This window comes from Marmota flaviventris, chromosome 18 (assembly GCF_047511675.1).
Source record: "Marmota flaviventris isolate mMarFla1 chromosome 18, mMarFla1.hap1, whole genome shotgun sequence".
In the NCBI taxonomy this organism is placed as follows: Eukaryota; Metazoa; Chordata; class Mammalia; order Rodentia; family Sciuridae; genus Marmota; species Marmota flaviventris.
Genome location: NC_092515.1, coordinates 5,346,445 through 5,407,392, shown reverse-complemented (window position 1 = coordinate 5,407,392; position 60,948 = coordinate 5,346,445). Strand labels below are relative to the sequence as shown.

General features: G+C 54.4%; 6 protein-coding genes across 9 annotated transcripts; all 6 read right to left on the bottom strand.

Moving 5' to 3' along the window:
- Positions 1 to 1,791: 1,791 nt before the first annotated feature.
- Klk8 (kallikrein related peptidase 8) lies at positions 1,792 to 5,959 on the bottom strand. Its single transcript, XM_027920508.1, has 5 exons — positions 5,890 to 5,959; positions 5,288 to 5,447; positions 4,831 to 5,093; positions 3,034 to 3,167; positions 1,792 to 1,947 (listed from the first exon to the last, which is right to left on the bottom strand). Exons 1-5 carry the CDS (start codon positions 5,957 to 5,959, stop codon positions 1,792 to 1,794), a joined length of 783 nt encoding a protein of 260 aa, XP_027776309.1.
- A 1,682-nt stretch (positions 5,960 to 7,641) lies between these two features.
- Positions 7,642 to 12,375, bottom strand: Klk9 (kallikrein related peptidase 9). The gene is made up of 5 exons (XM_027920280.1): positions 12,333 to 12,375; positions 12,003 to 12,159; positions 9,389 to 9,654; positions 8,122 to 8,258; positions 7,642 to 7,794 (listed from the first exon to the last, which is right to left on the bottom strand). Exons 1-5 carry the CDS (start codon positions 12,373 to 12,375, stop codon positions 7,642 to 7,644), a joined length of 756 nt encoding a protein of 251 aa, XP_027776081.1.
- Positions 12,376 to 15,034: 2,659 nt separating this feature from the next.
- Positions 15,035 to 19,492, bottom strand: Klk10 (kallikrein related peptidase 10). Its single transcript, XM_027920514.2, has 6 exons — positions 19,424 to 19,492; positions 18,823 to 18,927; positions 17,846 to 18,023; positions 17,172 to 17,446; positions 16,559 to 16,692; positions 15,035 to 16,156 (listed from the first exon to the last, which is right to left on the bottom strand). The coding sequence occupies exons 2-6, from the start codon at positions 18,911 to 18,913 to the stop codon at positions 16,004 to 16,006; spliced, it is 831 nt and encodes a 276-aa protein (XP_027776315.2). The 5' UTR covers positions 18,914 to 18,927; positions 19,424 to 19,492; the 3' UTR covers positions 15,035 to 16,003.
- A 1,842-nt stretch (positions 19,493 to 21,334) lies between these two features.
- LOC114079195 (kallikrein-11) lies at positions 21,335 to 23,888 on the bottom strand. The gene is made up of 5 exons (XM_027920338.3): positions 23,822 to 23,888; positions 23,282 to 23,438; positions 22,651 to 22,916; positions 22,000 to 22,136; positions 21,335 to 21,487 (listed from the first exon to the last, which is right to left on the bottom strand). The coding sequence occupies exons 1-5, from the start codon at positions 23,859 to 23,861 to the stop codon at positions 21,335 to 21,337; spliced, it is 753 nt and encodes a 250-aa protein (XP_027776139.2). The 5' UTR covers positions 23,862 to 23,888.
- Positions 23,889 to 26,575: 2,687 nt separating this feature from the next.
- On the bottom strand, positions 26,576 to 29,617 carry LOC139702698 (kallikrein-12-like). Of its 2 annotated transcripts, XM_071604526.1 has the most exons (5): positions 29,581 to 29,617; positions 29,118 to 29,277; positions 28,171 to 28,430; positions 27,551 to 27,684; positions 26,576 to 26,731 (listed from the first exon to the last, which is right to left on the bottom strand). In XM_071604526.1, exons 1-5 carry the CDS (start codon positions 29,615 to 29,617, stop codon positions 26,576 to 26,578), a joined length of 747 nt encoding a protein of 248 aa, XP_071460627.1. The 2 variants fall into 2 exon arrangements, with proteins under 2 accessions (XP_071460627.1, XP_071460628.1); XM_071604527.1 differs by lacking the exons at positions 28,171 to 28,430; positions 29,581 to 29,617 and having other exon boundaries at positions 29,118 to 29,244.
- A 16,454-nt stretch (positions 29,618 to 46,071) lies between these two features.
- LOC114079288 (kallikrein-13-like) lies at positions 46,072 to 55,432 on the bottom strand. 3 transcript variants are annotated; one of them, XM_027920515.2, is made up of 5 exons: positions 55,381 to 55,432; positions 49,979 to 50,168; positions 49,412 to 49,680; positions 48,529 to 48,665; positions 46,072 to 46,260 (listed from the first exon to the last, which is right to left on the bottom strand). In XM_027920515.2, exons 1-5 carry the CDS (start codon positions 55,430 to 55,432, stop codon positions 46,072 to 46,074), a joined length of 837 nt encoding a protein of 278 aa, XP_027776316.2. The 3 variants fall into 3 exon arrangements, with proteins under 3 accessions (XP_027776316.2, XP_027776317.2, XP_027776318.1); XM_027920516.2 differs by having other exon boundaries at positions 49,631 to 49,680; XM_027920517.1 differs by lacking the exons at positions 49,412 to 49,680; positions 49,979 to 50,168.
- Positions 55,433 to 60,948: the final 5,516 nt, after the last annotated feature.

Below are 60,948 nucleotides of genomic sequence, written 5' to 3'. Positions count from 1 at the left end.
CTGAAAAGGAAAGTTCCCTGTTCCACCCTCAAACATCTTGAGTCTCTCTGCTTTCAAAACAGATTCAGAAGCCCTGGGCCTGATAGAGATGCATGCCCCCACATGGGTTAGAGCCCCCTGTGCCCTTCAGGGTTAGTCCCAACACCTGTTGCTAAGTCCACCCAGACACCTGGCCTCATACCTCCCGCCCTCTGACCCATGTCCTGAACCTCTGTCTGGTGACTCATCCTGCAGCACATGATCACATGAGAACTGGCATCTGACCATCCTGCCCCGAGGGACCCTGGACACTGTGACTCTAGCACCTCCTGACTCAGCCTGTGGTTTGATGGCCCATTGTTTCTGACTTTCTGGATTCCCTTCTCCCTTGAGGAGTTGCTCCCTCATTCCCTGTAATTCTGGAAACACTGTCAATCATAGGTCCCCAATCCCAACGGCCCACTGGGCCACAGGAAGGACTCAGGCCAAGCCAAGGAGTCCCACACTTGACCTTTAACAATAATGATGGGCCCAAGGGGTGGGGCCAATTCAAGCTGGACCAATCAGATTTGGAGACTGCTGTGAGCAAGACATCTCAAACACCCATAGCCCTAGTGGAGAATGGCCTTCCAACAGCCCTGAGTGGCCAAGTTTCCTACCATGTGACTCCACATAGCCACCCATTGGATAGGACTGGTTACCTGACCAGAACGCAAACAAATGGTCACTCAGTGACCTATGCTGTGGCTAAAGGAGAAAAGGTGAGCTGGACCAGTCAAATTCTCTTTTATAAGAATAGTCTGAAATCCTAGGACAGTTACTATTTATGTCCTCACACTATGTACCCCCCACCTTTCCCTAAGAAAATATTTATTTATTTATTTTTCCAGATGCTCAGGATGGAACCCGAGGCCTCACACATGTCAGGCAAGTGCTCTGCCACTGAGCCACACCCCAGCCCTCCTAAGACAATTTATGTGTTTTTCTCTAATGAACAGTTCCCAAAAGGCGCAATACTCCACATTTCAATTTGGACACATGTCATTTCCTACAGTCATGGCAGATGCCCCAAGACAACTCTAGGTTGTGAGAAGGATTTCTAGGATATGGGGGCTAACAGGAATATTTTTTTGCTAGTTCCACAGGTGTCATTTGTAAATACCTGTTCTCTTCTCTATGCAGACTTCACAATTGAAAAAAAAAAATCTCCCCAAAGCTTATAACACTTTAGCTGCTCAAGAACAACAATGACTACAGCTAAATGAAACCCTTTAAAGGGACATATATTTGCTCTCATATGTGGAAGCTAGGAAAAAGGAAAAGAAAGTTGGGGGCGGATCTCATAAAAATCAAAGGAAGAAAGTAGGAGAAAGAGACTGAGGGTGAGAGGTGGGTAGGGAGGGGCGAAGTGCTGGGAGTGACGCTGGCCAAAATATATTGTCATCTTGTGGGTATGTAGGAATATGTTAACAACAAATCCCATCATTATGTACAATTGTAATACACCAATAAAAATATGGGGAAAAAAATTTCAAGACTATCTTTCACATCAGCCTCCTGGATATTGAAAAATTTTGAACGTCTTTTCTCTCCTGAAAAATGTTCCCACTCACCCAAGTCCTTGGGAGTGGGGAGTCACTTCAGGCAGTGGGATGGCCAGAGTAGCCAAGGGGTCCAAAGTCTCCGCAGCTCTCCCGCCAAGCCCGCCAGCAGGGGGCAGCACCTCCTCCTCCCCGGCAGGCAAAGCACAGACAAGCAAGAAGCCAGCCAGTCTCGTGAGTTTATTAAAGGAGGCCCGGGGTCCCCCCAGGATCATCCCCTCTTTCCCATGGTCTTCTTGATCCAGTCCAGGTAGCGGCAGAGGTTGGTGTAGACACCAGGTCTCTCGGGCCGCCCGCAGGGGTCCGAGCCCCACGACGTGATGCCCTGGAGCAGGCCGTCGCACACCAGCGGGCCTCCGGAGTCGCCCTGGAGGGGGAGCCAGACGGCGATGTCAGCCAGACGGCGATGTCCCTTAGCCACCCACAGTCCCTCCTGCTGCAGCACCTGGCACTTAGACTAGGTCTTCAGCAGGATTGGTCCCTGGAGCCAATGGGGACGAGCACCGGCCCCTGAGACCAATCAGGAGGGAGAAGGCGGGGACACAGGATGTCCAAGTAGCCCTTGGCCAAAATCCTGACCAGTGAGGGAAGAGTGAAGTCTCTAGGGTCCCACCCAGAGAGAAAACGGTGGGGACCAATGGAGGGGACTGAGCTGTTTCCTCCGTGGGTTCCAGTTGCCAAAAATGGGAGACGGAAACAGAATTCTAGTGGAGACAGACGCACTGACACACACACACACACACACACACACACACACACACACACACACACACACAGCAGATCCCCGGGGAAGAAACCCCTGACCCGTGGAAATGACTTCATTTTTGGCCAATGAGGAAGAGAGCATTGTCTTCAGGGACCAATCAGTAGCGACGGGGGTGGAGCTTCCATGAAGGAGTCAAAGCCAGGGGACCCTGGAGCACCCCGGAGCAGTTACAGCCAACAGGGGAAAAAAAGGCCCCAGGAAAGGGGATGGGAGCTTACTGAGGAGGCAGCAAAGTCGAAGCCAACGTTCCCTGGCCACCTGGCGAGGAAGCCTTGCTCCGCACGGAAGCAATCAGAGGAGAAGGGAGCCATCCCAGGGGACCCAGGAGGTAGGGGAGGGAAGTGGCTGGTGCCAGCAGATTCCTGGCACCGGGAGGGCGCAGGGAGCCTGCCTAACCTCCAGCCAGACTCTGTCCCCTTCGAGGACGTCTCCCTAATTGTCTAGAGCGCCCCTCCCGGCAGGTCATCCTGCAGGCAAGGGTTCCTAAGAGGATGACAGTCACATCCAATGCTCCTGATTCCTATGCCCTGTGACCTCGACTGGGAGTTTGGCTTCCTGTGTGCCTCCTTCCCACTCAGTAGGGGTTGGGGCAACTCTCTGGGTACTAATTCCTTGGAGTCCCCTTCTCAAGACTGGAACTCCTGAGGGGCCTGCGAGATGAGGGAGGAGATCTCAGAAGTCACTCACCTGGCAGGTGTCAGCCCCGTTGCTGTTGCCCGCGCAAAGCATGCCATCTGAGACCTGCCCTGGGTAGGCAGCCTCGCACTTGTTCTGGGAAAAGATTTGCACTTCTGCGCAGTTGAGGGTATCAGGAAAGTTCTCTGAGGAGAAAGAGGTGGTAAGAGAGCAACCCTTTCTTTCCATTCCCATCTGGATCTAACCCCCACTTTGTTCACTGGAAGCTGCTCTGAGGGAGTTTTCTAGAACATTCTGCTGGGCCCATGTTCTAGATACATTAAAGGAAATAATACCACAGACGTGTCTTTATCCATCTAGAGAGTGGCTCTCTGATCTTATCTTGTCCTAAGTCATTTTCAAATCGAAAGGCAGGTGACTGGGGGGAAAGGGGGTGTGATGTCTCCTTAAGACACCTCTGACCCTCTTAGCTAGTCTTCTTGCCCTCAGACCAATAGGGGGGAGGGGGGAGGGCTCAATTTTAGATAATTCCGCTTTCCAAATGTCACTCTTTCCTAGAAACATTTCCTGGCTCCTCTAATTAAAATGCCACCCCTCTACCGCTCCCTACATTTACCCTCCACATTATTTAATTACAGCTCTTAACTCTACCTGATATTTTATTTTATGTGTATTTGCTTACTCTCTATTTCCCTCACCTGGCAATGCAACTCCATAAGGACAGGGTGCTATGGTTTGTTCATGATTGAATCCCCAATGCCTACGATAGCACCTTGGGGCATGCTAGATGCTCAATAAATAAGTGTTGAATTAATGCTTGAAAGTGGAATTCATCTTTCTCTTTAATCTCCTTTGAAGAATAAACATAAGAAAAAATTTTTCTGTGCTAGAGTGAAATGCTCACAATCTCATGTAACCACAGCAGGTCTTTGAAGGACCGACACATTCCTTCATTTTCTTGTTACCTCAATTGTTCAACAAATACTTGTTGAGCACCTTCTACGTACCAGTCACCATCCCAAACACTCAGAACACACAATGGAGAAAACAGATGTAAACTAAGGCCTTGTGGAGCTGAAGGGAGTCTCTTGGATGATGATTCTCAACTTGCAGATGAAGAAAGGGAGGCTGGGAGATGGAAAGGGACTTCCCCAGGTAAAGGGGCAGAGCTGTGGTTTAGGTAGATTCATGAGCAGATGTGTTTCTGCAGCAATACAACATCTCATCTGCATCAGGAGTCAAGCATGCAGGGACCTGAATCCTGCTTTGCCACTTCCTGGAGGATCCTATTGCTTCTGAGAGCTGAGCCCCAACTTTTATTTTCCACTATGAAGTAAGGCAAGGGGCTGTCTAGATTCTGAAGTCCCAAAAGGATGCCTTTAATGGAGGTCCAGACTTTTGGACCAAGAGTAAGAAGGGAACTAGGGACCTGGACCACTGAGTGCTGGCGGGTGGGGGGGGAGGGTATAAATTCGTTTCCTGGGTTCTACAGGGAAGGGACCGAGGAGCCTGCTTTCCTGGGCTCCTGCAGAGCCCATATATCCCAGGTCTGTTATGAAGATTATATAAAATCATATACAATGAAAGTTTTCATGAGATGGTGCTATCTACCAAAAAGAGGGCTTTTGGGTTTGTTTTTCGAGCCCTGCTTAGCGATCTGTTGACTCTCTTTCCCTCACCACTCCTGTCTGGCCTTCAAGGTTTGCAGTATGGACCTCTGGTGAATCTCAACATCACACATCACTTTCCCTTCTTTATCTTCTGTGGGAGCTGTGCCTTGCCCATGGCTCAGGGTCCACTGGGCCAATAGCTCCTCTTCTCCCTCCCAGTAGTGGCCAAGCCCACTACCTCGGGGGCTGGTGACAGTGCCCCAGCCCGATATAGTGCACTTCTGGCCCACATGGGCGCATTTATCCGCCAGGTTGATGGGCTTCACTTTGGGCCCCAGGGATGCTCGACCACGTAGTCGGATGAGCATCAGATCGTGACTGTGGTCATCCATGTCACTGCTGTTGTAGCAGGGGTGTTGGATGGACTGAGCCACTGTGATTTCCTGCTCGGGCCCGTCTTTACTCTGCAGGCTGTGGTCACCCAGTCGCACTGTGTACTTCCTGTAAGTGGTAGGAGGTAGCTTGGAGCCCAGGCAGGAGCACCTGAGGACTGGGGCACCCAGCATCTCCTCCCTCAGGACCCAGAGTCCAGACCCCAGCCCTCTTCCCTCAGACCAGGGGTCCAGCTTTCTTCCTGAGCGAAGGCCTAAACCCCCTCAGACCCCAGCCTGCCTCTGCCCCAGAGATCCACTCACATTTTTTTACAGTGGGCAGCTGTGAGGATCCAGTTGGCACCAACAAGGACAGCCCCGCAGAGCAGTCGCTGGCCCTGGAACAAGGCCGCCTGCCAGGGCTGAGAGTGGGCTTCACACTCCTGGCCCTCCAGGATCTTGGACCCCTGTGCCTTGGTGCAGCCTGCGGCAGGAGGGACAGGGTTGGATCTCCACCCTCGGGGTCAGTGCCCGGGCCAGGACAACCACTGTGGGTTCAAACGGACACACGGCCAGTCCTCCGCGTGCTCGCTCACTGACGGTCCCAAGTCATCGTGAGTCACATAGCCAAGTGTGCGTCTGCATGCATTCACACAGATCCTCATAGGATACTCCCACGTGTGTCTGTGCAGGCGCCCCCCTGAGTACTGATGCCATTTTCAGCAGAACTGAACTCCCACGCCTGCGGTGTCTTCCACACCTCCACCCACACCCAGGAGGCCCACAGAGGCTCCCACACCAAGTCACACGCTTCACACGCCCCACACCGCCACACGCACCCACATACCCACCCAGCTTTCACCCAGGCTCCCAGCACCACTGCGGCCTTCTGCCCCCTCCCTTCAGAGCCCTCCCGGTCCCCCTACCTGCCCAGGCTCCCAGCAGCAAGAGCAGGATCCTCCAGTAAAGAGCTGCAAGGGGTGGGGGGCGTCCCATGGTGTCTGAGGGAGGGAGAAGGTGGGGCTGAGACAGAAGGGAGGAGCCTGAAATTTTGGGGCTGGGGAGGGAGCCAGAGGATCGGGAGCAGTTGAGCTGCTGTGAGTCCTGTACCAGGAAGGAGCTGGGGATCCAGATTCTTGAGTCTGAGGAAGAAGGGGACAGGAGCCCAAATTTCCAAAGCTAAGTATCGGGCCGGGTGAGGCTGGGGAACTAGATTCCTGCATTCCGAGGGAGGAGGGAATTCTGCTCCTGGACTTCTGGGTCTGAGGAGAGAAGGGCCTGGGAGTGGGACTCTGAGTCCGGGGAAGTGGGAGTTGGGGTCGGATTGCTGGGACTGGAGGGAGGAGGGTCTGAGGCTGGGGTCCTGAGGCCTGGCGGGGAGGGATCCCTGGGCCTGAGGTCAGTGTCTGAATACCTCTGCACCTCACCTTCCAGAATCCAGGGGGCGGGGTCACCTACTGATTTCGGGCTCAGAGGAAGAGGCCCCGGTACTTCAGTTCTGTCTGCCTGGTACACGATTCTTCAGCCTTTTAACTGGGAATCCCCGCCCCCTGCTCCGCCTCCTCCCGCATCTGAGCTGGGGACGCATCAGGGAACCCAGGGTGTGTGTGAAGAGGGGCGGGTGGGGGCTGAACCGAAGTCTTGGGGACGGGGCTGGAATCTTGAACTGAGGAAATGGAGAGGGGTGCTCAATGCTGGGGAGGGGACCCCCGGGTCCGAGGGAGGAGGGCTGGGGTCTGCGTTCCAGGGTCAGAGGAAGTGCTGGGGCTGAATTCTCCTCTTTTTGGAGGGAGGGGCTTGGAACCTGATTCTTGTGGGAGGAGGGGGCTGCTTCGATCACCCGGAAGAAAGGCGGGTCTTCTGGATTCGGAGTGCTGAGGGCGGACCGGGCCCGCCCGCGGCCCCGAGAGGTGCGGGATCTGGGAAGGCAGGTTTGGGAAGCACCGTGACCTGGTTTCCCCTTCCCCTGGGGGTGGCGGGACCAGCCCAAGCAGAACTCAGCCCTGCTGCAATGGAGACGATGGAGACCGACGTCAGGCAGGACTTACTAGGGGTATGTGCAACTCGGTGGCGGAGCCCTCATCTGCCCTTCGCCCCCCATCAGTGCCCCCCTCATTCCACAGCACAGGCAGATGGAAGGCGCGGCTCCCCGCTTTATTGTAAAATCATCCCTCGGCTCTGAAAGGACCGAGACCCCCAACTTCTCCCAGTCGGGTCCGCGCCAGGATTCAAACCCAGGACACGCCCAGGGCAGGGCCGCGAGGGGCGGAGCCCAGCAGGACTGAATTTCACGTGGGCGGGGCTACAGAGCCACTGACGTCATGGGGGGCGGAATCGCTGGCGGCGGAGGCGGGGCCCAGAGGTGAAGTCCCATTGGGAAAAGTTCGGAGGGGAGGGGCTACTTAGTTGAAGATGTTCCTTAGGGCGGAGCCACACGGTGGGGCAGTTCCAGGGGATGGTGTCCGTTCTTTGTGACGTCATAGAGACTTGGCCAAGAGATGCGGACTGGTGTCCCTGCGCCTTTCCGAGGGGGTGTGGCTACACCGTGGTTTAAGCGCGGGGGCGGAGCCTGAGGGAGCGCACAGCCTCAGTGTCAGGGCTTAGTCTGAACGGTGACAGTCGTGGCTGGATCCCTGCAGTAACTCGCGTCCTCGCACAGTCGACCTTAGCTTGAGGGTTCAGTTTTCCTCCATGGTTTTTCGAATCCAGTCCACGTAGTGGCGTACGCTGGTAAAGACAGTGGGACGCCGGGGTCTGGAGCAGGGCTCAGCGCCTCCAGACACCACGCCTGCAAGGGTCCCATTGCAAACCAGGGGTCCCCCAGAGTCACCCTGTGCACGAGAGAAGAGCAGAGAAACTGTTAACGCCAGTCTATTCATGACAATTACATTGGCCACTTCCTCTTTCTGGGAAGTCCCCCAGAGTCCTCAACTGTCCAGGTCTCCAGTCTTTCCTCTCTCAGACACAAGAGGAAAAGCTCAGAGACCCATCTCTCCCCAAGACCTGGCATTCTGAGCTCCTAGCCCTCTCCTTCCCCAGGACTCAGTGCCCCCTCCCCACCTCCCAGTCTCCTGGGAGCTGGGGTGGGGGTCTGGGGTTCCAGTTGTCTCCTCCCCCAAGATCAGGCCTATGGCCTCCTCCCCACAGCAGGGTCTTACCTGGCAGGAGCCTCGGCCCCCCTCCCACAGGCCTGCACATATCATGCTGTCTGAGATGTGGCCTGGATAAGCCCAGTGACAGAGTTTGGCATCCAGGATGCTGATGTTGGCACACTGCAGCGTGAGTGGATACCGCACTGTTTAGGAAAGAGAGCCACAGAAAATGAGCTGCTAGTCCAGCAATTCCCCTTCCTGAGTCTTCTCTGAAGCCTTTCCACTGGAGAACCCACAGAAGCACATCATAAGACTCAAGGATGGAGACAAGAGATGGAGACATAGACAGTCATAGATGTAAGAGAAACAGAGGGATGGAGGGGAGAGAGACCAAGAGCAAGAGAAAGAAAGAGGAAGCTGCAGAGAGAAAGAGACGAGAGCTGTGTATCACTCACTTGGAGGGACATAAACCGTGGAGGGAGGTAGAGGCTCTTTAAAGGGAGATTCTCAGAGGAGACCATGACGAAAGAGAAGAGACCCAGAGACATGGGAGGGGAGCAGGGCAATAGGGAGGGGACAGACAGTCACTGACAGAGACAGAGGCACACATAGAGATATTGCATAAAGCTCGAGGTAAGCTACAGCCCGTCCAAGAGAGACAGACAGGGATACAGATATGCATGTAGAATGTATGTGACACATAGCTACAAATCAGGTGCTCAGGGGACTTGCTGGGTAAATACGAGTCCCCGTGGGGACTGTGCAGCTGGCGGGCAGCCAGAGGGGTGGAGTGCAGCGAACCCATATCTTGTCTGAAGAGGGCAGCCTCTACTCACTCTGCCCAGGGTACTATTCTTGGGATGTGGGCAACTTTATCAGTTATCAGTTCCTTAAAATTTCAAGCAAATCCAGAAATCTGGCTTTCTAAAGTGTCCCCGTTTTAGATGTTGGCAGCAACAAATTCAGACTGATTTGTTTTAAAGACACTTGGGAAACTAACACTAACATGAAAAGCCAAATGTGGCTAATGGTTGCCAGTGTGAGTGAGATGGAGGTTTGATTGCAATTCTAAGATGCACAGATGTTCACATTGAAATGTCTGTGGAACCGGGATGTGTTCTCCAGTCCGTGAGGTCAAACAGTCAACTGTACTTTTTTCCATTCTTAGCAGTTCATAAAATAATTATGCTTCTTAAACTTTATAGCATTTTAGATTTGATGAATAGGTAGGTGAACGGGGAGAGAACAGAGGAGAAAAGGCAGAGACGGGGGCAGGGAGCCCAGCCCTGGGCCTGAGACCCAGGGGCTGTGTCACAGGCAAGGAAGGCCATACCCTTGGGGCTAGACACTGCCCCCCAGCCTGAGATGAAGCACTGAGTGCCTGGGGCAAGGTAGGTCTGGCTGAGGCTGAGGGGCTGCACAGCAGGACCCAGGCGTGCCCGCCTGGGCAGACGGATTAGCATGATGTCATCGTTGTGGTCATTGGCACTGAGGTCCTCATTGAACCCCGGGTGGGGGAAGAAGTCTGTGACCCGGAACAGCTGCTCTGGACCCTCCCACTGCCAGAGGTGGTGCTCCCCAAGGCGCACCCACAGGTACCTGCTGGGACAGACTTCAGAAGTCACGTTAGAGGGAAGTGGTGGGGGGGAGTCAATCAGCCTCAGTTCTCTTTTTCTCTCCATCCGGGTGCTCTGTGACCCTCCACAAGCCATGCACCCTTTCTGGGTTTCTGCTTCCAGCTCGACTTTCTGTCTCCCTCTGCCTGTGTAGCCCTCCCCCAACGGTTCCCCTTCGTAGCCTACCATGCTGAGTGAGCCACTGTCCTTCCTGCCCCACCTAGAGTTCCAGTGGTGACCTGGGTCCCCTGGAACCTTGTAGACCACACAATTAGAACCATACAATAACAACCCCACCTCCTGTGCCCACAGGGCTGTTGACTTGTGTGGGAGTGGCTCTAGGTATGTTTTGAGATGTATGTGTATGGAGAGAGATGAAATATGGAAAGTCCCCAAATTGGGGATCATCCCATGGCCTTGGGCTTTTGCTGTCATATTCTTTACCCTGCAAGGCAGTTCTTCTTCTTCTTCTTCTTCTTTTTTTTTTTTTTTTTTTTGTGGTGCTGGGGATTGAACCCAGGACTTTGTGCATGTGAGACAAGCACTCTACCAACTGAGCTATATCCCCAGCCCTAGGCAGGCCTTCTTGAGACCTAACCTTAAGTCCTCTTGCTGTAGTCCCAGCCCACCTGTTCTAGTCTAGGTCCATGCTCTGAACAGTGGGGGCCCTTTAGGGGTCCACATGTTCATCCCCCGTCTCTGACCCCTGACTTAGGCCCTAGACTCATGACTGAGAATTTGGGATTTAGGGAGTATGAGCTGGTATTTCTGTCTCTGTCTCCCTCTCCACCCTCGTGGTCTTGACTCTGTGTTGGGGGAAGTTATCCCCTACACCCCCATCTTTGCCTCTGAATCCCTTCTATCTGCCTCTCTCCTTTTTTGTCTTTGGGGCTGAATCTAAACATTGATCTCCCATTCCGAGGTACAGGCTTGGGTTAAAAGAGACCCCATTGGGCTGGCTATATAGCTCAATTGGTAGAGTGCTTGCCTCACATGCATAAGGCCCTGGTCTCAATACTCAGGAGAGAGAGAGAGAGAGAGAGAGAGAGAGAGAGAGAGAGAGACACCAATAGAGAGAGACCCCATTGTGGAGCAATGCATGATGGGAAATTCCCATCTGGCATCCTGAACCAGCATTTTTGCTTCTCTCCTGAAGAGGATATTAGAACAGACAGGTTGGCCTCTGTTCAGAGATAGCATATGGAGATGCCTGCATCCCATAGACCCTAGGATTCTACTAAAGTGCCCAGAATCTAAGATTCTGGAATTTGAAGATCCCAACACCCACTGTCTATTGTTGTAGGAGTCTCAGAGGCTCAATTTTAGAATTTTATGGATCCAAGATTCTAACATCCTATATTTCTGTGAGTTAAAAAGTACTGGATTGGGCTGGGGTTGTAGCCCAGTGGTAGAGCACTTGTCTGGCATGTGTGAGGTCCCAGGTTCAATCCCCAAGACTTCCAAAGACAAAACCAAACCCTAGAATATCATCATTCTAGAATTCCATAAATCCCTGATTTTAGAAATTAAGTGTCTATGAGTCAATGAATTTAAGATTCAAAGCTCTCTGAGTTAAGCTCCCTGTCTTTTAAGACTCTGGCATGATCAAATTCTGAGGTATTGATTCTACATGTTTATGAAAATAGGCTTCTAGAATTCTGGAATCAGTGTCTGTGAATCAAAGATTCCATGACTGTAAGTCTCAGTGTTCCATGAGCCTAAGACACTTGGAACCTAAGATTCTAGGATTGCACTAGCCAACACTGCCACTGAGCCCTTGAAATGTGGCTTGTCCCAATTGAGATGTGTTATCTGTAGAAAATACATGCTGGATTGCAAAGCTTTACTAAAAAAAAAAAAAAAAAAAAAAAAAAAGTGAGCTATGTCATTCATAAGTATTTAAAATGTTATTACATTTTGAATCAATATTTTGAGTATGTCCAATTAAATCTATTATTAAAGTCAAATTTGCCTGTTTCTTTTTACTCTTTAAAGGTGTCTCCTGGAAAACTTCAGCTACACCTGTGTCTGGCATGACATTTCTACTCCATGGGCTGATGTAGACCCCCGAGGTTCTAACAGTCTCTGCATCTGTGATTCCAGAATATCAAGGCTCCAAGATTTCCAGACTCTAGGATTCTGGGTTTCTCGGGCCAAAGCCTCGAATCTTAGACTCCTAGAACCTGGGATGTTTTAGGGCTCTGGAATGAAGAGTTGGACTTCTGAGGTCAGAAATGGAGGTCCCTCTGTGCTCCACCCTGAGGCCCCTCCTCCGCCACCCTCTCGGGCTCCCCATTCCGCTGGCCAGCTCGGCTGGTCCGAGGCACTCACGGCTTGCGGCAGTGGGCAGCTGTGAGCAGCCAGCGGTCACTGATGAGAGTCGCCCCGCAGAAGAGCCGGGTGAGGTAGAACAGGCCAGCCTGCCAGGGCTGTGAGTTGCGTTGACACTCCTCCGCCCCGATGGTGCGGGTGTCTGCCCAGCCTTGCCCTGGGGTGGGGGCAAGAGGGGTCAGGGACAGCAGGCAGCAGGCGGGAAGGGAGGGCCTGGGAGGGGATGCCGAGCCCAGAAGGCAGGGTGCCTGAGCTGGGGCGGGGAGGCCGGCTCAGAGGGGCTGGGCAGGAGCCGAGCCCGAGAGGGCAGCAGGGCTGCGGTGGGCTCACCTGCCAGAAGGGACAGCAGAGCCCAGGTGAATCCCAGCTTCATGACCTCGGGGCGTGCGGGTCCTCAGCTGGCGCTTGGCGCCCGAGCTTCTTTAAGGTACACCATGCATCTCCTTCCTCCTCCCCGGGGCCGCCCCTGTGATTAATCAGCATTGGGAAACGTCCCTGGGGGAGGGGGAAACCCTGGGGTTGTGCTAGGGGTGGGGGAACCTTGGGAGGGGCGGTGGGCTCAGGGGGATCCCCCTATTGGGAGAGCTGGACCAGAACTCCACTAAATGGGGAAGGGGTGCAGGTTTGTGGAGGGGATGTGGGTGGCTCCTCTGGGCCTTCAGAGTGGGGGCTGCTCTTCCCCATGACCTTGGGCTGCAGGATCTGGATCAGAATCTCAAGGTCTGGAGGAGGCAGGGTGCCTAGGGCAGGATCCCAGGAGGAAGGTGAGTGGACTTTGGGAGCCGGAGTAGGGCGCTGGACCCACCCCTGGGTGGCTGCCCAGAGCCTAGGCTGGGGGAGAAGGACCGAGGCAGGCAGAGCGAAGTGTCAGGGGAGAGAGGAAGAACAAGAGGGGGACGCCAGTGAGAGGACCCCAGGCAGGCCAGGGCCACAGGGAGCCCCACACTGCACAGAACCCTCCCTGCCCGGGGGACTTGAGCCCGTCCCACAAAGAGAGAGGCCCCTTCCACGGCTGGGGAGCCTGTTTCCCGCCCGGTTAATCCCCTCCTGTCCCAGCCTGCCCCCTTCCCCACAGCCCCACCACCCCAGGGACCAGGTGCCCCACCTGCCTGGACCCACGTGCCCTGCCTCCTCTCTTAATGCCACCTGATCTCTGCCAAGTCCCAGGAGCTTTGGCCATATCCTCCCCACCCATGTCTCCCCTCCCTGCCTCCATTGTCCTTCCCATCACCCTCTCGCCTGGCCTCTTTCCCCATTTCTTCTCACCAGCTGGGCGCCCCTGAGGAGCCAGGCCCAGGTCTGACTCATCTCTGTGTCCCCAGAATCACCCGTCTGGGCTGGGCCCACAGGAGTCCTCAGGAGATGTCAATTGATGAGTGACTGTCTTTCCCCACAGCCTTCTGTATCTGGTGAACTCTTACTCATCCTCCAAGGCCCAACCTAAATGTCCCTCCACCAAGGTGCCTTCTCTTAGTTCTCCAGGCAGAGTCAACCCTGGGTCCCTGGGCACTCACAGCCCCTTCCGCTTTCCCTTGGCCTCGGGCTTATCAGCTGGGGGGCTCCATTTGGCTATCCCCAGCTGTGGTCTCAGGGTCTGGGCTGTGCCGTCTGGAACTGAACCATCTGTGCCCAAGTCCCCTGCTGGCACTGGGTAGGCATGTGACCTAGGACAGGTCACCAGGCCTCTCTGCTCAGTAGCAGTAATATCCAGGGTTTCGGGGGGGCAGTGGGGGGCAACGGCTAAGAGATTGGGAGCACCCAGGAGCGGGCCGACTCGCGGTGGGTACTCAGCCCGGCTCTCCGTCTCCTGCGGAGTCCACACGACCTTCCTGAGAGCATGACCTGCCTTGGCCAATTCCTCCCTCTCCCAAAGGACCTACTGTGTGATGAGAGCCCCACTAAACTGCTTTACAGGATACTGAAAAGCTATCTTCATTCTGTACCTAGTGTAAGGCATATTGCTCATGAATATTAGCCCACTCAATCCTGGTGAGAGTCTAGTCAAGCAGGTATCTCACCGCAGAGCGGAGAACTGAAGTACAGAAAGCATTCGAATAACTAGCTCAAGGTGCCATGGTGATATGCATTGTCTTCTTTAGCTGGCGAACTCCTACTTATCCTTTAACACCCCCCCAAAATATCCCTTGGTGTGAGAAGCCTCCCAACTCCTTCAGGCAAAGTCCTCAGATGCTCCGAGGTGTGTCTGTGGTGCACGGACTGATGGATTTGTGTTCCTTGTTCATTCAACAATACGCTGATGGTTTCTGTGCCAGGCACTGGAGCAAGTGCTTAGAATACAAGTACCTGAGTCCTTGTCCTCACGGGGACGCACAGTCATTATCAAGTCAACAGGTGAATGAAATAATTCCAGCTCTAATGAGTGCTGTGAAAGAAATAAAGGGAGCAGTGGGATTGGTGACCAAAAGGGGACCCCTTTCCAGGACAATCCAGGAAGGCCTCCTGGAGGAGGTGACCTTTGAATGGAGACCTGAATGACAAGAATGTAAGTCCTGCCTGCCTCCCTCCTGGACCTGACGCACAGCTTCCTGAGGGCAGGGCTTAGTCAGACTCAGCTCTGGGGCCTGGCACAAGACGCAGCTGCGTAAACAGCACAGAGTGCGTGAAGGCATGGACGGATTGACTGGAAATGTGTCCAGCCCCGAGTTCCACCTGCTTCACTTGTGATCCCTGGATGACCAACCGCGCTGATACACAGGACTGACATTTCCTGGGTGTGCTATGGGGTGGGACGAGGAAGAGCCAAGGGAAGGAAGTGGTATACCCTACTGTGTGCTCAGACCTTGACTGTCCATCTTCTGAGGGCTCTGTGGGAGCAGGGACCTTGTGGTCACCAGTGTGTCCCCATCACCCAGCATGGGGCCTAGCATAGAATAGATGCTCAATAAATTGGTGTTTGAAAGGGCAACACAGTCCATGCTTTTGTGGAAGAGTCCTGCTGTGTCAATGTTCAGCTGCGTCATAACTTACAACTTCAGACTCCAAAGTCCAGGTGAAGCTGAGACCCTCGAACATCTGCTTGTTTTATTTTGCCTGGATTCTGTGTGTAAGCCCCCCTCCCCCCAGGACAGAAATATTTACAGAGACAATTTCAGGGAGAAGGAAACAATCCCTCCTTCCAAGCTTCCAGGACAAACATCTCAAAGCCAGTTAATAACAAACCAAAGATTCTCCCTAAACCTCAGAGGCTCTGGGCACCAAGGTAGGAAGCGAGGCTTGGCCCTCTGGTCCTGGGGGCCCGGAAGGATGCAGGGTGAGTTCCCTTGAGTTCAGTGACCCCATGAAGGCAGAGAGCAAGCAGATGAGTCAAGGGCAGCCTCACGGCTGCTGGGACAGAGGAGCTGGTGTTGGGTGGACCCAGAAGTGGGAAGTAGTGGGTGGGAAGGAGGAAGCAGGTGCACGTGCTCCCTGAAGCTCAGATGGAGAGCAGGGAATGGTTCTCCCATCAGCCCAGGGTGGGGCTGGGGTTTGGAGTGAGGGCTATGCTGGACTCTCTTCTGCCTTGGACAGAGACACTATTACCACGATGTGGTCATGACAACAGGTACCGTTTAGTCAGCGCGCACACTCATTGATCAGGCTTACATGACAATTACCAGATCAGGCACGTTCCGTCCCCTGTGCCTGATGGTGCATTTAAGAGGTAGGCACTTCATTGTCCCTGTTTTTCAGGTGAGGAAACCAAGGCTCAGAGAGGGTACATGGCTTGCCCCAGGTCACCCAGCAGTGAATGGTAGAGGAAGCCAGGTCGGCTGACTCTGATAACTTTGCTCAGAGATTAGGTGACTTTCGGGTTCCTCACTTTTCCTGAACAAACCTTTGCCACAACTTTCTCTTCTTTGGCTCCAGAGTGAGCAGAGGACAGGAGTGTCAGGGGAATGAGGGAAGAGAACAGATGGGCAGGCAGGGTACGGAGGGTCTGGCCAGCTGGGGAGGAAGGGCCGAGGAGGAGTACAGGTGGTGAAGGGGTCTTGGAGGCTGGATCATTTGGAGCGTATGGTTTTCTTGATCCAGGGGACATATTTGCAGATCTGGGTGTAAACAGCCGGATGCTGGGCAGAGCCGCAGGGGTAAACGCCCCAGGAGAGGATGCCCTGTAGGGTCTGGTCACACACCAAGGGGCCGCCCGAGTCGCTCTGCAGGTGGGAGAAGGGAGACCCCAATGTGAGAGCTTCCACTCGGGGTCTGATGAGGAGGGAAGGGGCTGGGGCCAGGCTAGAGTTAGGTGGGATAATGATGGGGTTGGGTGGGGTTGGAGTTAGGTGTGAGGTTGGTGTGCACTGGGGTGAAGATGGAAGTGGACTTGGGGTCCAGGGTAGGGTCAGGAGATGTGCTGGGGTTGAGGTTGGACTCTGGATCATGGTAGGTGAGGGGTGGATAGGGATTGGGAGATGGGAGGATGTGGTGGGGTGAGGACAGCTGGAGGGTGGGCTAGGGGCTGAGAGGGTGAGGACAGGGAGGGCCTGGGGTCAAGGATGGAGTAGAGAACGAGGTTGGGGGCAGGGACAGGCATCTCTTTCCTCCTGGCCATTCCCTACCTGGCAAGGGTCCTGGCCCTGGTCCAGTCCAGCACAAATCATGTTGCTGGTGATCACTCCAGGGTAGAAGACTTCGCATGCTTTAGGGGTCAGGAGAGTTACCCTGGAGCAGCTCAGGCCTTTGTTGTACTTCACTGATGGGAGAACATGCCAGGTAATTCCTAGGGCCAGCCTAGCCTCCGTTACCCAGGGGTTAGATGCAAGACTGCCTAGCCCAGGCCCCAGATGTCCTCCCAGGAATCAGGCCCCAGCCTCCCCCCTCAGGCCCAGGGATCCAAGCCCAGCCCTCCTCCCTCAGGCCCAGCCCTCCTCCCTTGGGCCCAGGGTCCAGGCCCAGTGCCTACCCCCTCAGACCCAGGGTCCAGGCCCAGCCTCCTCCCTCAGACCCAGGGTCCAGGCCCAGCCTCCTCCCTCAGACCCAGGGTCCAGGCCCAGCCTCCTCCCTCAGACCTGGGGTCCAGGCCCAGCCTCCTCCCTCAGACCCAGGGTCCAGGCCCAGCCTCCTCCCTCGGGCCCAGGGTCCAGGCCCAGTGCCTACCCCCTCAGGCCCAGGGTCCAGGCCCAGCCTCCTCCCTCAGCCCTGAGATGCAGGCCCCAGGGCCCCCACTCTTGCCTCTCCGGGAGGATGTGGTGCCCCAGCCAGCGATCTGGCACTGGTCTCCAGGCTGGGCACAGCGGTCGGGCAGCTGCAGGACCTGGACGCGGGGCCCCTGCACAACGGGCCTGCCCAGCTTCAGCAGCATGAGGTCATGCTCATCTGTCCGCCTTGGCAGGAGGGGGCCTGAGCCCTGGAGGTACTTGGGGTGGACAACGGGGTGGCTAGCCAGGCGGAGCTGCTCCCCTTGGAGAAGAAGCAGGTGGTCGTCCCCAACTCGAGCCCACAGGGACCTGGGGAGGAAAGAGTCACAGGGAGGCAAAACCTTCTGGAGCTTGGGCCCCGGGCTCCGGGTCCCTGGGGTGGAGGGTGAACATTACCCTTTACTTCTAAGTTCCTGACCACATCAGATCCCGACTTGGGCCTCTTGCATACAACTACCTACTCCCAGTGGAAGGGGAGAAGCAGCTAGCTGGGCAGGCATCATGGACCCGGAAACACTGAGAAGGACCACACCGCCCCCTGGTGTCCACCGCACAAGCCCTGCCTCTCCATCACCAGGAAGGCCTCCACGATTAACCCCATCTGGAGCTGGGAGAGACCCAGTTGTTCCTGCTCTTCCCGCCCCTCCCTGGGATTGGTTTCCCACCCACTCCGTGGCGTCCTCTACTTGTCGCAGGAGCAACCCCTACTTGTCGTTCCAGCAGTGTGCTGCAGTGAGCACCCAGCTCTCGTCCACTAGGACGCCTGCGCAGTGGAATTTGAGGCCCTTGAAGAGGGAGACCTGCCAGGGCTGCGAGCCGCGCGTGCAGGGGGCGCCAAAGGCCGCAAGTTCCAAGCCTGTGTCATTTACTGGGAGCGCATCCGCGGCTGGAGAGAGAACGGAGAAGACGGGGCGGGGGATAAGAGCCCGTTGGAAGAATCTGGGGATTGGCCTGAAAGGGAGGGGGACACTGCCAGACACCAGAGAGTGGAGAACTGGGGGGACTGCTTGAACCGAATGAAAGTGGGCGAAGAAAGGCGCGAATGTGCAAGGAGAGGTGGACGGAGTAGCGCAAGTCAGAATGGGGGGGTCTGGAGGGGCGAGGACCTCACGTCTGACGCTGCGGGCACAGAGGGGTGGTAACGCGGGGCCGCAGAGGGCTGCGGGGTGGAAAGGGGCGGAGACAGACTGCGGCTGATGACAGGGGGCGGAGCTAGAACCCCGCGGGATTCTAAAGGGGGCGGAGCTAGAACCCCGCGGGCGGCCAGGGGGTGGAAACCGAAGGCGGTGGGGCGGTAAGGGGGCGTGGCCAGAACGCGGCGGGGAGTTGCGCAGGTGGCTGATGGAAAGCCATCCGGGAGGAGCGATGGGAATAATCAAATGGAACTGGAAAACCCGAGAGGGTAAAAAGTGGCAAGGCAAAGCTTGGGGCAAAATGCGGCCGAGTAAGAAGAGGTGGAGACAGAATGAGGCCGTGTGAGGGGAGCAGAAGGACTGGGGCCGGACAGCACAGTCTGATGGGGTGGGACACCAGGGGCCGAGCTAGCAAAGGGACTCCGCGGATCCGTGCTCGGGAACGTGGGGTGGGTGCGGGGGTCCCCAAGGGAGAAGTGAGCGAGGGCGGGTGGCAGCGCGTACTCCTCCCTCGGTCCCGGCCCTTCAGCCGTCCCCTGTTTCCCGTCTCACCCCAGAGTTGCGCCATCAATAGCGGCAGCAGCAGCTTCATCAGGGCCCAGACGCCAGAGGCAGCGGAAAGGTGGCGGTGCGAGGGTTTCATGGCGAGGACCAGGGCTGGGAGACGGGAGGCGGGTTAAAACAGATGCGCAGTCAGGGACCCCCACCTCGCGGGTCTGTCCGTCCTGCCTGGGCCACCCCAGATGGCCGCGACCCGTTTAACCTGCAGCCGACCACCGCGGGGGCGGGGGAGCTGGCAATTCGGGCCTGAACTGCCCTAATGGGAGCAATTACCCTAATGACACCCTTGGTAGCTTCCTCCTCGAGTGGCTTCCTCCCTTCCTCCCTATGTCCCAGAGGAGACCTCCGAGAGCCCGGGCGGCCGCGGTGGCCAGCCATGTCGCGCGCCGGGTTTCACCCTCCTTCGCAGGTGGGGGTGGGGATCCCAGACCTGAGCCAATGGGGACCTCTTCTAAATTGCACTGCTTTGGGATTTTCCCGTCCCGCCAATAGGGAAATCGAGGCTCAGACAGGGCTCCTGCCTGTGGCCTGAGGGTCCCCACCCAACCTCTCGTAATCCGCCCCAGCGCGGGTAGACTGCATCCCGCCTCACCTGGGAGTCCTCAGTAGGAAGGAGGAAGAAGAACCAGAGTCCCCTGCCCTGCTGTGTGGGCCGTCAGAATCCTCTGCCCAGGGACCCCTGGCAGACCTTCCCTTTTAACCCTCGAGATCCCGGAAGCTTCCCCACCCTTCCCCCAGGGATTCACTCCCTCTTTTTCCCTCAGCCTAATTACTCCGTGGGTGAGGCTGGCACCCGACCTGGGCCCCAGATTCCTGTCCTGGGAGGGGCCCTGGAATACAGGCTTCTCCCTGTGACCCAAACACCCTTTTTGTGGCTGGATTTTTATGGGGACTGCCGGGGTCCCCTGTTTCAAGAAGTCTTTCCTGGTGCGGTTGTGGTGGGGGGAGGGTGCCCTGTCTCCAGGGAACCCAGGGGTGGGATGGCAAGTGATGATGTTCAGCCACTGGAGAGAGGAGATGAACAGGGAAATATGCACCAGGGAGACAGGTGAGAGCTAGCAGAATGCCGAAGGGGAAGGAGGCAGAGGCCGAATAGCTGGATGGAAAGAGTAGGAGGAACACAAGCCAGCGGGGGAAGGGAGACCCTGACGAACGAGGCAAGACGGAGGGAAACAGGAAAGACAGAAGAGGAGAGGAGCAGAACAAGAGGCCGAGAGAAGGATGCTTTGTGTCTGGAGCCCACCCAACAGCCGGCGCAGTGGGCTTCTTGTGTGTGTGACTGGTGATCGGTGTTGGGGGGGGCGGTGGCCTTGCATCATACCATGCATGCCCATCTCACACCCTCCCTGCCATCTGTGTGTCTCCAGATGACACTCGGGCTTATGAATCACAAGAGGCCCAGGCTGCAAGGGGCATCAACATCACCTGAGACTACTCCCTTATTTGGGGTGAGGAACTGACAGGCTCAGAGAAGGCAATGACTCACAAGAAGTCACACAGCAAGTCCACCAAACAACAGAGGGCCCTAATTCCAGCTCTGGGCCCTTACTCCTCATGCCAGATACCTCCCTTGCAAGGCGAGCAGAACATTGGAAAGGATCCTGAATTCCTGACGATTTATGAGGCACCTTGTCCTTCGGGAATTAACTTCAGAGGCTGTTCAGCTCAGCCCTGTCTGACCATCCTTTTGGAAAGGATGCTAAAGTTCTATATGCATATCTGATGTGGCTGTGGAGCATTTGAAATGCGTCAAGTGTGACAGAGGAACTAAGTTTCTGATTTTATGTCATTATTTTTTATTTAAATGGATGCATGTGGCCACCATATTGGCCAATGTGGGCCTCAATCAACTACTTGTCACGGAGGTTGGAATATAACTAGAGGTCCCTTTTGTGAGGACTTGCTATGTGCGGGCTCACTTATTTACTGTGCTGTCAGACATTTGGGTGCACAGTTTTACAGCTAAGGAAACCGAGCTTCCGTCAAGGTGGGATCACTTGTTAGTTAAAAGATCACCTGGCTTCAAATCCTTGCCCTTCTTTCCCTTACTGGCCGAGTGACCATGAGCAAACAATTTCTTTTCTCCATGCTTAGTTTCCTCATCTGTAAAATGGGTATGATAATAGTGCTGACCTTTCAGAGTTTGTGAGGATTGTGTTGGTTGATGTATTTAAAAGCCCTTTGGACCAGGGTCTGTCTGGCCCATAGTAAGTACTCCATGGATTCATTCACTCTAAATATTTATTACAACCTTGGTGTACATCAGGAACTGTCTCTGGGGTTAGAGATATGACAGTGAACGTAACAGCTATCATCGCTTCCAGAGTCACAGGTTAGTGCCAGCCAGGCCGTCCCTGATTCCAAACCCCAAGTTCGTTATAAAGCTATAGCGTCTCCTGCAGCCAAGGAAGTGCACGGAAGAGTCCTGGCTTAGGGTTTCTCGAGAGCAGAATGAATGAGATCAAATGTTTACAGGAAGATGGGGCTGAGGGGTGGGTCCTGTTTAATTGTTGTTCATGGTCTCCTGGATCCAGTCTACATATTTGCAGACTTTTGTGTAGACACCGGGCTTTCTGGTGACAGCACATGGATCTTGGCCCCAGGAGATAATGCCTTGAAGAGACCCGTTACAGACCAGAGGGCCCCCAGAGTCACCCTGGGCATGGGAAGAGAGAGAACCAGTCAGAGCAAAGGGCGGAGGTTCTGGAAAGCGGGGGGGTGGGGGGGGGTGGGGGGGGAGGGAGGGAGGGGGGAGAGGATGTGTTGGTGATGGACTGGGGTGGTGAACTTGGGATTGTGGGTGGGAGTAAGGATGGCTTTAAGGTCAAATGAGTTTGGCGGGCTGGGGTTGTAGCTCAGTGGTAGACCACTTGCCTAGCATGTGTGAGGCGCTGGGTTCAATCCCCAGCACCACATAAAACTAAATAAACAAAATAAAGGCATTGTGTCCATCTACAACTAAAAAAAAATGAGTTTGGGGATGGTTCAGTTGGAAATGGGGGTGGGCATGGGGCTGGGGAGTGTGTTGGAGTCAGATATGGTAACTGGGGATGGAGTGGGTTTAGCTTCAGGGACAGGTGGCCTTGGCACTGGGGTTGGGGTTGTGCATGTCACTGAGGTTGGGGAAGGGGCTGGGGTGTGGTGGGAGACCTGGCCCTGCCCTCTGACCTGGCAGGAGTCTTTGCCCTCTTTCTTGACGCTGGCGCACAACATGGTGTCCGTGATGTTGCCTGGGTAGGCGCTCTCACACTCCTGGTGGTCAATGATAGAGATGTTGGCGCATCGCAAGGTGTGGGGCAGGCGCACTGCAGAGACAGTAGGAGAGGCCGTGGGAAGCCAGCCCCCCTCCCCAGCCCCACGAGTTGCGCTCCTCCGGGGAGAGCCCTTGTCCTCTGTACACACGGCCAACTCGACTGTCTGCTTATACCAATAGCAAGGGTCACACCATTGAGCCAATCTGTCTGCAGTCGCTGTCTACATATTATCTCTAATGCCACCTTGGTGTGTGGGGGGGGAGAAAACCAAGCTTCAGAGAGGTGAAGCTCCTTGTCTGAGGTCTCCTATTAGCAGTTTTAGATTGCACATCACACCTGTCCCACTGTGAGGCTCAAATGCGTGTCTCTGTCCCCGCCCCCCACATGCCCAGTCCTGACTTTTCCATCTTTCCTCCAACAGATCCTACTCCGGACACCCCAGGCAACCCCTCTTGCATCACTATGAATCGGACCTCAGAAGGTTCCTCTGGTCCCTTGTGTCATTTCATCCTCGTGACCACCCCTCCCTTCCCACCCCCACCAGGTTCCCCTCTATAGTCCCTACACTGGGGGCTGGACGTGGTGCCCCAGCCGGAAATGAGGCAGCGGGTGCCAGCAGTGACGCAGTGTGACGACAGGGTGAGGGGTCTCACGGCCCTGGTGATGAGGGCCGGGGAGGACATTTTCACCAGCATGATGTCATTGCGGTGGTCCTTGTTGGGGAGGCTGTTGTTGAAGTCTGGGTGGGGGAAGGACTCGGTGGCCGTTCGCCTCTGCTCACAGCCATCCTGATGCTGCAGCTCGTGCTCCCCCAGGAGGACCACGTAGCTGCTGAGGTGGGAGGGCAGTGGTCAGAGATGGAGAGGTGGAGGGGACACACGCGCAGGGTTGGGGAGGAGAGATGAGTGACACCTTCGAGAACAAAGGGACGGGGCTCCGCTTCCAACCCCATCTCCCTCTGGAGCTCCCTTCCAAGCTCCAACCCCACCCCCAACCCATTCCCAGAACCACCAGGTCCCCAGACATCCATCCCTCTGTCTGCAATCCCAACCGATCCCACCCATCCTGCTAACGCCCCCTCCCCATCTCCGCCGAGCTCTCCACCCTCCTCCATGTCCTTCCTGTCCTCAAGCCCCCTGCCACCCATCTCTCCACCTCCAGCCCCCTCCCAGCCCCGCCCCAGCCCCCGCACCCACGGCTTGCGGCAGTGGGCTGCTGTCAGGAGCCATTTGGGGGCGATGAGGGTGGCCCCACAGAGCAGCCGCGTCTTCTGGAACAAGGCCACCTGCCAGGGCTGCGAATGAGGAGGACATTCGTACCCCTTGATGATCCTGGTCTCTCCCCTGACGTGCCCTGCAGGAGGCGGGGAAAAAGAGGGGCTCAGGCCTGAGAAGGGCTAGGCCCGGGAGACCCGGATGTGGGAGAGGAGAGTGAGGGGGTGGGCTGGCCTCGACCTGGGTCCCACGGGGTGTGCCATGCTTGGGTCAGGTGTTGAGGAACTGAAGTGCTTCCTTACTGGTGGCTCAGCCCTCCCCACCACAGCTCCCTGGTCCCTCCTCTGGGCCCCTGACCTCTCCCCATGCTGGCATCTAGAGGGGTTACACCCAGCATGGCCCTATGGTGGTCTCCATGCCCATGACACATAGGTCTGTCTAGGTTTTGAATACCAGAGGGTAGGGTTCCCAGCGATGGCAGAACCAGGGCCCGGCCCTCCCCATCTGTCACCATCACGGTACCTGTCACCAGAGCAAGCGTGATGAATCGCAGAATCATCATGGCCTGGAGCGGGGCAGGGCAAGGCCCGGGTTCCTCTGGGGACAAGAAGGGAGCCGGCCCTTAGCACTCTGAGGGGAGAGGAGGGCTGCTCACGACACCCTCGCCTCACGCCAGCTGCCCCCTCTCCTGGCCCTGCCTGCTTCCCCCAGGGAGGGGCCAGTCTGGGGAGCCCCCTGGTTCTCATAGCACAACAATCAACCTTAAGGCCAATCTTAGGCTCCAGGGTGGCCTGGAGGGGACTTGGGCCAGCTAGAAGCTTCTGGAATGCCAAGGAGCCAGAGGAAGTTGCTGGGAGGGGCTGTGCCAGGGCCGGGCCTCTGGGCACACTGTGGAGGTGCTCTTCTTCTCGCCCCCCCACACCTGGCCAGGGTCCAGGCCCCATCCGGTAACCACCCCATTTTTTGTGGTCTCAACAGCAGGGCCACATGGAGGCTTTGGGGTCCGCCTCCAAGGAAGGAAGTGGTCAGCGTGGGACCGTGTCTGCCTTCCTCCTTTCCCCTTGGTGCACCCCTGCCCCTTGGAAAGACAGCCCGAGGGAGCTGGGCGGGGTGGACGGCGAGGGCCGTGCCCTGAGATGCCCTGCCAGCGGGGGTGGGACTGAAGGGTGGACTGAGCTTCCCAGCTGGGGTCAGAGGTCATGGAGGTTGGGGGCAGCAGGTTGGAGGTGAGAGACCAGAGAGAGGTAGAGAGCCCCACCCAAGCTGGAAAGGACAGAGCAGAGGGGAGTGGGTACCGAGGCAGAGGAGGACTGGCGACCAGGGTCAGCAGACTCCTGGAGGGGGCTTCTCTTCCCTCCCCGACTCACGGGCTCTGGGCTGGGGCTCCGGGGGACCGGCGGTGGCAGCTGCGGCAGGCTGGGTCAGAGCGCCAGGCACCAGGCAGGCTGGCAGGCAGGGGTGGCCTGGGGCAGACCGGGATGACTGGCCTCCAAGCCCTGCCTTGCTGCCTGGGGGCGGGGTGTGGGGGCCTCCCTGGCACTCTGCTGCCCGCGTCACCTCTCCAGGCCCCTCTTCCCCTGTGTCATCTGTCTTGTATGCACCGGTCCCCTTCTTGCTCATCTCTGAATCTGTTTCTGTCATTCTCTGCCACACTGGCCCTCTGTGTGGGAGGTCTTCTTCCTTCTGTCTCTAGGCCTTCGACCCTCTCTGCTCCTTCCTCCATCTGGGCTCTGGGCCCTGTCTCTCGTGGCCTGTCCTTCTTCCTGTCCATGTCTCAGTGGCTCCCAAGCTTTCCAGTCCCTGTCTTCCTCCAGTTCCTCTGTCTCTGCCTGCCCTGCCCCTTTCTCCTCGAAGCCCCAGCTGGCTGTGGCCCCTGGCCTCCTCTGGGCCCCTCCCTTCTTCTTTCCAAAGATGGGGGAAACTGGGGCGTCAGGGAGGTGGGGCTGCTGCCAGGCGAAGGGGCAGGACGGCAGGTGAGAGAGGCAGGTCGGGGCCTGCACAGCCAGGGCCCAGCAAGGGGAGAAGAGCCCGGCAGGTGCCCCAAGCCCTAGGGCTCTCTGGATCCTCCTTCTCTGAAGCCTCTTCCCTCTGCGGCCCTCCCCACCTCCTGGGCCTCTGGATGCTGGACATCTGGGTCCAAGTCCAGCGGTGCACTTACTCGCTGCTGCGGGGCCTGGGCCTGACGACTTCCAGTCCTTCAGCCACCTCAGCCTCCTCATCTGGGAAACCCGGTGTGGAGCCCCACTTCTCCCAGCTGTTTGTTCTCAGATCTCCTCCCTGGGTCTTTCTCTGCTCTCTCCCTAACCAGATGTGGAACAAGGCGGGGTAGCCCTAGGTTCTGACAGCAGCCAACCCTGGCCTCAAACCCCGGTTCTGCCTCTTCCTACCTCTGTGACGTGGGACGAGGGACTCCACCCCACGAGGCTTCATCTGCCACATGGGGGTGACGGCCCTGCCTTGGGGTGGGGTGGGGGGTGGGATGAAGACTCCAGAGAGTCACGAGGAGAGCCCAGCTCTGTTGGGCTCAGTCAGTCACAGGCCTGGCTGTGCTGCTGAGCCCTGTCCTCCTCAGTCCCCAGGTCCCCATCCACACTTTTCAGAGGATGATGTTCTCTTTCGGCCTGTTGGAGAGAACCCCAGAGGTGGGCAGGACCCTTTGAGACAGGGGCCACATTCCACCACCCTGGGCCATCCAGACATTAAAATAGACTGACTTCCTGCACCAATATAAGTTGGCTCAACACAAAAGAGCCAAGCCGCCATTGGCCAATGTAAAAAAAGTCACATGTCATAGACATTTCATTAAATGGTCACTGAAATTTGATTTTCAGTTGGCATTTGATATTTTCTTTTTCTTCTTTCAGGTTCTTCATAGGCCACTGAAGAGCATATAAGCTCTGGGCACTATTTCTATCATGCCTGATGGAGAAAGATGGCCTTCATTTTTAGTATTACCAGTAAATTTTTTTGCTCCATTCCTGTGTGATCCCTGAGGGAAAACGCTACACTCTCTGATGTCTATTTCTGTACCTGGAGGTAGAGGAGCCCAGGAGGCTCCCTCCAGTCTCAAAGAGCTTAGGATCATCAGACAGACACAGCCCTCCTTCAGTTACACGGTATTTATTTCTGACAGTTGTGCAGTCCTCCCCTCAAGTCATGGGCCTCAGGAGGACTGACTAGAATCGCAGTTCCAAGAAGTTCCCCAGATCAACAAAAGATTCTGGTGCTGAGGGTCAGAAAGGCCCCCAAGTTGAGGGTGGAGATGGAGGAAGCAGGTCAGTTGTTCCTTATGATCATCCGGATCCAATCCACATACTTGCAAACATTGGTGTAGACTCCTGGGATGCCTTTTTGCCCGCAAGGCTCCACGGACCCCCAGGACACCAGCCCCTGAAGGACTCCCCCGCATACCAGGGGTCCCCCAGAGTCACCCTGTAAGACGGAATGCTGCATAAATAAGGGAGTCATCCTGCTCCTGCTTTCCTCCCCACCCCTCGCCTATCACAGATCCTTTCCTAGGCCTTATGGGTGGTGGTCCAAGCCTGGTCTTGAGAGGGAGGAGCACAGCCAGGCTCCGGGAAGACAATAGAAGTGGCCAGCCAATCGAAGAGAGCACACTGTCCCTGAGGGCCAATCCCAGGAAGGGAGGTGGGACTCTTCCAGGACATTGGCTGGGCCGCTGGCCAATGAGTGAAGAGAAAACTATCTCCTACGGCCAATCCCAGAGAAGGAGGGCGGGACAGCACGAGGGCAGAGAGTTCTCTTAAGGACAGTGGCTGGGTACCGGGACAGTGAGATTTAGCAGCCTCCTCCTCCTTCCTGGGGGTCCCCAGAAAGCAAGAATGTGGAATCAGAGGGTAAAAGCCCACTGGCCCCTTCCCGTCTCTGTCCCCACATCTCTTTGTCACCCTGGAGCCGCACCAGCTGGAACATAGTGTGGGGAATGCCCAGAGCCCTGGGTCTGGCAGCTGCAGATCCTGGCTGGTCCTTTGCCTTCCTCACCCTTTGTCCTTCTGTTCCCCCCTCCCTCTCTTTGGGCCACCTGTCCGTCTCCACCTTCCTCCTCCATTCCCTCCCTCGCTCCGTCCTCGTCCGGCCCTCGACCTGTTCTCCGCCTCCCTGAACCTCGCCTTCTTTCTCACCCATCTCTTCCTCTGTCCCCATTTCCACGAGTCCCTCCCTGCTTTGGTTTCCCTTCCTCAGCCCCCACTTCCTGTCCTGGGTGACCATGCACCTCCTGTGTGTGCTCACCTGGCAGGCGTCCCTCCCAGCGACCCCGCCGGCGCACACCATGTTGTCGGTGATCCTCCCGGGAAACACGGCCCGGCAGGCGGCATTGGAGACGATGGAGAGGCTGAGGCACTGGAGCCGGTCAGGGAATGGGCCTGGGGACGGGAGGTCGTGCTACAGGGTCCCTCAAAGTCCCCCTCTTCATTTCCTTTGTCCCAACTCCAGAGTGTCTTCTGATCCTAGTTTATTTGACCCCAGATTCTATGGACCTAAACCTCTGGCCCCTGACTTCTAATCTCAGATATGAGATAAAATCCCAATTTATACCCAGATCTGCAACATCTGGATCCCAGGACCTCTATACCCAAGCCCCTGACCCTTGACACCCAGATCCTACTTATATATACCTTTACTCCCCTGACCTCACTCTGACCTGATTGCATCCCTGACCTCTGACTTCTGACCCCACACCCACTCCCTTCACCTCTTTAAGTCCTAGGAGATCCCTCCTGATCTCTGACCCCAGACCTGGTCCTGGTGTCTACCGCACTCCCTTGCTGCCAGGCCTGCCCTCTCTCCTGCCCTCTCACCCTCCACCCCGGGCTTTCCCTCTTCTGACCCCTGCCCAGGGGGCTCCTTACTCGATGGTTTGTTGGTGGTGCCCCAGCCGGAGATGTGGCACTCTGTGCCAGCTGCGGCGCAAGAGCTAGGCAGGGGCAGGGGCCGCACGGCGCGGGTCACGCGCACTGGTGTCCCCAGCCGCAGCAGCCTGAGGTCGTGCTCGTGGTTCTGCAGGGCTCCCCGGTAGCTGGGGTGGGTCACGGAGAAGCCGCTGCGCCGGATCTGCTCGGCCCAGTCCAGCCTGCTGAGGCTGTGCTCCCCCAGGCGCACCCAGTACCTGCTGGGGTCGCAGCGGCTCAGCAGGTGGCAGGGCAGCCCCGCCCCCTCGGAGCCGCGCGCCTGCCTGCTCCGACGCTCTTAAACAGTGAAGCCCAGGAGGTGATTGGAGTTGACATCTTCCCTAGTTCAATGCCTGTCCCTGCCACTTGGCCCCATAGAGGAGTTGTCAGTACTGTTGTCTGAGCAAGTGGATTATGCATGGCATCTCTGTCCTGCTGTCTTTCAGCCCCTTCAGGTCTGATCTCCCCTTTCATCAAAAAACCCCAGAGCATCAGACCTAAAAAGTGGCTCATCTTACAAATGGGGCTACTGAGGCCCAGGAAGGTGACAGACCTTGTCCCTGTGGTTGCACTCAGTTTGGGGTAAATGTGGTCCAGGACCCAGACTGGGACCAGTAGTGGCTGAGACTGGTGACAGATGCCATATAGGAAAGGGTGGCACATGAGGACCCTCTGGGTCCTCCACCCACTACACCTCACCCCACCCAGCCCCACCCTAGTCCCACTCTTGAGGAAGTTCCACTCCTCATCTAACCTCAGACTCTTTTGTTGCAGAACTAGTTTTGTACCCTTGGCACCCTCATCCCCTAAGATCTATTCTGAGTGGTGCCTCCCTGGGGACCCTCCCTAGCACTTGCCTCCCCATCACCCTTCTTTGCCCACCAGGAAGGGCCCAGACTGGGGCTCACCTGCCGCTGCAGTGAGCAGCTGTGAGGACCCATCTGCGGTCAATGAGGACTCCCCCGCAGCGCAGGCTGGTGCCCTCAAAGAGCCCCACCTGCCACGGCTGCGAGTGAGGCAGGCACTCCACGCCATTGACAATCTTCTCCGTGTGGGCCTGGCTCGCCCCTGGGGACAGGCACGGAGCTAGAGAGAGGGGGTCAGAGACAGAGACCAGGGGTCAGAGAAAGAAGGGGAGCACAGAGATGGAGAGAGCCGGTCTGAGACACAGTGGCCCACCAGAGTGGCCCAGAGAGGGCGGGAAAGGGGACAGAGGGACTAGAGGGAAGCAGAGAGCCCGAGACACGGTGGCAGCAGGGCAGGCCAGGTGTGGGCCAGAGCCGCCGCCCCCCTCCCATCCTAGGGCCAGGCTGAGCTGAGCTGGAAGACGGAGCCTCTTCTCGCCCGTCCTGGCCCTGCCCAGGAACTCACCAAGAGTGCACAGGAGCAGGGTGATGCCCAGCCTCATAGCGGCCGCCGCCACAGCCTGGGAGAAAGGGACTCTCAGAGGTGGCCCTTCCCTGGCCTCCCACCCGTACCCTCTCTCCCCTCTCCCCTTCTCTCTGAAGATCTCTCAGGAGCTGACCTACTGTCCCCTCTACTTGTCCCCACATGCCACCCCTCCGTGGTGGATGGCCTGCCCCCGCTCACCTTCTCTGTGGCTGTCCCTGGTTCCGCCTGCCTATCTCTGTGGCCACCTCCCTGCCTGGCCTTTCATCTGCCGGCCACCTTTCACACTGGCCACCTGGCTCCTCAGCCACCTGTCATGCTGCCCCACCTGTCCCCTCTGTCAGCCACCCCAGGCCCCAGGCTGACGAGGCAGTTAGCTCTCTTTGTCCCAGCCCAACTGGGACTTCTGACTTCCGGCTTGTGGGAAGGGGACGAGGAAGATGAGGTGGGGCTCTCTAATCCCCAGGAGCTCTTTCTAGCTGACAGGTGAACCAAGGGGACAGGGCGGAAGGAACCAGGGTGGGAAGACCCGGCCCCTCCTCTCCACACCAGCTCGCAGCCGCTGATGACTCAAAGCACCGGCTCCTGGAGCTGGGTTCTAATCCCCACTCTCCAGTGACAAAGAGCCGGGAGGGTGGGGCTGCCTGGAACCTGTGGGCAAGGAGGCAGGAGGAAGGGGAGGCTGTGGAACCCGAATTCCAGGGCAGAGAGCACCCCAGAAAGAGAAGGGGGTGTTGCCAAACAGGTGTCCAGGGAGAGGCAGGGAGGCTCCCCAACTGTGTCCTGTCTGATTCTAAATTCAGGGTTCATTCTGGTTACCCCAGGACCCTTACCTTCCTGCTTTTTATTTTTACTTTTTGGTCCTGGGGATTAAACCCAGGGGCACTCAACCACTGAGCCACATCCCCAGCACCTTTTTATATTTTATTTAGAAACAGGCTCTCACTGAGTTGCTTAGCGCCTTGCCGTTGCTGAGGTTGGCTTTGAACTCGAGATCCTCCTGTCTCAGCCTCCTGAGCTGCTGGGATTACAGGTGTGCACCACCACACCCAGCACCATCCCCTCCTACTCTGTCTGCCTTTCTCTCCTTTCTGTCCCCGTAGCTCCTCACACCTCCCACCTGGACACTCAGCCTCTAGTCTCCCCCCTCTCCAGTCCACCTCCTACATGTGGATGGCTCTGTCTACACCCAGAGCTGACCTGCTCACAACCCTCTTGTGGCACCCCCCCGCATATCCCAGAACAAAGTCCTGGCCCTCCAGCACAGATCTCCAGGTCCCACAAGACCCACACGCAGTCCCCTCTTGGCTCTCTGCCCCCAGCTTGGCCTTTTGGGAACTAGAAATGCCTGGATTCTCGGTCCCCAGCCCAAGGTGCCTTTCCCTGCACCGCGAGGCCCCTTCCTGATCTCCTCATCATAGGAAGGAGCCCGGAAGCCCCCCGACCTCTCCAGGCTGGTCAAGTGCCTGTGCGTCCCCCTGGGAACCCACAGAGGGACCTGCCAAGAGCAGAGCGAGGCAGGAATGCTACCTGTGGTGTCCCTGTGTCCCTGGCATGGGCCTGGGGTACGTGTTTCTTGGTGGATGAGCAGATGCAGGCTCAGAGTGTGCCTTGCCCATCCCCCTTTGACACTCCACTCACTGGTTGTGAGCACCTCTCAGTGCACGATGGACCCCTGCACCCCAAATTTTGTTCAATTGCAGGGACTAACAGTGCCCTGCACCCCCAAGAGGGTCAGTGATGCCTGGCATTCTCATGACGAGGTTTCCTGCGGGGAGGAGGCAGAGGTCCCCACCTGGTCCAAAAACATCCTGAGATAGAACGGAAGGGCCGGCGGGGTGAGGGGTCCCGTGCCCAGCCAGGGCGTGTGTGGGCTGAAGGAGCACCGAGGTTTTCCCATATATGGGGAAGAAGGGAAAAGGGAAAGGAAGACTTCAAAGTTATCAGAGGTCAGACATCAAAACGGAATCCAGCGTTTTATGAGGATCCACCCCCGAGCTGGGTGGATGAGTCACGGGGACCGTGTTTCCTAGACCTGCATGTGGACGTGAATGGGCCCGAAGCCCGAGTTCAGTAAAGGAAAGTCTACCCCGTCCAATGCCTTGTCCCAGAGCCACACTCAACATTCCAAAGGAATAAAATGTGTGCCCTGGTCATTGTCAGCCACCTGTGGAACCCTGAAGAGGAAAAGGAGTGTTTTGTCAAGGATGGCAGGGAGTGTGGATTTGATCAATAGTTGGTACCTGTGAAAGAAGAGATTTCCAGAGTTCTTCCCCCACAGGGCTAACAGAAGGAATTGCTGGGTCAGGACCTAAGGGCCAGGTCACTGGCAGCGGCTCAAGCACCTTTAAGAACATGCTCCTGCTGTGGATTGCTGGCAAAATCATCCTGAAGCTCATCCTGTCCCGTTCTCCCTCAGGGACACTCTGGGCAAGGGATGAGAGGCAGCCGTTCCCTAGAAGGCTCCAACCTGTGTGTTGGTGGTACTGCCACCCACGCAGTCCCATTGCCATTCACTCCGCTGGTCCCTCCAGCACCACTGCATCTGCAAGGAATGGTGGCTAGGGGGAGTCACCCTTTCCTGCAGGTGGGACGTGCCAGCGCCCTCAGACTCAGCTCCATCCTGACTAAGGAGGCCTCACAGCCATGCTGGATGTGTGGGCTGCTGCTTCCAGGGTTAAAGGCTTAAGCCATTATTGGCAGACAGTTCAGAGGTCACAGGCTCTGAGTCTGTGTTTCCTGGAAACCCAGCATGGGACCAGGAAGTGCCTCTCTCGCTCAGGGCAAATGGCCTGAATCCAAAAGGACAGTCAGAAGCCCAGAGGCAACTGTGGCCCTCACAGTGGTCCAGACCCAGGAAGCCTGAGAAGCTGCCAAAGCCTGCCCGGTGAGGGAGACTCTGGGCGCTGGTGGGAGCCCGCCGTGTTGTGGTGGCCAGATTCCAGAGCCTTGGTTGGAGGCCTCCCTCCATTCCAGGTGGCTTGCTCTCCAACTAATGGCAAGAGTGGGCTTAAGTGAATTTTTTAGACGAGGAATACATTGCTTCCAACCCACTGCAGCCTGAAACATTATGTGTGTGTTTGGCGCTGTGGGTGCTCAGAGGCTCAGTAGCTATTTCTTGACAGTGCCAAGGCAGAGGGGTTCTGGTTACAACTGAATAATTTTCAGAAATTCAGCCTTGTACTCTGTGTGGCCAACCCCCTCCCCTGTACACGAGCTTTTTATGTGAAGGAGTGTGTCGGACAGATCCCCGGGACAGGGGCCACATCACCAGTGTGATGTTGTACCTGTGTGCCAACAGCCTGACGGCCTATCTCTGCTTCTGGGAAGAGTTGGATGTGGTGAGTGTCATGCCGTGGAGAGGCTCAGAACTCCATGTCCTCAAGCCCGAACTTTGGCCGCTGAGCACCGTCCTGCGTCACTTAGCCATGGGGATATGTCCTTGGAAATGCATTTGTTTTTGTCATTGTGCACACATGATAAAACTCACTCACTACCTCAGTGGTCTAGGTCAGTGACTCCACATGGCCTCTTAATGCCATCGAGTCATGGAATATGGGAGATGGAGGTGTTCTGTTTCACAGTTAATATTCTTTTTTTGGCAGGGCGGTACTGGGGATTAAGCATAGGGGCATTCTGCCACTGAGCCACATCCCAGCCCTATTTTGTATTTTATTTAGAGACAGAGTCTCACTGAGTTGCTTAGTGCCTCGCTTTTGCTGAGGCTGGCTTTGAGCTCGTGATCCTCCTGCCTTAGCCTCCCGAGCCACCGGGATTATAGGCTTGTGCCACCATGCCTGGCTGTTTCACAGTAAGTGAAAAAAAAATATATATATATTTAATATTAGTTTAATTTTTTAGTTGTAGGTGGAAACAATATCTTTATTTCATTTTTTTGATGCTGGGGTTTGAATGCAGTGCCTCACGTGTGCTAGGTGAGTGCTCTACCACTGAGCCACAATCCCATCTCCACAGTAAATAGTCTTTATAAGCAGAAGGCATGCACTCTAATAATCATTAAAAAGTTGGGCTAGGGTGCTTGCCTAGCATATGTGAGGCACTGGGTTCGATCCCCAGCACCCCATAAAAATAAACAAATAAAAAATAAAGATCTTGTGTCCATCTATAACTAAAAAAATACTAAAAAAATAAAAGTTTATACAGACAAGAACCAGCATCATAGCCATGTGTCCTCATGATCAAGTACATTGTCCCGAGCCATCCATGGGCTGTGTGTGTGAGCTGTGCACATTTGAGTGTGTGGTCTGTCATTGTGCCCCGATTGGACTGTTCCACACAAAAGTGCCTGTCGTCTCGCTCTGCCTGTGACCCACACAGCACCTGAGATGGGTGTGGCTTGCCAAGGGTCAGTCAATCTGCTGACCACAGGACATCACCAAGCAAGACTCCACCCTTCAAAACCCTACCCCTTGCCTTATTTGGGTGGAATATTCTATGGAATGTCTTCTCCCCAGTAAATAGGGGGGTTCCAGGGGTGCTGCTCTCTCTTGCCTCGCTTGCTCCTCTTGCCCTTCAGCCCAGGAGCTGACCCCTGAGGTCGCAGAGCCGTCCCTGACTCCTGAAAAAGGTACTTTGGGTTTGTGTGGTCTTTTCATTGCCAGCCCGATTCGCACGGAGCGACCCTGACTCCATCGCCTGCCCGGGACGTGGGCACCGTACATGATACTTCATCATCAAGTGCATGACGTGATTGTAGGTGCCACCTTTGATACTCTGCGAGTGCAGTTGGTCCGTTGGCACCAACAGCACCAGGAACCTTGAGGAGCATGTGGCACCTTGCCGTCACTAGGCGATGGGAATTCTTGAGCTCCGTTTTAATCTTAGGGACCACCAGTGCACACATGGGCCATCGCTGACTGAAGCCTCCTCGTGTGGTCTGTGAGCTCCGCTGAGCTGAAGGAGGCTGGCCTCTGAAGCAAGAAGTTCTCCCCTGAATTTTTCCCTCCTCCTTCCTCCTCCCACTTCTTTCCCAGAGTGGCTCCTCGAAACCGGAACTTCTCTCCCCCAAAGCAAGTCACTCCACCTAGAAATGTCACTCTCTGACCTGTCTCTAACTCCCTGAAGACCCTCCAGGGACAGGCCCTGCCTCCCCATGGACAGAGGAATGGCACACAGAGGCCCAGAAGGAGCTGAACAAATGGGCCGAGCACGTGTCCCCTCCGGGATCCTGACCTTAGGTCAGGCTCTTTGGTCCAGCTGCGTTCCTACCCAATCCCTTCTGCACCCAGCCGGAGCGCAGAGGTACGGCTCCCCTGGGGCTTCGGGCCTTCATTTCTGAAGACTCCGTGTTTCACCAAACTTGGTTAAGTGCACGAATTCCGCTGCTCTTGGGCTAACCCGTCTTTTGTTACAGACTTGTGAGCTGCAGACCCTGAAATGGGCGGGGGGAGGCATTCACCATTTTGCCCTGACATCTGCACACTGTGTGTGAGGCAGGCTGCGGGTACCCGGGCAGCTGGGCAGGCAGACTGTGTCCTTTTGGACACAGGGGGGCTGTGACAACAGAACAAAATGAGCAGAGCAGCCAAGTCTGGCCAAGCACAGGAGCCAGCGACGACGGATGGAATGGAACAATGTAGTGCAGTGACCCTGGGTGGGGACCTTAACAGTCGGCCCACAGACAGCCACCCGTCCTCTAAATGGGGCTGGTATGATAGGTTTACATCCTTGAAGGAAATTGTTTTTGGGGGGGCTGGATGCAGTGGTACATGCCTGTAATCCCAGTGACTCAGGAGGCTGAGGCAGGAGGATCGCAAGTTCAAAACCAGCCTTAGCAACTTAGCGATGTCCTAAGCAACTTTACCTGTCTCTAAATAAAAGGTAAAAATATGTGGCTCAGTGGTTAAGGGTCCCTGGGTTCAATCCCTGGTACAATAAATAGATAAATTAAATTAAATTAAAAAAAATAGTTGTCAAATAAACTGCACACACTTATGGGGTGCTCCATGATGCAGGGCTGTGGGTGTAGCTCACAGGGGAGCACTGGGGTTCATCCCTGGCCTATGGTGGGGGAAAAGAAAGAAGTACGTGTACCTGTGGAATGGCTGAGTCAAGCCAGTTACCCGGCGCCTTGCCTCACATGCTTGCCATGTTTCTGTGATGAGAGCGTCACACTCTCCTCCTCGATCTTCTCAAGTGTGCAACACATTGTTTTACGTTGGTCACCATGTTGTAAAATAGACCCCTTGAACTTTTTCCTCTTGTCTTAAAAAAAATTGTTTTTTTCTGACTATTGGATACACTTCGGGGTGGGGTGTCTCCTCTCCACTCTATTCATATTTACACTTTTTTTGTGTGTGTGAGCCTCAAGTCAGTATTCCTGGGGTCAGCTCTCCCACCTTGTGCCACGGCACTGTGGGGTTATTGGGTGTGGGGACTCCAGGCTTACATCAAGTTTAAATCAACCCCTAGCCAGAGCTGGGTGGCCTCTGGGGAGTGAGTTTAAAACATTTCTGGGAATGAGGGTCTTTGTTCTGGTAGAGGCAGCAGCAGATACAGTAGCAAAGTTATTTGTAGGGTCCTAATTACCAAGCCATTGGCTTTTAAGAATGTGACCTCAGCTTGCAACATTGTAATTATCCTTCCACAAGTGTCTTGGAGAACTGCCAGGTTCCTAGGTGACACAGGCGTGTGCCCCGCCCCAACCAGGACCCTAGAGAATGGGAGTCCTCCAGTGGGACCAGAAGAGAGTCGGAAGACCTGGGGTGGAGCTTCAGCCCCCGAGTGTGGTGGCATTAAGACACAGAGGGTCCAGGCGAGACACATGGCCCAGGCACTGAAGGAGAGTCCCAACCCCATACTTCTGTTCCTAGACACCGACTGTAAAAAAACCTCAGACTTGGGTTGGTTACAGCTGTAGCAGAACCTCTGTAGGTCCGGTGGCTTGGCTCCGAGTGAGTGCCAGCAAGCCAGTGAGCCAGAGGAGCCAGAGAGGGAGACCCCTGGTCCACCTCCCGTGGGGACGATGGACACCTGGACACCCCCCCCCCCACAGCACCAATTGTGTGGTCACCCCACAGAGGCCCACAGAGGCGGTGGCATGGTCAATCTCCATGTCCAAGCCAGTTCTAGATGGAGTCCATCCTGTCTGAGGTGGCCACATGTCCACTGAGACCCACCGAGTTTCTTCCTCTAAAACTCCTGACCTGAGGTGGGCTTTTCTTGTCCCTGCTAGTCTGGAAAGTCCAACCAGGTCTCTGCCACGGGCCTGGCGCGTGGGGGTGGGGGCGGGAGGCATGGCTGAGCCTGGCCTGGACCCTCCGGGCTGAAGGGGTGGTCCTGGGGTGTTCAGGACCACACCCCCCTCAGCCTGGTCGGGGTAACATCAGCAGTGCACTTTCCTTAGTCTACCCTTCTGTAGAATGGGACAGTTTTGCCCTGGAGAGGATGAAAGAAAAGGGTTTCCCACGCTGTGCAGAGCTGGGTGGGGCCAGGAGCACAGCTTTCCCTCCAGGAGGGGGGGAGTCCCCTCCTCCTCCTCTCCCACCAGCCCTTCCTTCCCGCACATTCCTGCACAGGCCTCCATTGTGACTAAAACCCCGTGGGCAAAAGCAGGAAGAGGAGGCCCTGAAATCCCAGGGGAGGGCGGAGGAGGAGGCCACAAGCCTCGCCCCCCACTGGCTTTCCTGAATGGAGGTGTTGTTGGTGAGCCTCAGCTCAGCTACTTCATTATTTTCTGTTCCACCGGAAGGCTTTGGGCGGCTGCCTCCTACTCTCTCAAATCCCCAGCTGTCACTCAGAGCAGCCGGCTCTGGCCCTGGGACCTTGGAGACATAGCATCATACCAATTATATCAACAATAAGTGCAACCACCATGATAATGGTAATGATGACAGCCACCAATTAGGAAGGTGCTCTCAGGCTCCAGCAGTAATCCCACGAGGACCCCGTGCCTCTCTGAAGCTGGTGTTAGTTTTTGTTAACTTAAAAATGTTTTTTCAATGTGTTTAGTTCTTGATCCTCTGATGGAGAGAGTTGAATTAGTTGGTGACGTTATCTTTAGAGTGTAAGGCTCTTGTTTTCCTATTTATTTGATCCCTTTGATCCCTTGATGTTGTCTTTATATTGCGTATCTTTTGCTCTTATCTTTATGAATGTGTGTCTGTTGCTATTGCTTTTATTATTGTGTATGCTTTGCTATCTTTGTTATCATGTGTCCTTTGCTATTATCTTTATTATCCTGTATCTTTTGCTATTGTACTTATTATTGCATTTGTTGTCTTAGGGTGAAGTTCACACAGACAATTAAAGTGTAGAATTTAGCAGGGTGTGGTGGTGCATGCCTGTAATCCCAGCTACCTGGGAGGTAGAGGCAGGAGGATTGCAAGTTCGAGGCCAGCCTGGGCAACTGAGCGAGACCTTGTGTCAAAAAAATAAATAAAGTGGGGGGACTGGGGTGTATAGCTCAGTGGTAGAGCACCCCTAGTTCAATCCCCAGTATGGGGGAAAGAAGTGTTTAATTTAGTGCATTCACTATATTTTATTAGTGTATTCACAGATCTTTTTATTCATGCATATCTTACAAGTTCTGTAGTGTTTTGTGTGCACATTTTTCTTTTATGTCAATGGTGTGGTGGTGCACAGCTTTTCTTATTTTTTCACTCAAAACTGTCTTTTTATCCTTTTTTTACTTTAACTAGTTATTATTTACATAAGTAAATACACTCTTCTTGGGGCTGGGGCTGGGGCTCAGTGGCAGAGTACTTGGTTGGCATGTGAGACACTGGGTTTGATCCTCAGCACCAGATAAAAATAAATAAATAAATAAAGGCACTCTGTCCATACACAACTACAAAACAAAACAAAACCACTCTTCTGAAGTGATCACTTTGACGAATCTTGGAAATTGGAGGCAATCAGGTAATGAGTTCCATATAAAAATGTAGAACACCCTCTCCCCCTTTTTCACCCTTTCCCCAAGCTGCCTACTACCCCTTTTGCAAAAATTTTCATTGCCCATGCTGGCCCCAGGCGACCACTGAGGTTTCTTCTGACACAACAGTTGTGCTTTGGGCTTCAATAAGTGATTGACGTCTTTCGCTGGAACAAAGCATTTCAGGTCCCTCCACGGTGTTGCGAGCGTCTATCAGTAGTTCATCGTCCCTGTGCCGAGTGGTGTCCAATCCATGGCTTTTCCCAACTTGTTTATCCATCCACCAGCTGTTGAATACCTGGGTGCCTTCCAGTTTCTGGCTGTTACACAGAACGCTGCTGTGAACATTCACGTGCAGATCACTGTGTGGACGTATGTTTTCATTTCTCTTGGGTACATACCCAGGAGCCAAATCCACGGCTCCTAAGATAAGTGCAGGGTTAAGTATGCAAGAAATTGCCAAATGTTTCCCAAGTGGTTTGGACCATTTCTCTCCACCACCAGCAGTGCTTAAGTTGCCCAACTTAAGCACCAACTCTGGGTATGGACAGTCCTCTGTACCTTTCAGGTTTGATTCCTAGTTTGTCGCTTGGAACTGCCATGCAGTCCTGTGTGGTGGGGATCAGCCACATCCTGTGGGAAGCCACTCTGAGCTATTCAGCGTCTTCACTGGGCCTTGAGCCAAGGAGATTTTGGTCTGGCATGGCAGGCTATTTGGGGGCTCCTCCCACTCAATGGATTAGGCAATGCACGTGACTTAGTCTTCCTGGGCTGGGAGGCTGCTCTCCTAGCTCCGGAGTTGGGCGTGACCCATTGCACCTGGACAGCCCCCCTCCTGCCTTGTCTGACCAAGAACATTCTGTGGATAACCTTTGAAGTTTCCCATATATAATAAAGCAAACGCGGGCTCCCCGTTCTCTCTCTTCCCAGGGTGGAGACTTGACCCCTAAGGTCTAGAGCCATCTGCGCTCGCTTTCCAAGATGACTTGCGTGTGGTGCAGTTTCTTGGGACTTCTTCTTAGCTTAATTTTGCAGCCAGCCCGCTTCACACATAGGAGACCAAATTCCATCGCCTGCGTGGGACCTGGGCGAGAACAACCTCCATCCACATCCCCGCTGAAGAGCGCTCCAATTTCCTCTCATTCTGCCACAGGGAGGAATCCGGTGGCAGACACCTCCTCCTTCTTGCCCCTATGTGAAAAACTCTCACCTGTGGGTTGACATCCAGGAAAGGGACTGAGTCCTAGGACATACATATATAAGTGTTCAACCGATGATAGATAAATCCATCGTAAATTGAAAATACGTCAGTTGAAAATGCACTTAATACACGTGACCCACCAGATCTTACAGCTCAGCAACGCGGAACACTGTGGAGTCAATCATTGCTCCTCAGGGTTGTGGGGCTGACTGGGAACTCACTGCTGCTGCCCGTGTCTTGGGAGAGAATCTTACCATGATTTGCCAGCCTAGGAAATACCAACGTGCAAAAGTCACAGTACAGTTTTTACCAAATTCATCCAGCGTTTGCACCATCTTAAAGTTGAAAAATTCTGAATCGAATCATTGTAAATTGGGGGTTGTCCATACTTAGTTCAACCAGGGTGTGCAAATGACTTTTCCAGGTACACATACCAATCTACATTCACACCAGCTGGGCGCAGGGTTCCTGTGTTTCTGCATCCCTGTGAAGACTGGGATTAACTTTCCAAGGTTTTTTTTTTTTTTTTTTTATCCATCTAATGAATACAAAGCGATGCGTTATTTGTATTTCTTACACAATTAATGGTCTGAGGATCATTTTGAATGATATTTTGGGGTTTCCTTTTTTATAAATCTGTTCATATCCTTCGCTCATTTTTCTCACCTGTTTGCAGGAGTTCCAGAAGGACTGAGAAGCACCTCCGGGTTGACAGCGGTTTAGGTTGCAAGTATCCCTGAGCCAGGCTGTTACCCATCCACGTACTTTGTCCAGTGTCTTGTTGAACAGAAGTCCTTAGCTATGATTAATCAAATTAAACGATCGTCTGCCTCTAGGTCAGTCCTTCTGCTGTTTTCAAACGTCTTTTCTCACCCCTAAGTCACAAATATGTCCTCTGCCATTATGTTCAATTAACTCTGTGGACAACCTTTTGCTTTTGGGTCTTAAGGCCGCTTGGCGGTAAGCACATTCTTACACCCACGTGAGCGCCTGGAGAACTGAAGCACAAGGAGGGCAGGTGGCTCTGGGTTGACAGTGAGTGACAGAGTTGGAATCCAGACCCAGGCTGCCTGGCCTCAGCCACTGTGTCCCTTAGGACTCTGCTCCTTCACGGAGGAGGAGGAGGAGCTGGGCTGGGAATCCGCCGCAGGCAGAGCTTTGAATTGCTGATCTTCCACTCAGTCCTCCCAGCAGCCCTGAGCTAGGGAAGCCCAGGCTCCCAGGACACAGTGGCCAAACCAGACCTGCCCGACTCCACCCTCTTTTGAACACTGAACGAGTCATCCCTGGCCTTGCAGGGGATTTGTTCCAGGACCCCCTCAAACACCAGAATCAGTGGGTACTGAAGACCCTTCTAGAAAATGGCATAATGTCATGAGCTGGGGTTGTGGCTCAGTGGTAGGGCACTTGCCTAGCATGTGTGAGGCACTGAGTTCTATCCTCAGCACCACATAGAAATTTAAAAACCAATTATGTCCATCTACAAATAAAAATATTAAAAAAGAAAGTGGTATAGTATTTGCATATGTCCTAGGCACACCCCCAGTATTCATTAAATCATCTGTAGATAACTTATAATATTTAATATAAGTGCTGTGTAAACAGGTGTTGTACTGATTTGGTTTGGTCTGGGTATCAAACCCAGGGCCTTGCGCATGCACTCGATATGGAGCTCCATCCCCAGCCTCAAACAGGGGCTGTACTGTATTGTTTAGGAATAACATCAAGAAAAGAGTCTGTATGTGTACGGCTTTTTTTTTTTTTCTTTTCTTGGTACCAGGGTTAAATCCAGGTGCTTAACCACTGAGCCACATCCCCAGCCCTTTTTATTTTTTATTTAGAGACAGGGTCTGCCTAAGTTGCTGAGGCTGGCTTTGTACTTGCGATCCTCCTGCCTCAGCCTCCTGAGCTGCTGGGATTACAGGTGTGCGCCACCACGCTCAGCCAGACACAACTTTTAAAACTTATTTTGAATCTGAGGTTGGTGGAATCTGAGTGTGCAGAGCTGAGGGTGCTGAGGGCTAAGCTCTCCTGGTGAGAACTGGGATGACCAGGGAGTTATCCTCCACTCCCTTTTCACCCCTCAGCCACCGTCAGTCTGACTACTCACTAATTCAGTATTTTTTAATATGCCCACTTGATAAAAACTCGAGATGCCCTCAAACCAATCATTGTGGGGCTTTCATGGTCACTGTGGACACGCAGCCTGGTGGAGTCTGACATGCCACACGCAGGATCCCAGCTCCTCCAGCAAGCCGGGGCTCTGCCTCTGTATTTCAGCTGTCACCCCTTAACCAAGCGTCCTTTGCCTGGTCTTGGTAGTGTCAGGTTTCCTTTTTGTCCTTGTGTGTGTGCACATGTGATTTTGCTGTTTTTAAAGTGTCCCCCAAGTTTAGTGCCGAAGGACTGTGTAGTGCTCCCAAGGGCAAGAAGGCTGTGACACGGACTCACACACTAGATGACCTTCCTTCTGGCTGTTTAGTGCCCTCGGCTGTCACTTCAATGTGGATGAATAATGCTATCTATTAAATCAGGTGTCTTTCAACAGAAACATACTTGATGGGTTGACAAAAGCAGGGTGGCTGGCAGGACCCTCATTCTGTACTTCTCCCTGGGAGCACTATTTCGGTATTTGCTGATTCAGTATTCACCATGGCTGGATTCCTGTGACTGACAGACTTGACGCCCTTGGATGGTACTGCACTCCTCTGCGGATCCACGACAGCTCTTCATCTGTTGGCAGCCACACCGTCACCTTGACAGTGGATTACTACAGGGGGCCCCAGGTTCACCTCCCAGCTCCCCCATCACCTCACCCAGCAGCCAGAGAGAGGGTGCATCTCAGGTAAGACTCGCCCCCGTTCATTGCTCCTCAGGGCTTCCCCAGCACACCCGAATAAAGAGGAGCTCTTCTAACGTGGCCTAAAAACGTCCTGCACACGTGCCTCCAGCTGGATCCTCCAATCTCATTCTAAAACTCAGACTCGGTTTCTCCTCTGAGCTCACGTGACAGCAGCCAACACTTGTCACTTCTGTGACTCCAAAAGGTGTGGTGTTTCTCCCCACCAGCAAGTCAGCCGGGTGTCCTCTAACCCAACTCAGTTCTGACACATGGAGTTGGAGGAGGTCGCCTCTCTTCTCCCTGCAGACAGGGTTAGATCCCATAAATTAAGAGCTCAGGTCCCCAAACTGCCCCCCACCCGCTGCTGGCCTCAGCCGCCAGCCACAGCCCCAGGTTGTTTTACCAACAGGCTGTGAATCGGGGTTCCCACAACCCCTTCCTGACATCCAATTGATTTGTTAGAGTAGCTCAGAAAACTCAAGGAAGCACATTTACCAGTTGATTGCCAAGATTACAAATATGTATTTTGGTACCGGGGATTGAACTCAGGGGCACTCGACCACTGAGCCACATCCCCAGCCCTATTTTGTATTTCACTTAGAGACAGGGTCTCACTGAGTTGCTTAGCGCCTTGTTTTTTGGCTGAGGCTGGCTTTGAACTGGCGATCCTCCTGCCTCAGCCTCCTGAGCTGCTGGGATTACAGGCGTGCGCCACCGTGCCCGGCTACAAAGAATATTTTAAAGGACACAAATAAACAAGCAGCCGGATGAAGAGATGCTCAGGGCGAGGCCTGGAAGGGCCCCAGCTCAGGTGCTCTGTCCCTTGAGTTGGGGTGCGCCCCAGTGGCACCCCGATGTGCTCTTGTTCACCCTCCTGGGTGTGCTCAGCCACTGCAAGCTCTGCGTCCAATCTGTTTCCTTGTTTTTGTTTGGGTTGCTCATTACACAGGCATGATGGATCAGCGCAGCCACTGTGACCCACTGAGACCTCAGCCCTCGCCCCTCCCTGGAACTTCAGCCTTTAAAGCAGGAGGCTGATCCCCGGGCAACCAGCCCCCCACCCCCAATGGTTTTCTAGGGACTCTCCCAAACTCTCCTCTTGACCTAAGTTCAGCTGTGCTTTGGAAGGACTAGTGGAGAGCACACGCATGTCCTTTATATTGGTGACTCTGAAGCTGGTCTGGGGCAGCTTCAGGAACCAAGGACAAAAAGTCAAATGCTCTAACAAAGACATTCTATTTCTCTAGTGACACAGGAAATAACAGGTCCCGGAGCCGTGAGCCAGGAGCCAGGGGCAAAAGCCAAAGGAAATATGATGATGATATCCCGTCACTCCCCGCCTTCCCTCAGTCCCAGGACAGGCTAACCCCCACCCTCGGGGACTTGCCCGGCAGCTCCCTCTTTTGGAGGAGGCGGTCCCCAGCAGCTGCCTCCTCCGAGAGGCCCTCCTGGACCACCTATTCTCTAACACGAAACCCTGTTTATGTCCTTCATGGAAACAAACAGAGATCACTGCAGTCTGTGACCGCATTTGTAGCTTTATTTTCTGTAAATTCCCCGAAGGCCAGGCCTATTTACAGTTGGCTGTCCCAAACAAACTCCCTGACCCGGCCCCCATGCTCCCCGCACTCAGGCCCGGTCTGAGGGTCTCTCTGACTCTCTCCTGCGCACACTCCCGGGCTCCATGTCAGGTGCCTCCAACAATCCCACCAAGCAGAACTCTGCTCGGCTCCTCTAAGGCCATCACTCCGCTGCAGGATTCGTCACCTCCAGCCTAGGCGGTCAGGGGCACTTCCTCACGGGGCTTCCTCTAGCCTCCTGAGCCTGTTCCCCACACAGCAGCCAGAGAGATCCAGTCCACACCCAGGTCAGCTCACAGCCCTTCCCTGCTCAGAGCCCTCCCTGGGGGCCCAGTTTACTCAGGGTCAAAGCCAAGTCTCCCTGTGGCCCACAAGACCCCAAGCAGCCCCATTCCCTCCACCCTTGCCTGGCTCTCTCTCCTCCTTGCTCATGGTGGCTGCAGCCACACCAGCCTCCTCACTGATCTTCAGGCACACTACATAGGCTGCTGCCTCAAGGCCTTTGCACCTGCTGTGCCTGCAGCTTGGCCTGCTGCTCCTCAGATATGCCACCGGCTCCTGTTTTTGAATGTTACCCTCTCAGATCCTCCTCCCTGACCATCCTGTTCAAAACAGCCTCTCTAGCCCAGTCCCCTCTCCAACCCAGCGTTCCCTATCCTTCCTCCCTGCTTCCTTCCATTATTTATTTTTCTGATCATTGCTTAAATTATCACTTGACAGCTTATTTTTATGCTCTTCGTTTTTTATGGTTTCTCCCCATGAACATAAGCTCTACAAGTGCAGATGTTTGTGTCTGTTCACTTCAGGGCTTATCACCTGTGCCTGCTCCCGTGCGTGACTCATAATAGGCACCAGTATTTGTTGAATAAATAACAAAGTTGTGCTTCCCAACACTCGGGAGAATCCTGGCATGTGGTTGGCACTGAATAAGAAAAATAAATGCCCCTAACTTTTTCTTGGGCGCTCTGCAGATGGGAGGAGTTGTACATCTGAAAGTAGTATTTATATGGAAATAATAATAGTGGTGAGCGTTCAACACACACGTTTCTAACAATGCTAGGAGGAGGAATTAAGAGCCCACTTTACAGATGAGAACACAAAGAGGCTCCGAGTTTCACGACTTGGGGGATCGCATTAAGCAGACTCCAGGAGCTGAATACGGAGCCCCTGCACGTTTGAGGTCACGGCAACGACAGAAAAACAAGGGACATTGACCACAGATGTTCTCGGGGAAACTCAAGACAGAGATGCAGGACAGAAAACTCGGTGGCCCAGCACACTGGCCCTTGGGGATACTGAACCCATCTCTGTGGAGGTTGGTGTGCCATTGATCCTTAGTGGGGACAGGGATTCAGAGAGAGGGGACGTTGGCATGGGCGGGCATTCAGAACGGAGGTGGCGGGGTGGGGGGGGGGGTTAGGACGTCTGTGAGGCCCAGGGCAGGTGAGTGACCATTCTGAGGATCCCGAGTTAGCTGGATGAGCCACTCAGGGGCGCCCAGAGTGTTGTCGGGGATGAAGATTCTGGGCAGAAGGGATTTTCAGGAAGAAATCTCGTGGGAGTCGGCACCTCCTTGAGTGTGGGGCGGCGGGACCTGCTGCCCTGGCACTGAGTGAACACTCGAGGGTCAAGGGCGGGTCAAGGGGGTCTGTTCGCGGGCGGAGGGATTGTTACAGATGTCGCCGCAGGCAGAGCGCACAGGGGTCCACCTGGGGGCCTCAGTGACCTGGGAGACCCGGGGTGCTATCCCAGTGCGAGTCATTAGAGTCTGTCCAGGGTGCAGTATCTGGGAGGCCGCATGGCTGGCCGTTGAGGGGTCCTGAAACCTGGCCCTTCAGGTACATTTTGAGAACAGGGACCAGTGGTTCAGATGCCGCACTCCGGGCAGAAGGGACAGAGGTGGGCTGAGCAAGGTGGGGGGCGTGGCGGGAGGAGGACAGGTAGCTCCGTCCAGCGGCTACTGAGCGCCCTTGGTCCCCTTCTGCTCCTGGCTTCTGGGTTCCCCGATTGTTTCACGGATCCACTGGACGTACTTGGAGACGCGGGTGTAGACGCCAGGCCGGTTGGGCTGTCCGCAGGGGAAGTCTCCCCAGGAGATGATGCCGTGGAGCGTGTGGTTGCAGACCAGGGGACCCCCGGAGTCGCCCTGAGGGGGTAGAAGAAACAGGGTTGTGGCTAGGGCCACACGAAGGCAGAGATGGGGGAGAGTGGAAGACGGAGAGACACGCAGAGACCGGGAGTCAGAGACAGAGCCAGACACAGAGAAGGCAAGACACTGAGAAAGAGAAGTCAGCAAGGGGCGCAGGCAGACAGTGGGAAGAAGACTACAAAGAAAGATCCCGAGACAGAGAGATAGGGACAGAGATCGGTGTCTGCATTTCTGTTTTTCTCTATTATTTATTCTTATTAAAAGGGGATGCTAAGTGTGGTGACAAACGCCTGTAATCCCAGCAGCTAGGGAGGCTGAGGCAGGAGGATCACAATTTCAAAGCCAGTCTCAGCAACTTAGTGAGGCCCTAAGCAACTCAGCGAGACCCTATCTCTAAATTATATATATAATTTTTTTTAAGAGAGAGAGAATTTTTTAATATTTATTTTTTAGTTTTCAGCGGACACAACATCTTTGTTTGTATGTGGTGCTGAGGATCGAACCCGGGCTGCACGCATGCCAGGAGAGCGCGCTACTGCTTGAGCCACATCCCCAGCCCAAAATATTTGTAAGAAGGGCTGGGGATGTGTCTCAGTGGTTAAGCACCCCTGGGTTCAATCTCTGGTACCCTCCCCCGCCAAAAAAATGGAGACAGCTTATATCTTTCTCGGTGCCCTGGCACAGCTCAGCTGCTTTGTGCCATGTCCCTACTGACTTAGCACAGTCAGGCATGACAGCGTATGCCACACCCATGCACCTCCACCTGGCGCCCAAGCAGACATTACTAATGCAACAAGGCTCACGTCATTCATTCACCATCATACCCTTCCCCACTGAACCAAAACTCTCTCAGCAGCCTCTCTATGGGCACAGTTTTGAAATAATCCAGAATGGCTACTCTGATCTTTCTTGATAAGGTAAATGGAGAACCAGGCAGCCGTGTGGCGCTGAAGGGTGGGCAGAAGCTGGGGTCTGGGCCTGCATCAGAGCCTTAGAGGGGAGATCTCAGGTTTCAACGCCACAGATTGGTGAAATATTTGACGTTTTTACCTAAAATTCCCAGGGAGGCTTTGGGAACTGCCAACAGAGCTACAGTCAAGACTAACAGACTCTCGGACAAGAGCAACCTAGCTTCTCTGCCAAAACGATGACTAAGAAGACTAGAAAGTCAAAAGCCTTGGATGACACCAGTCCAGAAACAGAAAGCTTCTCTCCCTTGTCTTGACATGCCTGGAGGGCAGCAGGCTGCACCCCCACCCTCTTGATGCCTGGGAGGGGAGAGGACTTGGGAACTTGCAGCGGGCCCTTCACCCACCGTGGCACCTAACCTGCTGCTGTCCCCCTCAAGTGCTTGGTTGACTCTGCCACCAGTATGCCATGACCTGGATATTTAAATTTCTTAGTGCTTTACAGTCTGAGCATGTTGGTATTAACAAAGCATTTCTTTGTTAAAAGAAGAAGGAAGAGGAGGAGGAGGAGGAGGAGGAGGAGGAGGAGGAGGAGGAGGAGGAGGAGGAGGAGGAGGAGAGGAGCCGCCTCTCTATTGTTCTGCCTGCCCCTGGTATCTCTTTCCCTTGGTTTAGCAACAGCCTCCTGACTTTTGTGTGGGAGCTCCCCCATTCTCTCTCAACCCAGGCCACTGGCCCCCAGTCCTCTCTGGCTCCCACAGCGCAGGCCAGGGCAATGGTTCAGGACACATGACAGGTCAGCCTAGTGAGAATGGTGCCCAAGACACTTGTTTCAGCTATTGGAAAAGAGGTGTTCTCTGGGTCCAACAGGGTTCTTAAGAGGGTAGGTGCAAGCCCTAAGCTGCTGGGCTGTCCCGCGTTGCAGGGGAAGCACTGGCTGAGAATGAGGCCCAAACAGAAGAGAAAAGCTAGAGAGAGACAGAGTTCCCAAAACATGCTCTGAACACCTGGGTATATCTGTGCCTGAAGGCAGCCACTTCTGGATTTTCAATGTCAAAAATCCAGGGTTTTGTTGTTTTGCTGAAGCCATTGGGAGCTGGGTTTCTGTCACAATTGGAATAATCTCAACCTTCATGCATCTTGATGCAGGGACCTGGGCAGCTCCTTGGTCAAAGCTGAACCTTGAGATGAATTCTATGTGCCGTCCCTGGGTACCTTTAGTCCTGACACCCTTAAGCTAGAGGTCATCTCGCCTCACAAGGACAGGTTTCCCCAAGGTCGGGAGCAGACCCTTCCCCCACACCTGCCCCAGCTCCACTTCCCATCCTGGCCGGGCACCCCCAGCCCCTGGTCTCACCTCACAGGAGTCCTTCCCGCCCTCTGGGGTGCCGGCGCACAGCATGTTGGCCGTGATCTTCCCTGGGTAGACCTGGTGACACTCCTCATCCGAGCGCAGCTGGATGTTGGCGCACTGTAGGGTTTGGGGGTAGCTCACTGAGGAGGAGAGAGACAGTCTGAGTGTTCTGGGTGGAAATGGGGTGGAGGCTGCCGAGGAGAGCCACAGGGGCCAAGAGGTGGTGGGGAGTGGAGGTGGGAGGGGAAGAGGTGGGGCCTGTGCCCAGGGAGCCCCACAGAAAGAGGGGAGATGCAGTAGAGAGGTGGGGGGAGGAAGGGGAGGACTGGGAGGGGGGAGGAGGGGGAGGCAGTGATGGTACCTGTGGGGAAGACGCCAAAATTCGAGGGGACACTGCCCCAGAGACCCAGTGCCCTGTGGATTGTGCTATGCTATTCATACATATAAGGATGTCTAATTTATATTTTATTGCATTTACTAAATGCATGCTTATAAAAATACATGTTACTTATTATTATAAAACATATAATTATGTATTTATAATTTAAATGTATTGTAAAATATAAATTCATTTATAATTATGTATTCAAACATAATTTATATATTTAAATATATAACATTTATAAACTTTACTCAACCTATGGGACATAAATTATAACTTGACAACATATATTTATAAGAACATATTACTATATTAGACAATATATTTATATTTTTGTATATATTCATATATATATATATATATATATATATATATATATATATATCATGTCCCTTTGTAATTATTTACATTTTTATACATAAAGGGTCTCTCCTCCGCCCTTCCCTCATGGTGGCCCGGCTTCCCCAGCCACTCCTGTGGGTCACAGGCCCAGTGTGGACGTACCCTGGGGGCTGGTGGTGGTGCCCCAGCCGGACACCCGGCAGCAGGTGCCAGGGGGCAGGCAGTCGACTTGGGAAAGGGGCAAGGTGCGGATGTGGTCGGTGAGCTGGACCTCGGACTGTAGCTCCAGCAGCATGATGTCGTGGTCATGGTTCAGGTGGGTGGGGCTGACCAGGTATTCAGGATGGGGGACAGAGCGGACCACCTCCCGCACCTGCTGGCCGGTCTCCACGCGCCCTAAGGCGTGCTTGCCCAGGTGAACTCTGTACCCACTGCGGGCGCAGGAAGGAGTGGTTAGGGGACAGCATGAGCCTTCTCCATGCCCAGCCCCATCTCTTCCCCAACCCTTCTCGCCCTCCCTGCCCCCACCTTTCTGTCTCCAAACACATCCTCAGCTCCAGCCCCGCCCACCTCTTCCTGGGCGGTCATCCTGCACCCTCCACATCTCTCAGCCAACCTCATTCTCACCCCCAAGCCCTAACTCCAGCCTTGCCATTAAATCCAACTCCTGACCACCGGCCACCCCAGCCCCGTTCTCGTGTCCACCCCACGCTCCCAGGTCCCACATACTCTTTCCGGCAGTGTGCTGCCGTGAGCACCCATCGGGGGTGGACCAGGACCCCCCCGCAGAGCAGCCGTCCTCGCACGAGCAGGGCAGCCTGCCAGGGCTGGGAGTGGGGGAGGCAGGTGTAGCCCCCGGGGAGAAACCCACTGGTCCCGTTGGTGCTGTTGAGGATCTTGGGCGACTCCCGGGAGATGCCTGGGGAAGAAGAGAGATTGTTAGAGAACTGGGGTCCCGGGGGGAGACGAGGTCGAGGCGGAGGTTCCTGGGCTTGGGGAAGAAGTCAGGCTGCTGTTCTGGGTGATGAGGAACTGATGGTTCAGTTTTTGGTCTGTAGGAGTTGACATGTCCTACCTGGTGGATAGGAATCAGGGCAAACGTTTCTTCTTCTTTTTAAAAAATATTTTTATTAGTTATTGATGGACCTTTTATTTATTTATTTAATTGCTTATATGTGATGCTGAGAATGGAACCCAGTGCCTCACATCTGCTAGGCAAGCGCTCTACCACGGAGCCACACCCCCAGCCCGGTTTCTTCTTCTTCTTCTTCTTTTTTTTTTTATAGATGTGGCAAATCATCCAGTGGGGGGGTGAAAGAAGATTTCATGGAATGAGAATGTTTCTTTTAGGTCAGCAAAGCCTGACCTCTCCACCTGTCTTATCATTACCCCCAGGGATGGAGAAGGTGGAAGAGAGGCTGACCTCCCAGGCAGCATCTATCCATCCATCCATCATCCATCCATCATCCATCCATCTTTTGGACAGGTATTTACTGGGTGTCTCTGAGGCAAACCACTCATGAATCCACATCTCCAGCTCCAAGCTCTTCCCTAAGGTAGAAACTCGAATGCTAACAACTCCTGAGCTTTATATTCATCTTAAACCTTGTGTCCCCAACTTGATTTTTCTCAACCAAAACTGTTCCTTCCCATCTTTCCCACCCTTTGGGGGATATCATAGGCAATGCCTGGGGTCCAGATGGGGCAACATTAGACCAGGTGGCCTGAGAAGACCTCTCTGAAGAGGTGACATTTGAGCTGGGCTCTCAAGATCAAGGACCAGACATGTGTCTTCTAGATTCTGAACTCCTCAACGCTCAGCCCCAAACTTGGGACTCATCTTTGCTTCCCCTTTTTCCTTCGTCCCTCACCTCCAACAAGTTCTGTTGGTCTTATCTCCAAAATATCCAGTTTTCTCCAGCTCCCTGCCACCATCTTGGTCCAAGCGCCACCTTCTCCAGCCCGAACAATTCCAACAGTCCCTAAAAGCTGCCACTTTGGCGTCTCTCCAGTCCAGCCTAAGGAGTCTCCAACAAGGAATGTCAGGCCATGTCATTACCAGGCTCGACTTCTTTGAAGTAAAATCCAAAAACCTGGCCAAGATTTGGAGGCTCCTGCTCCATCTGGCCCTCGCCAGCCTCTCTGTCCATCCCTGCCTCTCTGCTCTTGGATCCCTCCACTCCCGCCTCATGCACCCGTTCTTCAAGCACCCCAGACCTCATCCCTGCCGTTTCCTCTTTCTAGACAGTGCTTTATCTGTAACTATGCTGTTCAAGATAGTAGCCACTAGCCATTTGTGAGTATTTAGATTTAAATTAATGAAAATGAAGTGAAAGGCTGGGGCTGTAGCTCAGGTAGAGCACTTGCCTCTGTGTGAGGCCCTGGGTTCCATCCCCAGGAGCACACACACAAGAAACAATGAAAAAATCCAGTTCTTCAGTGATGTCAGCCACATGTTCAACTGCCCAAGTGGCCAGTGGCTATCGTATTGGGCAGTTCAGATAAAGGCCATGTTAATATTCTACCAGACAGGGCTCAGAATCTACAAGTCACATATCGGGTCCTTGATTTTGAGAGCTCAGCTCAAATGTCACCTCTTCAGAGAGGTTTTCTCAGGCTACCTGGTCTAATGTCACCCCATCTGGACCCCAGGCATTCACTATGACACCCCCCCCCAATGATTTTCATTAGAGCAATGATCGCTATGCATTTCTCTTTATATTTGCTTGTGTTTACATTTCTTTTTAGAAATATCTCTACCTAAACTGTAAGCTCCTTTGACTACAAGCACCTTAACTACTTTATCCAGAGGTGCATCCCTAGGGTCTAGCACAGTGCCTGACACACAGTAGGTGCTCAATAACTGAACAATGGGTGTGGCAGGCACAGCAGTGGCCAGTGGGACAGACAGTCCATCCTGAGTGGGCCACTTTCATGCAAGTCACCAGTCTCAGTTTTCCCTGTTGTCAAGAAGGAAGAGTACAGCTGTCTCCTGATATCCATCAGGGGCTGGTTCTGGGACCCACAAAGACACTTAAATCCAGGGATGCTAGGGACCCATATATAAAATGGCACAGTATTTACATATAACTGACACAACCCTCCTCTACAATTTAAATTTTCTTCTAGATGACTTATAATACCTAATCAAATGCAAATGCTACAACCAGTGGTTGATGCTGTATTGTTTAGGGAATCATGAGGAGAAGAAAAGTTTAGTACAGAAGCAACTTTTTTTTCCTGAATATTTTCCATCTGTAGTTAGTTGAATCCTCAGATACAACCTGTGGGTGTGGAGGGCCGGCTGTAGCGGTTCCTCAGGCCCTGGGCAGCCAGGAGATCCACCAAGACCCTGCATTTGAACCTGCAGTTCTGCAGCTGGCACAGAGACAACACTCTAAGTGGAAAGTTCTTATTAATTCTTAGCTACAGCAGGAGGTCCCTTATGCCCCCAGGAGTATCCCTGCCCGCATGAGAAGCATTGGGACTGACCCATGGTTCTTAAGAATTAGGTACAGAAGTCATGGGGGGAGGGGTGGAGCATGATTTTAGGTGAGACAGAAAGGAGGTATAAGTGACATTAAATTGCAAAGTCAGAAATGGAGTTGCCATCCAATTGTCTTTTTTTTTTTTTTTTTTTGATACTCGGGATTGAACTCAGGAGCACTTGACCACTGAGCGACATCCCCAGCCCTATTTTGTATTTTAGAGACAGGGTCTCACTCAGCTGCTTAGTGCCTCGCCTTTGATGAGGCTGGCTTTGAACTTGCAATCCTCCTTCCTTAGCCTCTGGAGCTGCTGGGCCACCGTGCGGGGCCCAGTTGTCTTTTAATACTGATTTTGTCAAGTATAAAATTCTCATGATGATATTAATATGATTTTAACACCTAGTCCTCACTGAGCTCACTTTAAATTTTTTTTTCAATTTTAATTTAGATGGAAACAGGACCTTGCGTGTGCTAGGTAAGCGTGCTATCACTAAGCTACACCTCCAGCCCTTTTAACTTTATTTTGTCCAGGCTGGCCTTGAACTTGGGATCCTAAATTGCCCAGGTTGGCTTTGAACTTGTGATCATCCCGCCTCAGCCTCTGAGTAGCTGGGATTATAGTGTGCACCACCACGCTCAGTTGAGTTCACTTTTAAAACCAGAGGAGAGCTGGGCACAGGGGAACACACCTGCAATCCCAGCAGATCGAGAGGCTGAAGCAGGATCTTGAGTTCAAAGCCAGCCTCAGCAATGATGAGGTGCTAAGCAACTCAGTGAGACCCTGTCTCTAAATAAAATACAAAATGGTCTGGGGATGTGGCTCAGTGGTTGAGTACCCCTGAGTTCAATCCCTGATACCAAAACCAAAAACCAGGGCTGGGGTTGTAGCTCAGCGGTAGAGGGCTCGCCTAGCACATGTAAGGCACTGGGTTCGATCCTCCGCACCACCACTAAATAAAAATAAAATAAAAGTTATTGTGTCCACCTACAACTAAAAGACAAACATTAAAACAACAACAACAACAAAAAAAAAAAACCCCGAAGACCGCAGACGCTTTCCACAGGCAACCTGACATGCATTAGCCAAACTATCTGCACTAGCTAATTAAGAGAGGTCCAAAAGGGCCAAGTAGCTGGGGATGTGGCTCAGTTGGTAGAGTGCTTGCCTAGCATGCACCAAGGCTCTAGGTTCAATCCCCAGCACTACCACAAACAAAAACCAAAAGGGCCAAGTGGAGGTGATTTCCAGTGGTCCAACCCAATGAACACCTCACTTTGAGTTCCCTATGAGGTTTATTTTTTCCCTATAACTTTTGAATATGGCCAGGGAGGCCATTCTCTACTCAGGACAGTGATATAAACTTTACTTTTAATGTGATTTTGCTTCAGTAAAAACAAGCAAAAAGTATAAGTCCATTAGGTCAAAGTTATGCAGTCAGTTTGCAGGGCCTCATGTCCAGGGTTTGGTGGACAGGGCGGCAACATGGCAACCTGGGTAAGGATCCTGACTCAGGCATTGCTGGTGTCTTTGGTACAAGATCCTTCTGTCTCTGAGTCTCAGGACTTCCAGCTGTGAAATTGGAGTAATTATAGTGCACCTACCTCATCAGGCTGTTGAGGATTCCACAAGATGTAGCATGTGGGGCTCTTGGTCCCGGGTGTGGCACCCAGGAGGGGCATGGGTGTGAGTCCTGGGAGTGTGGCCAAGGGAGAGGAGCCACCCCACCTTCGGGCCAAGGATGATGCCAGGTGTCAGGCTCTGGGGGACCCTCCTCTACCAGATCTGGGCTCCAGAGCAAGCTCCTTAGTAGGACTTCCAGGCCAGGAGACGCCATTACCCCTCCCGGCTCCTGGCATCTCCTGCCTGGTCTCATCTCAGTGTGAATCAACTGTTAACTCGATATTTGGGCAACTGTTTGAATAACGCTGTCCTCCCCAGCTGGGGTTTGGGTGCTAAGGGCAGGGACCCAGCCCAGGGCCTGGTGTTCAACAGCTACTTTCAGAATGAAAGAATGGGGTTTGGATGGGATCCCCGGGTCTCGCCTGCAAATCCAAGGAACAGGGACTCAAGTGCAAACAGGAATCTTTGGGGACAAATTTTGGGCAGGGCCACCCCAAGGATTAAGGGAAGAACAAACTATAAAGTCCTGGAAGGGGATGAGAATTATTAGAGAGCGACCAATAAAGTCATAATGACTAACTTGGGAAGTCCCATCTGTCACTCATGAGCCCTTGAAAGCATTCCCTCATTTTCTCATTCACAACACCCCCTGCTGGCACATACGTAGAGGGTCCCATTTTACAGAAGGAAACACCTCAGGCACGAGGGAACTAAGCTACTTGCTCAGCATTGACTTTGTGTCCTTCTGGAGCCCCTGGTTGAACTTGAACTTGGGAAGCTGTGGTGCCTGTGTTGTAGGGGCTGGGAGGTGGACGGCTGGACACTCTTAGGTCAGAAGTGAAGGGACCCAACTCCAGCAGGGAAATCAGGTCACTCAGGGACAAGCAGGAAGCTGGCCCCGCGGCTGGCCCCGAGTGGGCGGGGGGGCGGAGCTGGCGGGTCCCACGCCCCCTCCTCCAGGCCTGACCCTTCCCACCTTCGCCGCCAGTGGCCGCCGCACCTCCGCCCCCATGCATGCTTACCTCCTGACAAGGCCACGGTCAGGGAGGCGATGGCAGCGGCCAGGGGCCACATGGCGGCTCTGGGGTGGGGGGCAGGGCGGGCGGGGCCTGAGAAGAAGTTGAAGGGGGTGTTGCAAAGTGGCCGGGAACCCCCACGTGGGAAATCTTCTCCACGTCCTCGAGCCTTGCACCGCCCCTCCCCTTTCTCTTCGAAAGCTCAGTCTGGAGTCTGCCCCTCCCCCATTCCATCCTTGGGGGGGCCGGGGAGCAAGGAGGGAGGGGCGCGTGCGCCCCCTGGGGCTCCTGCCCGCAGCTCCTCGCTGCAGAGGCCACGCCCTTCTTCCCAGCCCTCCAGCGAGTGGGGTCCGCAGGACACTCTCTCCTCTTCCGGGCTCTGACCCCATTCTCCCCTCCCCAGACCGTCCCGACCCCTGGTCTCCAGCTGAGTTTCTGTCTGTCCTGAGCTTCAGTCGCTCCTTCTCTGCAGGTTCCTAGGTCCTCTCCCGCACCTCGCTGATTCAGCTGTTCTCCCGCATCCCCTTCCTTCCGCTCCACTTTGGCCATCCCCCTCTTCCCCTCCGATGCACCCCCCCTACACCGCGACCCTACCTGAGTAAGGGGCCCCGTGAGGAACTTCAGCCGCCAGCAGCCTAGAACTTCAGCCCCGACCCATGGCTTTTAACCCCTGAACTCCCTCCCCCAGCTCGCTCAGCATTTCCCGGTGGCTGGCTCCCCTCTCCACCCCCAATGGCTCAGCAGGCTCTCCCTAGGCACCCCCCAGCTTGGGCTTGGCCCTCCGCTTGGGGCGGAGCTTCTAGGACAAGCTGGGACCCAGATCTGGCCTCGCCCAAGCTGGAGGTGAACCCACTGTGAACTTTCTGGGCAGCAAGGGGAAGGGGAAAGCCCATTTCCATCCCCCAAGCCCCTAGCCCAGCCCAGCTTCAAAGGTCTTCACCCATGCCCTAGCCTCCTCCTCCGCGGGTCCACGTGTTAACACATGGCAGCTCCCAGATGGCCAGTTTCTAGCTTACTTCCAAATCTCAACCCCGGTTAATCACACCCTGCACCCTCCACCTCTGGTCTGTCCCTTCCTGCTTGTCCCTGAGTGACCTGATTTCCCTGCTGGAGTTGGGTCCCTTCACTTCTGACCTAAGAGTGTCCATGGGATCTGCCCCGATCCCATGGCCAGCTTCACCCCCGCTTGTCTCTCAACAGCAAACCCAACACATCAGATTGCAATTCCCGGTGTCTCCAGCCCCTTTTTCTCTGAAATGCACAGAGATGGCCTTATTTATTCTGTCGGCCCCTCCCCAAGACATGCCCACAGCCATCAGGCACAAGGACTCATGGGTTAGATGGGTAGAAAGTCAACTGCCCTTGGGCTTGCACGGGGGCAGGGACTGGGCCTGGGAAAGCCATTTTGGATAAATGGCCTTTTAGGAGCCGTGGGATGGGGTGAGGGAGTCCATGAAAGGTAGGTGGAGAGGGAGCAGCAGAAATCCTGAGGCTCTGGGGCTGGGATGGGGGTGGGGAAGAGGAAGGAGGAAGGGGTGGTGTTTGGGGATGAGTAGGCGGCTCCAGGAACTGTGGTGGGGTGGGGTTGTGAGTTAATCCCAGGGGGGCGGAGGGGGCAGGATTAGGGATTAAGAAGGATGGAGGTGTCGTCAGGATTTGGACAAAAGCCAAGGATGGGGACCAGGTGAAGTTTGGAAAGAGAGAGCTGGCAGTGTTGTCATCATGAAAATCAAGGGCAGAGACAAATGGCAGAAGGGGATCCCGCCCAAACTGGGGAGTCACACATGGGATGTGGCGATCGAAAGATACTTTTTAAAAAAGGAGTAACTAGGAACATGCAACAGATACAAAATGAACATGTCAAACAAAGATTATATTTTGACTCATTAATAACTGACTAACCAGCAAAGATGTTACACATCTGGGGGATTAGGAGTGTGAAATGAATTTACATGAAAGTGGCTTATTATTGCACGTGGCGTGGAGGGGAGGAGGGTGATTAGTGGTACTTCTACAGGATGAAGTTCGTTTGCATGGTTTGGGACAGGAATTATTTGTGTTGCTATCAGCTATCTGCAACTGGAAGTTGCACAGTAGCTCAGAGGCAGTAAAAGATGCAGAAAACCAGGTACCCACAAAACCAGGTAACCCACTTAGTTTTCCAAGGGTGATACCTGTTGGGTCTCTTTCAAAGTCTTTCACTAGGAAGAAAGTCTGGATTAGGCTTCTGGTGGGTCTGGGGGTCAGCCCTGGAATGCCACAGGTCTGGGGGGAGAATGGCCACTGGGTGAGAACGGTTGGGGCTGTAGGTGGTTCTAGAGTTGACTTTGGGGATAGGATTGGGCTGTAGACGGGAGGGACAGGGGATAGTGCTGTGGATGGGGTCTGTTGGTCGGGGCTGGATTTGGGGCGGAGGCTGAGGTCCTGGATGGGGAGGTGTTGAGGTGGTTGATCTTGGGCTGTGGGTGTCCAGTGGGGATGAGGGTAGACAGGGAGTTGTCCCCCGGGTAGGTTGTGGTGCCTGTGTGGGGGCCTGGGTCAGAGCTGTGACTTCTGAAGGTGACGGAAAGGCTACTGTCCTCCACACCCTGGACTTCCTCCACCCCACAGGGCAGGGCAGGGCCTTGAGTGGGTGCTGAGCTCATTCCTTCTGAGCGTTGGGGTCAGGTGGGGTGGCAGGAGGGAGGATGCCAGGTGAAGTGAGGTGACACGCTGTGTGGGAAGTCGGGGTACCTGTGCCCTCTTGTGGCCTGGGTCCAGACTTCCAGAGAAGCTTTCTCATTGGGAGGGACTGGAGCCTGGAGTGGGGGCGGCTGGCTTTGGCATTTGCTGAGGGGTGAGTGCCAGGTCACTGTTGATATTAGGGGTTATGATTGGCAGGACTCAGGTTGGCTGGCTGGCGTTGAAGTTAGGTCATGGACCCACCGAGGGCTGGGTTCCTTCCACCTCCTCACTTGATTAACAAGGTGAGAGGAGCCCACGGCTGAAAGTCACACAGGAACTGGACCAAATCCAGGTACGCTTGTCACAGATCCAGGTGTAGAGGGAGCAGGGCTGGAGGAAGAAGGACTAGAAAAAGAGGCAGAGTTCCTAGTGGAGCTCCTGAGTGCAGATGAGGTGGCTGTTCTGGGCCTCAGTGTCCCCATTTGTTAAGCGGCACCATGCATAGCACCTACCTCCTAGAGAAGGGTTAAATGAGTTAATATCTGCAGGTGCTTAGAATGGAGCCTGGCCTCAGCCGAGGGCCACAAGTGAGAAGCCGAGGTTCCCTGAGGAGGCCCCACCCTAGCGTGGCTTCAGAATGGATTCTTTGTCAAGCAGAAACTGGAAGTTCTGGTTGGAATTGTTGCCTGGGTCCAGAAAGTCAGCCCCACACCCAGGCCCAGAGGAGGGGCCCCCATGCAAACATGGAGGGAGGGGAGACAAAGAGAGACAGGAAGGATAAACAGGGCCACCGGGAGAGGACAGACAGACAGAGACACCCAGACAGACAGCAGCACAGAGCCACAGAGAAGGCAGAGAACCGGGGGACAGCAGATTCTTGGAGGGATGGAGGCACAAGGTCAGAGACCATGCATTCTTCTGTAGAGCTGGGTTTGTGGTGTCCCTCGGGATGCCAACGCCGTCACCACTTGTCCCAATGCAGCCACTGGCCACTCTTCTCCCATGAGAATAGCAAAAGTCAGAAGAGTCTGTCTGGCCACCCCTCGCACCTGTGCCCACGTCCTCTGCCTCCTCTCCTTTCTCTAGGTGAGCAGCCTGCGCCCCTGCCACGGAGGGAGCCCCTCCGCCTCGCTGGGTGTCCGTCCCTCCTGACCTTTCCAGGACCTCGTGCCAGCCTGGTTCCTAGCAAGTCCTCCCTCTTGCTAGTGTCACCAATTATTTTCTTCCCTCATGAGTTGTCCCCACAGAAACATGCTACGATTCCTCCCACATTTCACCCAAAGGACAATAATCACCATTAAAAAAAAAAAAAAAAAAAGAATGGCCTTCTCTCTGCCCTCCTGCCTGCTCTGCTCTGGGCTGCTCTCCTCCTGACAGCTGGCCACACGCCCTGGCTGCAGTCCTCTCCCCCGTTTCTCCCTTGAGGCCGCTCTCTGGGGGCTCTAGCAGCCGTACGGCCAGCGCTTGGGGGTTCCTCTTACTTGAGGATCAGCAGCTTAGCCCCTGGCTCCCTGCCTGCTCCCCCAGAGAGCTGCTCTTTTCCTCCCAGTTCACCGGCTGCTCCTCCTGGGTGCCTGGCGCTGGTGTCTCCTGGTCCCCTTTCCACCTGGCGGGGCGCCCCAGTGCTGGCTCCTGGGCCTCTTCTCTCTTCGGTCCTCGCTGACTCCCTCAGTGATCTCATCTGGTCCCGTGGCTTTAAATGCCATCACCTGCTGATGACTCCCAAACTTAATGTCTCCAGACAGACCTTCTCTTGAACTTCATGTCCAGCTGCCTGCTCAACATCTCCATGCTCAAAACCGGACCTCGGTCCTCCACCCCTCACGGGCCAGACGTGCGTTCCTTGTGGCCTTGGTCTTTCCAGGAGAGGGTCACGCCATGTTTTCAACTTGGCCAAACATCTTGGTCTCACCCTTGAGTTCCTCTTCTCGTGTCCCCAATCCATATTGTTACTAAGTCCTGTTGGCTCCACCTCCAAGACAGGTCCAGGGTGGAACCGTTGCTCCCCATGGTCCATCCTTGTCCCCTTCCGACTACCCTCGCCCCGCAGGCTGGATCCCCACACGTCTCCTGTTGGGTCTCTGGGCTCCTGTCCCCATCTTCCCATATTTTATTTTCAGCAGAGCAGTTAGTGTGGCCTTGTAAAATGCCAGTCAGAGCAGGTCACTGCTGTTCTCAAAATCCTCCACTTGTGATGACAGTCGCGTCTCCTTACGGCGGCATCTGGCCCCAATACTCCCGATGTCACCGTCTACCCTTCCTCCTCTCCTGCCCTCTCATGCCAGGCACGCCCCATCTTGGAACTTTCGTACCTGGGGCCCACATGGCTTCTTCTTGTCATCGTCTCCATGAAGACTCTGACCACTGTGGTCAGGGGTCCCCAGAACAGTTTCAACGATTTGCTAGAAGGAATCACAGAGCTCAGAAAAAACCTGTTATACTCATGGTTTTGGTTTGTTGTGGTGAAAGGATACAGTTAAAATCAGCCAAGGGGCTTGGGGATGGGACGCAGTGGTAGGGGGCTTGCCTAGCACGTGCGAGGCCCTGGTTCTCATCCCTAGTACCACAAAATCGATCAATCGATCGATTGATTCATCAACCAATCAATCCACAAAGGAAAAGCTGCATGGGGCAGAGTCCAGGAATGACTAGGCATGAACTCCCACTTGTCCTGCCCTGGTGGTCACGTGGGCAGTTCTTCACTCTCCCAGCGATGCTGCGTAATGGTGCAGAGTGCTGCCCACAGGGGCTCAGCCGGGCCTTGGTGTCCAGGGTTTTCTCACTGGGGGCTGCCCGTCTGCCCGGCTGACTGTAGTATCCAGGTTCTCTGGAGGTCAGACTGACACAACATCTATGTCCCCACTGTAAATCTGTGTGGATTTCCTGGCATGGCCAAAGGCCCCAAGTTAA

Excerpts from the sequence above, each read along its gene's own strand:
- LOC139702698 (XM_071604526.1), bottom strand. The coding sequence starts at position 29,617 with ATGAGGCTGGGCATCACCCTGCTCCTGTGCACTCTTG. Across the intron at positions 29,278-29,580 it reads CCTGCTCCTGTGCACTCTTG|GGGCGAGCCAGGCCCACACG; the intron begins GTGAGTTCCTGG and ends GCCTGTCCCCAG. Across the intron at positions 27,685-28,170 it reads CACCACCAACAAACCATCGA|GCCCATTCCCTGACCGGCTC; the intron begins GTAAGGAGCCCC and ends TCCCGTCCCCAG.
- Klk8 (XM_027920508.1), bottom strand. The coding sequence starts at position 5,959 with ATGGGACGCCCCCCACCCCTTGCAGCTCTTTACTGGAGGATCCTGCTC. Across the intron at positions 5,094-5,287 it reads GCTGCCCACTGTAAAAAAAT|GAAGTACACAGTGCGACTGG; the intron begins GTGAGTGGATCT and ends TACCACTTACAG. Across the intron at positions 1,948-3,033 it reads ACGGGGCTGACACCTGCCAG|GGCGACTCCGGAGGCCCGCT; the intron begins GTGAGTGACTTC and ends CTCCCCCTCCAG.
- Klk9 (XM_027920280.1), bottom strand. The coding sequence starts at position 12,375 with ATGAAGCTGGGATTCACCTGGGCTCTGCTGTCCCTTCTGGCAG. Across the intron at positions 12,160-12,332 it reads TCTGCTGTCCCTTCTGGCAG|GGCAAGGCTGGGCAGACACC; the intron begins GTGAGCCCACCG and ends CCCCCACCCCAG. Across the intron at positions 8,259-9,388 it reads GGCAGTGTCTAGCCCCAAGG|TGCGGTATCCACTCACGCTG; the intron begins GTATGGCCTTCC and ends TTTCCTAAACAG.
- Klk10 (XM_027920514.2), bottom strand. The coding sequence starts at position 18,913 with ATGAAACCCTCGCACCGCCACCTTTCCGCTGCCTCTGGCGTCTGGGCC. Across the intron at positions 16,693-17,171 it reads CACCACATCCTCCCGGAGAG|TGAAGTACAACAAAGGCCTG; the intron begins GCAAGAGTGGGG and ends TTCTCCCATCAG. Across the intron at positions 16,157-16,558 it reads AGGGCCAGGACCCTTGCCAG|AGCGACTCGGGCGGCCCCTT; the intron begins GTAGGGAATGGC and ends TCCCACCTGCAG.
- LOC114079195 (XM_027920338.3), bottom strand. The coding sequence starts at position 23,861 with ATGATGATTCTGCGATTCATCACGCTTGCTCTGGTGACAG. Across the intron at positions 23,439-23,821 it reads CACGCTTGCTCTGGTGACAG|GGCACGTCAGGGGAGAGACC; the intron begins GTACCGTGATGG and ends CGCCTCCTGCAG. Across the intron at positions 22,917-23,281 it reads GCAGCCCACTGCCGCAAGCC|CAGCTACGTGGTCCTCCTGG; the intron begins GTGGGTGCGGGG and ends CTCCCACCTCAG.
- LOC114079288 (XM_027920515.2), bottom strand. The coding sequence starts at position 55,432 with ATGTGGCCCCTGGCCGCTGCCATCGCCTCCCTGACCGTGGCCTTGTCA. Across the intron at positions 50,169-55,380 it reads GACCGTGGCCTTGTCAGGAG|GCATCTCCCGGGAGTCGCCC; the intron begins GTAAGCATGCAT and ends CTTCTTCCCCAG. Across the intron at positions 46,261-48,528 it reads GCGGGAAGGACTCCTGTGAG|GGCGACTCCGGGGGTCCCCT; the intron begins GTGAGACCAGGG and ends CTACCCCCTCAG.